This window comes from Gordionus sp. m RMFG-2023, chromosome 5 (genome assembly GCF_954871325.1).
Source record: "Gordionus sp. m RMFG-2023 chromosome 5, tfGorSpeb1-WG-v2, whole genome shotgun sequence".
NCBI lineage: Eukaryota > Metazoa > Nematomorpha > Gordioida > Chordodea > Parachordodidae > Gordionus > Gordionus sp. m RMFG-2023.
Window position 1 is genome coordinate 6,841,719 of NC_088779.1, and position 72,089 is coordinate 6,913,807.

The following is a 72,089-nucleotide window of genomic DNA, read 5'->3' on the forward strand; positions in this document are numbered from 1 at the left end:
GCAATGAATTAGGAAATTTAGAATGATTGAGAAAATAATAAATATAAAGAAATACATTTTAAATTATATTGTATGTCTTATTTTAAAGGTTACTTGGAAACATTAAAGTTCTTACCTTGTGATGCCTTATTCTATAAAAATGACACACAACAATCCCTAGCAAGCTTCAAATCTACAAACAATTGCTCATTTTTTATATAATTTTTTTTATTGAATTTATGTTAAAATTTATAAATTATATCTTGATATTTTTTTTTAATAAAGAGAGTTTAGAAAAATAAATTACTCTTAATGAGCTCCCATAATTTTCTTCATTAATTTACCTAAATTAATATAATTTTAAAAACTTATGAATCATTTGGAAAATATTTATACCAATTTCTAAAAGACTTCTTGAGATTTTCTTATGGTTCTTTAGGGTTTCTAGAATTACTTCAAACTGGTCAAATTATGTATTTCGGCAAAATTTTTGCCATTAAAATATTCATGAATTTTAACATTTTATTAAAACTTATTTGGTGGCAATTTTTTTTATTTAAAAAAATAATATTCATGTTATATACTAAATTTTTAATATAGTTATTTTTGAGTTGATGATTTAAAAAAAAAGATTAATTCAGATTTTAAAAAAATTTCAAATTTATTTTTAGAATTTGGGAAAAATTGTACAAGCAATACAAATTAATCTAAAGTAAACATAATAATTGGTGTGATTATATGGTGTTGTAATGAAATGTATATAAAAATGGTATGATTAAAAAAGATCTCTTTATTCTATATATTTATTTATAATATGCTTAAAATAAGATAAATAAAAAGAAATATGCATAAAAACTAGACAAATACAATCAACTAAAATACTTTTAGTAAAATTATCAACATTTGTAATTAATCTTCAAAATCAATAACATTAATAATGGGATCCAGAATTGTTAATATAAATATTTTTTATATTTACATCATCATATTTAAATAGCAGATACATTTGCCAGCAAAATGAAACTCCATAGTTAGAATAATTTATATTTACATCATCATATTTAAATAGCAGATACATTTGCCAGCAAAATGAAACTCCATAGTTAGCATACACCATAATCGGGGTATTGAGAAATGTGGTAACACTTTGCATCATTACCCTTTCAGAATTCTTATTTACCTTTTCTATTATATACTGTTGCACATCATCTTTACATGTATTTTGACCTTAAGCATAATCTAATATATTTTTTTTGCAGCATCAGCAAGACCATATGTGATCTAATCAAACCATAGGAGTCTTGTTTTCCTGTACTCTCCATACTTATAGTAATAATTATTTTTTATAAAAAATTAAATGTTACTATCTAAAAATCAATCATGGTTTAAAAAAATAATGTTCTGAATTAATATAGGATATAATCATTAAAATTTAAGGTAAAGAAGGAAACAAAACCATATCCTATGAATATTAGTATAAAAAAATATAACTATAATTTATAAATTATTAACCTATATAATCAGGCAAATTATTTTATGATTTTTAAATTACCAGTAAAAACAATTCCCATTTGGTTCTAATTGTTTCCATCTGTGATGGAACAGTTAGCACCCTTCCTATATTTGGGGGGACTTTCTTTTTTACTTACACTAAATTTTAGAAGCATATTTTCTCTAAATATTGGTAGTTGGTTTATAAAAATGTTTAAATGTATGTTGAATGATTTTTATGATTGTGTCATCTATGGCTTTAAATATTTTAAAAAAAGTAAATTAATCATGATGTTAAGAATTACAATTAACTGTAAATAATTACAATTTTTTAACTTTGAGTCTGAGTGTCCAAAGTCTACCTCTACTAGGTCACTTGAAGATCCTTCAAAAGGTGTAAAGAAATTTTTTTTATTATCTAATTAAAAAGGTTTATAAATTTGTATATATCAAAATTATACCTTTATTAAGAACTAAGAACTATTGCAAACATCATCAAAAAATATTGGGCAATTAACTTCGTTTATTTAATTTTGTAACTTTTTATCGATTCGGAAAATGCGTATAAATAAAAAAAAAAGAACTAAGAACTATTGCGAACATCATCAAAAAATATTGGGCAATTAACTTCGTTTATTTAACTTCGTAACTTTTTATCGATTCGGAAAATGCGTATAAATTAGAAAATAAAGCTTTTATTTCTTGCTAATACGCCATTTGGCGTAAGTCTATCATCTCCCGCTTGAGGTAGTACCTATCAAATTTGTATTTTGTTTATTCTTCATATGGATAGGTACTTCCAAATTTATCTAAGATATATATTTGAAAAATCCTGACTTTTGGAAAGCGTCTTTGGTTTAGTCTGCAAGCGGTTCCCATGCCAATCTTATGGTTCTGGGTTTAAAACCCAGCCTAGATCATGTTTTTTTCTTAATCCAACTTGCTGGTTCAGTCCTTAGGGACTCGGCACGTAATTCCGTTAATATATGCTATTAATAAGGGGTCATTTCGGTATTTAGTAAATTAGTTTGTTATTTAGGTTGACTTGGTAGTATCCATCATTAATAAAAAAGCAAGGTCAAATAGCACTTTATTTTGGATTGATATTAAATTAATAGCTTTCAAAAAATAATTTTATTTCAAAGAGGGAGGAGTAAGCGAAAGGTTCTAAATCGATAAAAATTCGGAAATTTGCTTTACATCTTGAAGTTTTTTAAGTAATATTGAAAAAAATATTACTGGATGATAGAGAAGTAAAATTTTTTAATGAGTGTTTAAAAAAATAAGCAGATATTACTTGAAACAACTTTTGGAATAATGATATTTTCCCTCGTTTCTAGCGATTTTTTAAAAAATCTCAATTTAAATTAAGTATTTACTTTTCTTATAGTAATTTAAACTGTAAAAATTTTCTAAGAGATATAAACTAAACACCCAATTTATTTTTGCTTTTAGCAATTTTGAAGCGAACCCATGAGTAATTGGATTAACAAAGACAGACAAGTTTCTAAAAATGAATGAGAACTTGGAAAGATAAAGATTTTTTATAAGATATTGATAATGTGGAAGTTTCTCTTAAATTATCTGTTAACATGACAGGATTCAACGATCAAGAAGGAACTCCTAATAGCAAAGCTAAGTATTAGATTGTGGTCGGTGATTTGAATCCTAAGATTCTGTGTTGAGGGTTAGAAGAAGCATGGAACACCTAGGATTAGTGATTTTTAATAATGTCCAGAATAAAATTTAATTCAAATTAATATTAACTCGAGATTTAGTAAATAGAGTCTAAACCCTCCTACCATCTATGAGCAAAATGTTCAGACTTATAAAATACTATTTTATCTAAAATCCTAATAGGGTCATTTAACAAAAGTATCTTGGAAGACCAAATTGCAAATAGGATGCTCTATCACCGAAATTAAGTGGGAAAATATGATAAGTTTATAATAGATTATAAAAAGCTGGAACGTAAAAGATTACCTGATAGTAGTAAAATAATTTCTTAAAATCAAATTTTAGATTTTTTTTTATTTTCAATATTTTATTGGATGAAATTCTAAGAGTATGAGATAGTATGTCACATTGATTTTAGTGGAATTAAAAGATTTATGAAGCAGACGACAAGGTCATATGGATTTTTTTACAAGAAAGAATCACTGCATTGCAATGATGATTATATTTTAATAAATTAAAATTGAATCGTGCTTTTAAGTTGCATAATCGTATTCATTATAATTTGAAGTTAGAATAATTTATTGTAAAATTAATTTTAACGAAAATTAAACTTATTAATTAAATCCCCTTAACCTTAAGATGTTTAAATTTTTTGGTACAAGCTCATGATAAGTAACTATTAAACTTGTCATTATTTCATAAACATCTCTTAAACCTTCATTCTTATATTATAATTTTTTAAGCAATTATATGACAAAAAGCTAAACTTTAGATATATTTTCTTTCTACTATAAAAAATGTTTTGTAGAAAATTTAGGTATATTGATTGGATATAATATTACCATTTCTTATTGTAAGCTTTAAGCACATTTGTAACAAATTTGTCAACAAATTATTCAGGAATGAAAAGGAGAAATATATTGCTAACTTATGTTAATTTATATTTATCGGAATATTATATTATATTTAAAGTTATAAACTTGTTTGAAAATTATATACAAGACTGGTGAGAGGTCAGCAAACCCTTAATCACTCATCAATTCAGCCCATGGATTTAGTCAGAATATTATTATTATGTTTGGGATAGGTCTGGAAAAAAAGCATTATTGTTGAAAATATTTTTTAAAATTAATCAGATCAGTGATATCAATTAAACGTGTTATGTATGGAGGGACCTCAAATAATTCACTTAAGTTCTTAATAACTTATTGACTAATGTGCTAAATTTAATTAATGGTTTGATTATATTCTTGATAGTTAAATTTTTTTTCCCAATTTAATAAAAATATATTAAAGAAAAAATGTTTACTTTTATTTTTTGAATATTAAAGTTTTCAAATTTTGATAATTCTTTTTCAAGTTATAGATATGCTCTAAAAAGATTATTATATACAATTACAAGTGTTTTATTTGGGAATACATTATAAACAAAGACCATTTACTGACATATTAATTGTTTTTTTTAGAAGTATATAACTATATTCCAATCATAAATTATTATAATAATAAAAAGGCATTGACAGAGTTGGGACTATAAATTCCCATGTTGGCCTCGATAACCATATTACATAAAATCTTGCATATGATTATAAAAGTGTGTAAAAATGTAGCCAAAAAAAATTTTTGAAAAAAAAAATCCATCCACAGATTTAATATTAAAATTATTATGTACTATTTGATCTCTATTGTTTTGCCTTGGATTTATAAACATATATATGTTTATCATGACCACAAAACGTTTTCATGTGATTTTTATAGCCATTGATAAGATGATACTTGTGTATTGCAGCATTATCTATAATGTTAATTGCATCATTTGGAAGAATTATTATTAATTCTCTAAGATAATTGATAATATTTCAATAAACTGTTAATTTTTAAGGCCCCAAATTTTTATCATACACAAAAGACTGACGTTCTTGCCTTTGGGAGGTGTCTCAGTTGGTGTGACATTGTAGAGGAAGTACATTTTCCAAATTATATTTAGCATTATAAGATAGTAAGTCTGGCGAATAAGGATAACTTCAGATGTATGTCATCGCTCGGGCTCTCCCAGCTATTTTTTTAGACCAACTATACTTCCCTCACTTTTGGGTAAACCTGGAGGCAAATTTTCTGTGATATCTTTGATATATAATAAACGTTTTACCCATTAAAAGATCTATAATCTTTCTTTCGATTTTGTAGGTGTCTTATTTTTGCATCTCTTTTTTTGAATTTGATATTGCTTAAATGCTCCCTCCCCCTATATATTTTGGAAAGGTTTCTTATCCTAATTTCTTTACCTAAGCTATGGACATATCACAATGTTTGACAATATCTTTTGTTTTCTTTTTTTCCCCCCATTTCAGGTTGGCATGACAATTTTGTTATTCGATTTTATACTTATTTCAACAATTATATTTTCTTTTCGGGTTATCAATTAGCGGTGAGTTTAAACGGCTTATTATCGTAAAATTAACACTTATAGCAGATTGCGATAGTGCTAGAATGAAAAAAGATAATTATATAAATAAGCAATTAATATTGATGATGAATTTGAGACAATATTTTTATTATTATATAAAAAAGTTTCTAAAATTATTATTGGTATTATTGGATGAAATATTATTATTGTTATTAAACATCATAAATTTTAAAATTGATTAACAATTACGCCTTTTATTATTATTTTTCTTCCTACACACCTTTAATGCTGTTTAAACATCTCATTAGAGCCGATTTTTAAAAAATAGCCATAAAAATATTGCCTAAACCTCGAAAATTCGCTAATTGTTGTCCTTTGTGTCATCTATCAACAAAATCTTCAAGCTTGTATAATGTTTATCTGCATAAAAAATTGACCAAGCCGTTTTTAAAGATTGGCTCAAATTGAGCTGTTTAACAACACCACACACCAAACGATTAAATTAATCCATTTCCAATAAAAAAAAAAGTCAAATATTTTTTGCTATTTATTTTATTTTTCCAAAAATAAAAGATAAATCGAACATTTTTGATGAATGAATGTTGATAATAAGATAATAAATATTTTAATTTTAATCATTATATAAATGATCTATATCTAGCATTTATTTTAATATTATTATTATTATCATAAATCCCAGTTTGGTAAGTTAGCTAATTCTCTAATGGATTATAATATGATAAGGATCAATTGCAAATTACCCCTGAAAAATGGCATCGAATTTCCTCACTGTGTTCTTTTTCTTGATCCTGTTTATTAATTTGCCTTTATTTTATTTATTTTTGCCAAAATAAAAACGGGAATGATTTTTAACAATAGAAATACTTTTTTTTAAAAAAATAATATTTATCATTTAATTCATATCAACAATATTGTATTTTTTTTTTATCTTTATTATAATATAACAATATTTTTTATTGTCTCGCACAAAATAGAATTTTTTTTAAAAAAACTAAAATGTCAATATTCAATACAAAAAATTAATTTGGACAATTTAATTTTTGTTGTCATCAATATATTTTTATTTATAGAGAAAATTCCATCTGTAAGGGATGCCAAATAGCACCAAGATTATTCTGCTAAGCCTTCATTCACATCTCTTGAGCAGCGTTAAATCAAACCAAAAAATACGCAAAACATTAGGTCGATGCTTAAGTCTCAGCAACGGGGAAAATATATCCGATCTAAAACGATTCTTATTGGAGGTAATAAAAATTATCTTATATCATTTTTATATAATTTATGTGTGAGAGAAGATGACGGGGGGAGGGGGTATGAAGTTGCTTCAATTTTAATAAGATACAATTAGGCTATTTCTTTGCATAAAATTAGGTTCATTTGGAGGAAATTGGAACATAAGTATATTTTCTTCAAAAAAATAGAGCCTAACATAACTCGAGAGGTGGGGAGGGGGAAAATTTAAACGTCCTGAAAGTTTGACCCCCCCCCCCCCCCCCCCCGTAAATACCTCTTTGACTGAGATTTTATGTACATACTAAACGAATACCTTCAAGAAAAAAAAATGTAAAAGATAAACCCATGACTGTACTAAGCTGACGGATTTCGTAAGGGAAACTTTTAACTTTCATTTATTTTTCTTTCATTCCAGCAATCCTAAAAGTTTGAAAACTGGTTTAAATTGGTACCGGTTCTGATATTTGACTCGCTTCCATTCTTGCTCTAAACTCTATTAATAAAGAACAATGTTTAAAAAAATTATCGAAAGATTTACGCATTTAGTTAAGTTAAAGGCTATAAGTTAGAATCATACATAATTTGCATATAAATTAGTTGTACCTTTTGTTAAAATTAGATATATTTTTGTTCCAACAGGTCCTTAAAAATTTAAATAGAGAGAAATGTAACCAGTTACTTTTCATATATATTTATCATTCACTATCTTAAATGATTATTTCCCAAGTTTAAAATTGCTAGTTTATTAATATAATATCTGATTTATATCAAAACGCTCTTGTAAAAAGTTTATTTAATAAGGAAATATTTTCGAAGAAAAATTAGCACACCTCTTAAACCGCCAACCTTGAAAATAGATTATTCTTGATGGAATCTAAGTTAAAATTTAATAAACCCTAATTTTTATTAAAAGTACTAATTACCTATTTTTCTTGTGCAAATAAAAAAATTATAACTAGTACCTTTTAAGAATGTAACTTGTAACAATCTAATTATATTTCAAATTTTACAACATTTATATGGTTTTTTTTAAATGTAAAAAAAAATTAATACTATCATTTTATGGCTGCTTTATAAATGCTCATTACTTTGACTTGAATAGCTTAACCCTTTATTAACAGTTAGTTTTGTATATTTTGCCGCGAATTAACTATGAATGATGGTAACGGATACGTTTTTAGACGGATCGTACCGAATCATATGCTACTATTAATATTTACATAATTTTTAATAAGATTGACTTTTGACGGATTATCGCGGAATCGTATGTCCGTCTGCACCATGAAGGCAACCTAAGTTTCACTGTTTCAATGAATTTTTATTATTACAACCACAGTAAGGAACGTTATCTTGATTTCAGACCCATAGCCAGGAAGCAACAGCTGAGGAGAGATGGGAGGGGGATCAAAAGTTTTTTTGAGGGCCAGTATATTTTTTTTTATAAGCCACTAAAACAATTGGAAGCCGAAATGGGGGTATCTCCCCTTCATGGGTGCATGATTGTATAGACATAACTTTGTACCCCACATGCCTAAAGTTATGTAAAAAGATAAATAAACATAAAAAGAAGAAGAGCTTTAAAAAATTGAAATTAATTTTTGTTTTAAATAGTTTTTGAAGGATTATCAATAAGAAATTGATACTTTTTTATTAAAACAAAAATTGATTAATTTAAATAAAATAAAAAAATGAAGGTAAACTTAAATAAAATTTATATCATTTTATCTAATATCGATTTTTAATTATAGATATCATTAACGAATAAAGATGGCGTATTTTGTTTGTAAAATTGCATTAAAAATAATAATAAAAGAAGCTATCAAGACTTTTTACTTGTAGTAATTACTAGGAATTTAATCGGGGCTCAAAATTTTGGTCAAATTAGAGATTCGCCCAAGTAAGACAGGTTTTTATGTAACTTCAGTATTGGTTCAATTTTTTTAAAAAAATTTTATAAAGGCAAAAAAAAGTGATTATATGTTTGTAATAATTAGATTTTTTTCTTATTTACAATCTGATATCGAGGTCATTCTTATGAATATTTTAATTTTTCTGGACATTTGTTGTATCTTGCATTTTGGAAGCCTTTTTTTTGCGACCTGCTTTATTATCCAATAAATAAAAATTAACTTGCTCTTAACTTAATAATACTATTTATTCTAATCGAATATACAAAATATAGTACAGTTAAGGTTCGGTTAAATATGAGCCTATTTCTCAATAATCGGACACATTCTAATTAGGATTTAATATACTTGTTATAAACTTATCTATCGGAGATTTAACAAATATTTATATCGGTTTTTCTGTTCTTCACACATTTCTCCCCCCCCCCCCTCCCAAATATATGGCTGAAAAAAAAACAAATGCTCATTGAATATTTTTTTCTTTCTCCTTGGATTTTTTAAAAAAAATATTCGTTTTCAGGCCCCGCTCATGATTTTCAAAAGCATATTGGTTCTTGGGTCGGTCCCGATTTTTATTTTTGATGAAAATAAATAATCTTAGCCCGTTCTGGAATTCTTAAAATTTTGCTATTTTTTCAATAATTTTGGCTATGCTTTGCAAGTTGCTTCGAAGAGAAATTAAAGAAAAAAAAATTTTTTCATTATCGGTTATCGGATCTGTGAAAAATTGAATGATAATTTGTGGATCAAATCCTAACCCATTTTACTTTAATTACTATTATCTTTGAATTATAACCAGGGGGACTATCTTTAAATTTTTATCGATAGAAATTATAATCTTTTTTTATTCAGTGTCAAATCATTTAAAAAAAATAACAATTTAACTGAATTGTCAATATTAGTGTTGCGAAAATGACGAATTAGGCTTATGCCTACAAAAAAAAAATCATCCTAACCTTGATGCCGCGAGTTGATTTTTCTCCTGCTTTCCTTGAGATTCAACCATTTTTTTTTATTCAACTAAAAACTCGGTTTATCCATTTAAGGAATCGGATATAAATTAAGCTATTTATCATTTACCCAGAATATACTATATTTTTTTTAAAATAAACTTTTAAATCTGACGAATTGAGTTTTTAATATTGTTTATTTATCCACGTGAAAGCTTGAAAATTAAATTAGTATCTCCGATCCAATGATATATAATACCTAGAATGACGATACATTCATTAAAATGTATTTCGAGGCGTCATTGAATATAAAATACGCCATTTTGGTTTTCATTTTAAAAATTTTTTAAAAAAATATATAAAACTGAATTATTATTTATTTAAAAAAAAATTATCATGAAATTTTGATGTAAATTATTTATAAGGGAAAACCAAAATAATCGTGCCGCCAGCTGATTGATACGTATTGATACGCATTTACACATTAAAATGAATCGTCAGTCGTAAGTACTAAGTAGTAATTTGTCCAATCACGATTAAAGCTTTTAACTCCTTTATACACTTACAAAAAAATTATATCTTATAAGTTCGACGCCGACGCCAAAGAAGGGAGATATTGGTTAAAGTACTTCAAAAATTTTAGTCATACCCAAAGGCCCTTCGCCATCGCTCATCTGGATGATGACGTATTCGAAAGGAAAGATATGGTTATATTTTTTTAAAAATATATATATTCATGTTAGCCGTAATTTTCGGCGTTGAATAATTCGATTGCACAGATACGGAGAGTACAACTATTCGATATATTGATACTATCTCAATGCCTATAAATGGTTAAATTTATTTTAAAAAATTAAAAATTGCCAGGAATTTACCCGCAAAAATGGATTTTAATTTCCCCCCCCCCTCTGTTTGTTAGATTTGTATTTGAGTAACTAGATAAATCGCTCAATGTAACTTAACACTTAACATTAATAAATATAAATAAGAATAAATTAGGAGGTAATATATCGAATTGTATCGGTTTCGACAGATACAAAAATGTTTTACAAATATATTGACCTAGAATCTTAATATCAGACTAACCCTTTTCAGGAGTTTAATTACTGGTCCTCAAAATTTTTCAAATTTTTTTAAAAATCATAATAATTTCACCAACTGTTAAAATCAACGCTTAGAATTGTCATTTAAAAGTGCTATATATATATAGATAGGCTAAATTCTACTATATAATCTGATATCACAATTCAATTATATAAATGATTTAATATATTCATTTTATGGCTAAACTAAAACAAAAAAAAATATGATAGTTAGAGAATCTCAGTTCAAGTCTCTGCTTCTTGCAAAGGAACGGCATGAAATGTATCATAGTACATGGCAAGAGCTTCCCATGCAACAAACCTATCTCATTCCAAGAATTCAACGTAATCTTTCATTTATAATAGTATTTTGAAATTTTAATCATCCAGCCCCAATACTTTTCTTTCTCGGGGGCTATGTGATCTATTCCATAAGTGAATTTTATTTTGAATATAAGAATTTGGGTTATTAGCCCTAATACAACTTATAACTAAACCTTTATAAGATGACGATCACTCAAGGGTGATTATTACAAACATTAATTTCAATCACGATTTTTTCAATCTAGTAAAAAAAAAGAAATAAAAATCGATTTTTTTTCTGATTTAAATATGACTTTAATAATTAGTTTTTTAAAATAAATTCAATAATTTAAAAAAAAACTTATTATAAAGCCAGCCGTTCAAACATCTAATAATATTAAATTATTTATATTCTAAATACTCTGGATGTCTCATAAATCCTGGAACCGATTATATTTATTTCATTCATTTAGTGCAAAAAATGGCCAGCCTTAAAGAAACAATCTGGAATCATTTTTAAATCAATATTTAAAAAGATTCCACATACAATTAAGTTTTAGTCTTTTATTACTGAGTATATTTGGATAGTGAACCAGACGTCAAGAAGTCAAGATAAGTAGATGATCACCTTTGGAGGTTTCACTGATATACACATTATTTAATTTACAATAACAATTTTATATGTCTATAACGAATTTATTCATACATTGGAATGGTTCTTTCTTTTTTAGGCTGTGTTCAAAACATTAAAAAAAATTCGATCCACAAACTTTCCAAATTTTATCAAAAGCAAGAAATAAGCTCTTTTTTAAAAAAATATAAAAATAGAAACATGTTTAAAATTTGCTTCTAGAAAATTGCCAAAATTTAACATGTACGATTTCATTAAAATTTCTGAAAGTTTTGGAACTTTTCAAATTTTTTATAAATGATTTTGTATATGAATATAGCCTTATCAAAGAAAAAAAAGAAGAATTGTTTTAATTTTTTTAAAGATTAGATGAGAATGATAATTCACATGATTGTAATAAGCAAATAACTTTGTTATAATAATTTTTTCTTCCAAATATTTATCAAATATTGATTTATTTAATGGAGCGTTTGTTCATTGTTGATCCAAAAGCCTGTTTACTTTATAATATATAAAATAAACTATCTTGTTTTAAAATCCACACAGAGCAATGACGTAACAACTAGAGTTTTGGGCGGACGAATCACGAATCTGTTCCGACTTAACTCGGGTCGGTAGGGCCCGGAAAAAACTTTCTCTCACACTCGGTCACAGGCATATTCAAAAACGAATTCGTATTTGATCCTTTTGAACTTATAGCTATCATATAAGAATAGTATTTCTTGAACCTCCTTTGATAGAAAAATGTGCGGATATCGTTCGGGCAAAATTTTTTTTATCGATTCGGGTCGGACCTGATAATTTTAGGTTCCGACGCAGGCGTATAGTTTGGGAAAAGGGACATAATATTTAGCTAGGGCCTTTTGAAAAAAAACGAATACTGATCGAATAATTGTTGTGTTTGGACCGATGGGTCCCCCAGTCTGAATGGGAATAATACAGTCCGTGATCGGGGGTCCGGGATGGTCAATGACTGGATCAGGGGGCCGGGTTTTATCTAGTCATAAAATCGCTTGGACAACATAATTTTCAAAGTTTATTCGAATAAGTGAAATTACAACAAAAAAAAAGAAATTCAATTTAAAACGCACGAAAAATAATTAATGAATCAATGGTGTTTTGTTTTCCACCTTTATAATTTTTAAAACAAAAGGAAAAAAAAAGTTGTTATTTAATCGCGATATAATCATTCATGAAACTGGTAAGAACCAGTTTCAAATGCAATATAAAAATAAGGTATAATATATTAATTTCATAACAAAATAAAGGAAGATGGGAAAACAAAAAAAATAGAACATAACAATAATGAATTATTCTTATTTTTGTATACGTCAATCAAATATGAATAATATATTTTATCATTTTCATGCGAAGACCACTTATATTATTCCATTAGTTCAAAAGACTCGCATTATCTCATAATGAAGGCTCGTAATCCACATTTTCTAAAAATCTTCTTTATCTAGCTTCTGCTTGTATATTTATCAGAGACCTGCAGAGGTACCATTTGCACGGCCCGGCCCGGCCCGGTTTTAAATTTTTTAGGCCCGGCCCGGATATTTTTTAAAAAAATTTTTTACGGCCCGGCCCGGATTTAAAAATTTAAACCCGGCCCGGCCCGGATATTTTTAAAAAAAAATTTTTACGACCCGGCCCGGATTTAAAAATTTAAGGCTCGGCCCGGATATTTTTTAAAAAAAAATTTCAGGCCCGGCTCGAAATTTTTTAAAATTATATTCGACCTTATATAAAAATTCACCTATGAGGTATTTTACCATATTTTTCAGCGAGTATTATCGCTTATTATTTAAAAATACATGTAAAAAGCTAATATTTTGAGAATATTATATTGAATTTATAAAAATTATAAAACTGTTATTTATAAAAATGGATATTTTGAGCATATACTATATTTTATATTGCATTTATAAAAATAAAACTAATATTCATAAAAATGGTAATAATATTTTGAGCATATACTATATTTTATATTGCATTTAAAAATAATAAAACTAATATTTAATTTATAAAAATGGAAAATATTTTGAGAATCTAATATATTGTATTTAATTTACTATTTAATTTATAAAATAAAAATAAATCGCTATTTATAAATAGTATTTTGAAAATATAATCTAATAGCACAATATTAATATAATTTATTTTATAATTTAATTTTTTAACAAAAGAAGATAATTGTATTATATAATATTGTAAAAAAAAATAATGAAAAATGTTGGATTAAAAACTTTCATGACTCAAGGTAAATATAATAAATGCAATAAATATTTGACAGTTTGCAAAGTAAAAAACCAGCATGATTGACGAAACCCTATACTCAAGAAAGATATTAAAAATTCACAAATTATCATGAAGAAAGAGAAGCATATCTACTTTTTCAGGTTGAAGATTACTTCTTCTTTTTCCAAGAATTCTCGTTGTGGAAAAATTCCGCTCACAGCTTGCACTTGAAGCAGGAATTGCCAATTTTGCTAAAATTGGAAATTCGTTTTGATGAGCCGCCCACCACTCTATATCCACCTTAAATGTTTCATCTATTTTTTTATTTATGTAATTATAATATTCATCATCGGGTATTGACATATTACTAGAATTACCATCGCCCCATTTGTCATAAAACGATTCAGTTTGTTTAACAACAGTCGTAATTTGACTGGTCGATGGTATTTCATTTACTTCCTGAGCCTCTTGTAATTTAATATAATCTTTTATATAGTTTTCCGTCATCTTGCGATCTGTCCCTGACTATATACGTAATTTCTTGAATTTGGGACAGAGAAAAAGAGAAATAAAATGATACTTGTGTAAAACAAATTTTTCAATTAAAAAATGCTTTATATTAATTAAAATCAATTTTATTTCTCCTTTTTCGCTTTGAAAGGTATTACAAACTTCAAGAAGTGATATTCCTTTATTTGATTGTTTTGGTAAAATATATTCTAAAAATTTAGATATGAATTATAAAAAATTATATTAATAATACTTGAATATTGGGGCTTATTTAAGATATTCCTTTATTTGATTGTTTTGGTAAAATATATGTTGTAAAAATTTAGATATGAATTATAAAAAAATATATTAATACTTTGAATAAATTTGCAGGAAATTAATAATTAGATCGATCTGTTGGGTGTTAGGTAGTGTTAACCATCACCAAATATTATATTAATAACTATAATATAATATAATCTTATAACCATTAACTCATAATGTAAAAATTTTTATAAAAAATATTAAGGCCCGGCCCGGGTTTAACAATCTTAGGCCCGGCCCGGATATATTTTAAAAAATTTTTAGCCCGCCCGGCCCGGCCCGGATATGTTTAAAAAATTTTTTAGGCCCGGCCCGGGTATATTTAAAAAATTTAAAATACGGCCCGGTCCGGGCCGGGTTTAGGGTCGGGCCGGGTTTAGGGTCGGGCCGGGTTTAGGATCGGGCCTGCAGGTCTCTGATATTTATATCCTTACACTAAATCTATTCTTTCATTTTTTTGCTAGTTATCCCTAATTTTCACAATATTCATAAAATCCAAATTAGGCAATCCTAATCTCGCTCCCCCTTCTAAAAAAATAATTCCTGAAAAAAAAACAATGAATATGAAAACATTTAATAAAATTTATATTTGCTCAGAGTCAGATATTAAAAAATGGTATCGATGTCAGAGCGGTGCCAGACCTAGAGAGTTAGAAATATTTGTCTCTTTAATTTGGGTATTGTATAGTAAGCATGATTGTTAGTTGGGGTTTTCTCTACATGTGCAGCAGTCTCCGTTCTTAAAATTATTGGTTAATTTATGCACGACTTCAAGTTTAAAATTGTTTCATTTTTTTAATGATTTTTATAACTGTTATTAATTATTATTTAATTAGAATTGTTTTAGGTATTCATTATGATTAATGTAAGTGAATCTCATTTTTTACCAATATGAAATGAAAATATACATATTTAGTAAAATGTAAGATAACTTATCCAATATTCATGATATTTTTACTTAAGTTTGCAGATAACATTTTCTTTTATAAAGATGATTTATATATAAATAAATGAATAAAAATATTACGAATATTGGATAAGCCTATAATAAAGTAATCGTAACATGAAGACAACATTTTATTATAAATGTTTAATATATAATTTAGTATAAGCTAAATTATTTAAAGTTGACCTCTACAGCTATCTCTCATTATTGTAGATTTGTAGAATGGAAGAAAAATAGATAATTTTGAAATTGAAACATGTATAAAAATTAATCGATAATATTAACACAATTGATGGTTATTGCGCATGTCAGGAAAAGATATTAAAAAATATCCTCTCCTCAACATTCTTAACTACATCTGATTGTTTAAACATGTAAAGCGGCTACGATATTGTCTTGGAAAATAAAAATGGAAAAAATAGAATATATGACTTAAAATGTCTCTAAAGACTTGAAAGAAAGTTATAGTTAATCAAATTTTTGCGCCAACTATTGGACACTATAAGCAATTAAATTAAGACAGGTTTAAGAAATCGATTCCACAAAACTAACTCGTAATAAAGCATCTAATAATAAATATGTGGAAATTTGCGATTAGAAAATTCGAAGAGATTATCAGTGGAAGTTTTACGGAGATGATTTTGAAATGGATCATCTGATTCTCAAATGAAAAATATCTAGGAAATTTGCAATCATTTTTTTTTAGTTGAGGCCATATCCGCAAATAATCAAATAATTTAAATATAAAAATAAAGACATGTCCCAAAGCATAATTCTAGAAAATTTTATAAATTCAAAAATTTAACATACGAAAATTTTAAAAATTTGGGATTAAAAATTTTTTTGAAATTATTTTGGACACAACCAGAAGTAGTAAGCTATTTAAATATAAAAAGAACGAACCATGAAAGAAAATTGTCATTTTAATTTGAGCATGTTTTATATCAATTATTGGTTTTTTTTTGATATCTCATTTATTAACCATTATTTTTTTGCGCCTAGCTGGTTTTTTAAAATATATATATATATATATTAATTCTAAAATTGGCCAATTATCTTTTTTTAAAAAATATTTTTATTTTACTTTTGGATAATATGTAATATTGCTGAGAAAATATATCAATTATTTTTTTTTAGTATTATAAGTTCTCTTTTAGTGGTGCAAAATCGACTCAAGTCGACTTTAAAACAGCCGAGCCGATAAACAGCTTAGCCGAGACGAAAAAGTCGTTTTCGCCTTAGAACTCGAGCCGAAAAAATCCGCTTAAGATTGGTATGAAGGGTGTCATGTCATTAATTATTTTGAGGAACAATATACGCTTAAACATTCTATATTTATATTTAGAGATGTATTTTATCTAATAGGTTTCCATATTTTAGATAAAAGAATACATATGATAATGGTATAATTAAGTGTGAAAGGTGACAATATCATAATAATTTTTTAAAATGTAAATAATGAAATTGGATATATGTATTTTGGTTTAAATAAGCTTTTATAGTAGGCTTGGGTATTAGCCGTTTTTTTATTGTTTGTCATTTGTTACCTTACAATTTTTAAAACACCCACCGAAAAAAAAAGATTAACAGGGAAAGACAAATTAAGAATAGCCTAGAACTTGCTACATCCTTCGAAAACAACAGAACATACTCAAAAATCCTTTTTTCGGGAAGCGGTGTCTTGCGCTCCAATACCCCTCGCCTATCCCAACCTTTACAAAGCTCGCGAACTTCTTCGAAAGATACCATAAAATCGCGATTCTCGAAGTTTTTATCTCATATTAGAAATTTTTTTAAAAAATGTTTAAATCGATATATATTTATAACGTTAATAAATAGAATTTTGTTCGCGGCTGTTCTTGCAAAATTTGCGTACTTTACCTTTTCCTAATTGATGATATGAAAATATTAAACAAAAATAAAAAATTATTTATTGGGAAGGTGTTATTAACCCATTACTGGTTAACGTTGCATAAAACACCACCTCCTATATATCATTTTTAAACATAGTATTTTTTATTTTAAAAAATAATAAAAAAGGTTTTTATATAGTTAAAACATTGTACCTCAAAACTGGAAAAGAAAAATATGAAAAATTTTTTTTTTATGTCCCTAAGAAGCCCTCAAACATGGCGAATTTATGAGGTCTAAAATGCAAAGTCTACTAAGTGATCTCACGAGCATATTATGAAATTATTTTGATGAAAACTAGTGTATATATTTTTTTTATAGATATATCAATATTTATCAATCATTTTTGAAATTTTAAATAATTAAAATTTTAATTGATAACCATATAAAGTTGACTGGTGCATATATGCACCGTTAACCATCTACCAGTATAAATTATTTTAAAAAATTCAAACAAATCAAATTTAACATAATGAATTATAATTTTTTATATTATACTTAAAACTGTTACCATTACTAAGGATGAGGGGGGGGGGGAGTTGGCTCGAGCTCCCTGAAAGTTTTGAAAAAAAATTTTATACCCAAAAAAGGTCTTGAAAATATTTTTGAACCCCCCGAATCGAATAATATATTTCTTTTATAATTTTTTATCTCAACCTAATTATATGAAATTCGCAAATATTCGGTTCATAAATATTCGAAAATCAAAATTATTCGTAAAAATTTTAAATTATTTGTACCCTCTTCCTTGCTGAACATTTTTTTTTCTTATGCACCTGTTTTGTCAATTCAATCAAAATTATCAAAATAATAGATGACTAATTAAAAAATCAAGATTCTATAAAATAAATATTTAATTAAAATTTTTAAGAATCGTTTCTAAAATGACTTAACAAATGACAGAGTTTTACCTTGATACTGCTGGTGAATTGGAGATTCATAATTCAATTGATGACGACATTCCAGAACCATCTGCTACAAGAAGCTATTCTGTAATTTCTCGCCATTTAAAATGGAGAAAACAGATACGTTATATTAATTTCTTTCAATGGGGAAAATGAAGATATAATAAAACTTGAAGACAATTTGCATGGTAAAAATCTATCAGATATATTTTTTAATTTTCGGCGAAGACTTATATTCCCTAATTGTAGATCAAAGTAATATTTATGCAAAACAAATGAATAGGTCTATTAATGTATAACTATCCCAGATATTAAGAGTTATACCTTACAAAACCAAATTATCATAAAATATATTTTGATAATTTCTATACATCAATTAAACTTTTGCCATACTTAAAACAAATGGGATATTTTACAACTGGAACTGTGAGGGATAATAGATTGGAGCATTGCCCAGTTAAATCTATAAATGCTGTAGAAAAAAAAGAAAGAGGATATTATGATAATAGGTTCGAAAAATTAAACGAAATATTTATAGTTCGTTGGAATTATAATACGGTTGTGACGAGTTATTCTAAGAAATTATCTTCTAAAATAAAAATTCCTCAACCAAATATGATCACTGCTTATAACAAACACATAGGTGGAGTTGATCTGTGTGATAATCCCATATCTACTATAGAATAAAAAGAGGGAAAAAAGGGCGGAGGCCAATATCAATTTTATCGATATGTAGCTTTGGTAAATTCGTGGGAAATTTGGAAATTCATGAATCGAGATGAGAAGAAGAGATTGCTTGCATTTAGGCGAGAAGTTACTACTTCCTTTGAACACCAATAAAAATTGAAAAAATTTAATTACAGGTCACGCAAGCCAGTTTGCATAACAGAGCGAAACCCCTACTGATTCATCTGGATATTATTTATCCAAAATCTATAGATGTAAAAGACGTAGATGCAGATATTGCCATACGCACTCAAAATATATGTGCTAAACATGTCAAATCACACTTCATACTAAATGTTTCAAGGATTTTCATAATATATAAACATTTTCTCGTTTTTATTATAAATTACAAAAAAAAGAATAAAGATTTCTATTGTTTTTTGATCTTATAGTATTAAATTTTTATCTTTTTTAACCTCTTAATGGTAACGGTGCAGATATGCACCAGGCTAGATTTTCTATTTAGGATTATTTTTTTCGGCTGATTTTTTTAGAATATCATATTTGAGCATTAATCAATATAATTTGAAAAAATTGGGCATTTTTATCCACTAGAAAAATCTTGACCATTAATGGTTTTGAGATTATACTTAAAAATCTAGAACACTTTTGAAATTATACTTGAAAATCTTTTATTTTTCAAAAACTAAAATCTAACAATCAATCAATAAAAAAAATATATTAATACATTAAAAAAAATCAATATTATTTTCTTTTAAATTAATAACAATAATAATAATATACATATACCTAGAACACCTCCCTTATTTTTAAGAGGCGTTCTCAGGTTACTAACCATATATATAAAAAAAATATTACATTTTATAATATATATTGCTCCTCTTTATTCATTAACTTCATTTATACCCATCTCTGCGAATTCTTGTTGCACTTCTTCAGCTACGTTCATTTTAGTAGAAAAATTGACAGGTCTTTTCCTTTGCAATGCTGGTTTTTTCATGAGTGTCTTACGCACTCCAAAATTTTTCTGATTCATGAGTACTTGCTTAGGCAGGATTACATTAGAACGATCCAGAATTGTGTTAGCACGAGCAAAATTCGAATCATTGACTTTATTTTGGTTATTATCATTATTATTGATAACATAAGTATTGCTGGGACAGTTAGCTGCTTTGTGTCCTTCTGTTCCACAGGCAAAACAAGTCAAACGGAACATAGGTCTGTTGAACAATTGCTGAACACTCATCCTTGATCTATGAAAGGATGGTTGCACATTTATCGTTGGATAACCAAAATAAAGTCAATGATTCGAATTTTGCTCGTGCTAACACAATTCTGGATCGTTCTAATGTAATCCTGCCTAAGCAAGTACTCATGAATCAGAAAAATTTTGGAGTGCGTAAGACACTCATGAAAAAACCAGCATTGCAAAGAAAAAGACCTGTCAATTTTTCTCCTAAAATGAACGTAGCTGAAGAAGTGCAACAAGAATTCTCAGAGATGGGTATAAATGTAGTTAATGAATAAAGAGGAGCAATATGTATTATAAAATGTAATATTTTTTTTATATATATGTTTAGTAACCTGAGAACGCCTCTTAAAAATAAGGGAGGTGTTCTAGGTATATGTATATTATTATTATTGTTATTAATTTAAAAGAAAATAATATTGATTTTTTTTTTAATGTATTAATATATTTTTTTTATTGATTGATTGTTAGATTTTAGTTTTTGAAAAATAAAAGATTTTTAAGTATAATCTCAAAAGTGTTCTAGATTTTTAAGTATAATCTCAAAAAATGGGTTAAGGAGGGATCATCTCCTCGGATCTTTGCTTTTAGAAGGTTAGCCCTAAGTGGATCTTAGCTTCATAAGCTTGAATTATAGGATTAAGGGATTTGTAGATGTGCCACGTGTTTGTAAAAAATTTTAAAGAAAAATTTCACTAATTCGCCATTTTAAATAACGCGTATAATTTTATTTTACTACTCTAGGAACGGAGAAGATTATAGAGGTGAACTGACGGATATTAATTATCAAATCATTGAATGGGCCCTCAAGTATCATTTAGTGAAAATTATAATGAACTTTTTTTTTACAGAATATAGATTTTTTAATCCTTGCAATGATTTCAAAACCATTCAAAATGTTCTATAGGCATACTATTAAGATTTTTTTAAAAGAATTTTATAACCTCGCAATCTTTTAAATCCATTCTAAAGAGTAATAATGTCCTACCACAAAAGAAAGAAAGAAAAAGAATAATAGCCGAATATATTAAATTTTAATACTAAACATGAATGAATTGAGTGTAGATTGTTGGTAATTTTTTTAATTTATGAAATTTTTATATTAACTTAATATGTTATATTAATATATTTTTAACTGGTTATTTGATTGTTGTTATCAAAAAAGATCCGATAGTATTCCTATATTGGGAACCTTGGCAGAAACTCCGTCTGGGAAACTCGTGTTAACCCAATCCGATACCGTGCTCGATAGGATGAGTTTACATTTTCAACCCCTCAAAATTTTATTGTTGAATAGCACTGGGGGTTTAGTCGATGCCAGTCAAGATAAAAATTCTAGTAATAATCAGGTATATTTTTTCTTTCTAATCTATCATGTATATTATTATTTTTTAAATGAAGCAAAATGTATATTTTATAAAGCGACTTTATGTAATATAAAGCTTTCTGAGATTTATTTATTACCCTCTCTATCTTTATCCCACATTAATTGAATTCGATTCGAGAAAATATAATAAAGAAATTGTAGTTACTTAGATAGACATATAACCCTAATGGCATAGAAAATGACTGTTCAATTTTTCAAAAGTGTACAAGGGCATGGTAAAGCATGAGCAAAAAAAGATATATTTTTGGAAATATCATCGAATTATCTCTCAGTATACTCAATAATAAATTTTTCCCAATAAGGGATATAAATGTTTAGATGGCAACTTATGATATTCATAAAAATAATAATTTAGTAAATAAAATTGAATAAATAAGGGGATTGGCACTCATTACGTTCTCCGATGGAAAATCTGTGGAATTATGATCATGCAAAGGTAGATATTTGAAAATGAATATCAATAATAGCAGAAGATATATAAATATAGTTGCCAGATACTCATCAACACTTAATTAACGAACCGGGACTCTCTTAATCCTAATTTTCTATAACATTGGCTTCGTTACTTTGAGAAATAGCTTTTCAGGGTAGCAATTGTGTTTTTATTATTGTATATTTTTTTTAAAATGTTTATTTTTGAAAAAATTTAGAAATAGCGAAAATATCATTAATTTCTGGTCATTTCTTACGAAATAATATTATTATCCAAGTTTTACTATAATATTTTTTTTTTTAAAAAAAGGGTAGAAAGAAATTTTTATATCGTCTTATCATGCATTTTGTCACGAACTCTCATTGTTGTATTTTGCGAAATTTTCATTTGATCAAATACTTATTTTGCATCGGGTATTTGTCGTTTTTGTTATTTTTTTTCTAAGCTTGATTTCATATTACATTTCTTGGTAACTGTTTTTGAACAATGTTGGCTGTTATTGGTGGTTTTCATTTTTCTAGTTAAGGTCTAGATCATATAACATGCAGAAGGAAATTTCTATTACATTAAATACGATGATGAGAGATAATTATATTACATGACGACAAAAAATAAGTTCTAAAATCTCAAATCCTCAACATCCAATTATATTACATAGAAAAGAAAGAAAAAGGTATAAAGAATTCGAAGATCATGATGATTAAATTTACATTTTACACATTTTTATTGATTGATTCGATTCATATTATTTATTAGTCATTTTAAGGTTTCCTTAAAAATAAAAATATAATCCTACAGGTAGTGATTCCCCAAATCAATTTGCCTTCCGACTTAGAATCAACTCTCAATTTATCGAACCTAGACGATATAACTCGCAAAAGGGTAAATTAATTCCATAAAAAAAAGACTTCTTTGATCTTAAATTATTATTTTTTTCCCCACTCTTTTCTCTTCCACTAATTTTTTTTATTAATTATCAGCTCGAGACGAGGGGAAGGGATTGGGAATTAGTATCTTAACCACAGCTTATATCTTCTTATAATTAAACCCTAATCTTGAATAAGTGTTTCGGATAATTTATATAACCCGAGTTCTTGGTTTGATCTGATCCTTCTTTCCGTGGAAGAAATGAATGGGACACCCTGATCAAACCAACACTCAATCTAAAATTATGTTCTACCCCCGTCCATTGACATTAGTGAAAATTCAAATTTACTTATTTAATTAATTAATTAATTTTTTATTTAATAAAAATGTATTAAATTTAATGATTTTTTATAAATTGGACAATTATTTATTACTTAATTTAAAAAAAAAATTAATTATAAAGAATTTATATGTATTCAAAAAAAAATTATTCTATATCTTGAAAATCTCTGTCCGCTACTCTAAGATTACTATAATGATTCGCACTTGTGATGTAATATAATATATCCATCAACTTTTTTTCCAAATTACTTGTTTTTAAAAAAATTAAGAAGTCTAACTATTGTATTCACATATTTTTATATTATTTTTATATGTAAATAGTTTCTTTAAACAGATGTATTAACTTGGAAAGAGCTATTTTGATTATTATTATCATTATTATACTGGGAAAATAAATTGTTAAAATATCATTTTATTGATTATTGTAAAATTGATGTTCGCTTTCTTTCTCTCCTCTTCTTTTCTCAAGAATATAGTTAAAAGTTAATTATAGATTATCGTCATCATTGGCGATACTCTAAAATTGAAATAAAGTATTTTATATTTTTAAATATTAAAATTAAGTAAAGTTTCTATAATTATTTCTGGAGAATTCATATTAATATGAAGCGCTGTTTATTTTTTATAGTCGTTGATGAAAAAACAACGAAGATAACTTGCTCTTTAAACAATATCCCTTTGCGAGAGTAAGATATAATAGAGACCAGCTATAGTCAAGGAGTAAATAAGGATAACAAATATATTAAAAAAAAATATTTTAAAATGTACACTTCCACAATATTTTTATTCTCTCCCCTTCCCCCCTTCTAAATTATAGATAATAAACATTAACAAAATGCTAGGTCATTTGTCGCCTCAATCGTCCGTCGTTATAACATCCGCGGATCAAGTTCTCAAAGAATTGTTTACTCATAGAGGTTAAAATGTTTACTTTTTATGTATGTGAAAATGGATAAAGTTAATCAACTAAAAAAAATAAGGAAGAGAAAAACCGTCATTGAATGAGTATCAGATTTTGGAATCATGATCCATTGAACTGAATCAAATATGGGAAAAACTGAATCCCTTTTTTAAAATTTTCAGTTGCCGAATAATATTAACACTAATTAGACCACTGCGCCGCCTGCTCACATCGCTGCCGCCGGCAATTTTCGCCGCCGATTGAGATGAGCTGTGCCGCCAGGCCCAATTCCCATTTTTTGGGTGGCAGCGTGGCATGTAAAATTTTTAAAATGCTATTATTTAATTATATTTATATATTAAATTATTATTATTTAAAATTGAATATTGAAATTAATAAAATATAATTAAAATGTGAATTGTATTGGCATATAATAAGATACATCATCATTGATAATCATTCATGTACATTCTATTTTATATTTCAATTACATAAACATAGTACATATTATATCTTTATTTTAATGGACCTACACTTTTTAAACCATTCTATAATATACAATGAAATTAACTTTAATGATCTTTCAATAATAAATGAGATCTAGTTGACGAACTTTCTGTATTAAATGCATTCGGAGAGTCTGTAAAATTACTTCCTGCCAAAAGAGACCAACAATTAATTTAGGTTTATTATTTCGCAGCGAAATAAAATTAAATATACAAATCAACGAATCTGATAGATCAGATATCATTTGTCTAAAAGAAAATATGCACAAAAGCTTGACCATAGGGATTTTCAATTACAGAACTGCAAGTGTTTATTTTCTATACTAATTTTCTATTTTTTAATATATTTATTAATATTAGATATTTGCGATACTACATAATCCGAATTTCGCAATCTTAAAATTCTTTCAGAATATTTAAATTTGAATTCTATAATTTTTAATTAGATATTTAAAACTTATAGAGCATGAAATGCAGAGAGTGAGAGTTAGATTGAAGAATGGGCAAATAGCCAATACATATATAGCGAAAATAGCTCGTAAACACCTTCCAATCAACGATAATAATTTTACTAGTAATCTAGAATAAGAATGTCATATTCTCCTTGACCTCTTTACTTTTTACCAGAATAGGATGTACTAACCTTTTGGGGAAAAACAACTGAAACACTTGCTAATTTATGAAAGTACTTTTTATACCTGCAACTAGTACACTTAACGAAAGTATCTTTCCCATGTCTGGATAATACTTAAAATAATCTCCATATGCCACACCAATCTTGACAAAATAATATTTATTAACGAGAAATATAATTTGACTAAACTATTTCTAGTTTATTTATAATCTCTTTCTTTATATTTTGTTTGCATTCCAAATTTATACATCATTGTTTTAATGAAAATCGATGAATATTACAACTAAGTAGGACTGTGCCGATCCACAAATTTTTCAACAAAACGATCCGATTCGATACTTTCCGATATTACTAAAAAGTTAATCTGATCCCGATCCGATATTTATATTGATTTTTTACCATCTATATTTGTATTTAATACAACAAAATTATCAATATTTTCTATTTTAAAAAAAATCCAACTAACTTTCACGAATGATTAAGTGTATTTTATTTTTATTCTCCAAAAGTTAATAATTTCATTTAAAATATTTGTATTGTTTATAAGGGTTAATATACAGTTTTTAAACAACTCCGTTTAGCCGATTTTTAAAAAGGGTTAAATCAAAATTTTATCAAAATAATATTACCTAGGCCTCGAAATTTCACTAATAGAAGTTCAAACCTTTCTGCCATCTGTGAGCAAAATCAATAAGCTTGAATTATTTACTTTTGGCCAAATTCTTAAGTTTAACGTTTTTAAAAATTGGCTTAATCTAACCGTTTAACAACACTAGCTGAATATGACAATTTAGATATTTTATCCTTTTCTTGCTGCAGATAATGTAACTAAAAATAGTGTAAATATTAAACTAATTTTTTTAAACATTTCAACAAATAAATTGTATTTTAGCTCCATTTATTAATATTTTATTATGAAATTATTTATAATATAAAAACAAAATTATATGATTATATATACAATCTTAAAATAACCAAAAACATATTTTTTGAAAACGCCAAATATCGGTATTGATCCGAACTTATATTTAATATACACAACCCTGCAACTAAGTGTGCCCAAATAAATTATAAAAATATGGAATGCATTTAATTACAAATTAAATTCATTTTTAAAATAAGTAGCGCCGCCGTCGCTAATTTATTAGGAGGCGACTAATTGAGGCGCCGCCGCTTCCGATTGATACCTCGGCGCACAGGTCTAACACTAGCATAGAACATATAATGAAGTCAGCTGTAGTAGGCCCCATTTGAAAAGCATTTTCGTTTATATACCTTTCAATGGCGGACTTATATATGTGGAACTTTTTAATGAATGAATGAATCGTCATAGGCTAATTAAGATGGCATCGTTCCAAATTCTGTAAAAAGGAATCCAATATACGATAGAGATGAAAATATATAATAAACTTTTTATTTCTTGTATTTAGGTTCGGGAACACTCTTCAAGCACATAGACACCTTTATCCAGACTAACAATCTCAGAGACATAGATAAAAACAGATTGGTCAATCTAATTAACACGTAATTTTTTTCACTATTTTTTAAAAAAAACTTTCTGCTTTTTTGCGCGATGTTCTTTGCAATAAATGCATTTTCCGGTGAGTAGTGTTGTTAAATGACTCGATATGGTCCAATTTTTAAAAACTACTGACTCAATATTTTAGCCTGAAAAATATTGTCTGAGCCTCGAAATTTGGCTAATAGACGTTGAAAACATTTTGCCATATATGGACAAAATCTTCAGGCTTGCTTAATATTTTTCTGGATAAGATTTTGAGTTAACCTTTTTTAAAAATTGCTCAAATCAAGCCGTTTAATACTACTGTTCGTGAGTGAATAAATGAATATCGTAATAAATCGGTATCGTATCTTATTACGCTTTCTTTTTGTCTCACAAATATTGACAATTATATGATTCACCTTTTCCGATGTTTATAGAAACCTTTCATTCTCTTCTTTAAAAAAATGAAATTGAATTTCTGATTTTCCAATTTATTTTTAAAAACTTTCAATTTCCTTCACTTAATATAAGTGAATTTGAATTTCTGTTTTCCCATGTTTAGTCTTGCAACATAGATTTAATAAACGCACAGGGACTGGGACATTATTTTTTTATATATACGAGGTGGAGAGGCCCATAAAAATTGTTGTTCCCTGGTTTCTCATGTATATATTTATTTCAATTTGTAGGTATGATCATTTTTTCTTGATGTTTCCAAAAATTTATTTTTTTTAATATGGCACAAAAAATTTTATATTACCACATTATTTAATGGGTGTAATTACAAAATATATTATAGGACTTTTGAGAAGACGTTAAAATACGATTTTTTTGAAAAACTACAGGACAAAATCGACAGAATGTTCGTATCCGAGAAGTTTTAAATTAAAAATAAATTTTACACTAATTGCTTTATATCCATACATAAATAATTCAAGAAAGAAAGAAAGAAAGAAAGGAAAAATAATATATCAAAATGAAACTGATCACAAAATTTTCAAAATGCGTTTTTGGATAGTTATATCTTTGATACATTATTTGCTTAATTATATTTTACAACTTTTTTTGTAAAATATTAGATTATATGACGTGGCAATGCTTGATAAGGATTTTTAAATGCTTTATTAATAAAGATAAAATAGTTTAGGAAACCTTTAGTAATTATTAAGATAATAAGAAGTTTAGAGGGCTTATTTAATATTAAAATAATAATTAAATACCTCTTCTTCGCGTTTCTTTTTCCTTCGGGAGTATTTTTCATCCCTTTTATGATGCTAAAGTTCAGTAGGGTTTCAAAAAAAAATCTAAAATATTATAATATTTTATTTTCACAAGATCTCATAATGCTTTTTCAATTTTTATGTTTCTTCAAATAGTTATAATGCTGCTGCAATTATCACTCATGAAGAAGGTCTAATTATACCATACCTTAATAAGTTTGTCATTTCATCCGATATTCAGGTATTTTAAAAAATTTGTTTTATAAAAAAGAATTGTTCTTTGAAGTTATATACATTATTTTAATTTATATATTAATTATCATTATCAATAACACTAAAATTATACTTTTTTGCAGGGTCTAGGTTTGAGCGAAACTTTGTGGAATCTCCTTAAATTTCAATACAAGACTCTAATTTGGCGTTCGTCGCATACAAACAAAATCAACCCTTGGTACTTTAAAAATTGCGAAGGATCTTGGAGCAACGGACAATGGATAGTTTTTTGGTAAAACGTTTTGATTATCATTGAACTTTGTATTCTTTCATTCTTTCTTATCTACAATTACAAATTATTTCTGGCATCCCCTCCCTTTACCCTCTGACATCTTTTCATTAAACTTCTATCCGGATTCAGTGTCAGAATTATTAGACCGACCACAAACTATACGATATTATTCTTGTTTAGTTATCATTTTATATTTACCATTTTTATATAATCTTTTATATGATTTTAGATGTATCTCTTGACATTCTTGTAATAGTTATCGACCGTTTTTCATCTAAAACATTTTTTTTATATTTACACATTAGGAGTTCTCCAACGTTAATTATTTAGCTTTGTTCTATAAAGAAAAATAATACACAATTCATATTTATAGATAGTATAAGTTTGTGATGTGCAATGAGTATTTTTTTAAATATCTAGTTTGCGGTCAAATTTTTTTTAAAGAGAGAGATAACGAATGAATAAATATAAAAAATATATATATTTTGTGATTTTATTTCTATTTATTAATAAAATACCTTGGGTTTTAAGGGAACTATACAATATTCATTTTCTATGAACCTCGATATATAATTATTTTAATATAACACTTTTTAAGGTATGGCATTTCAGACCCAGAGACATCCCATAGGGCTATAAAAACCGTTCTAAATATCGACATTTCTTTTGAAAATTCTCCCTCGAAACCTGCCGCTTCCAACAAATTAGCGGCTTCCGATATTTCTTCGCCAACACCTAAATCAGATCCTCCCTTAATTATTTCCTTATAGAACAATTGTAATAGTAGATATCTCGAATGCATTAAACGTATTATTATTTCTATATAATTTAAACCATCGTACATAATAGTGAAGATCGAAAATTAAGGCATCTTAGTTAATTTGAATATCCCATTTACGAAATCATGCATACGTCTCAGCATAATATCAAGTCAAAATATTCATTCAGGTTCTAGTATAATTATTATCACCACCAAAATATTTTTCACGGGTTTTAACACGTCTTTTACACTATTTCTATTTGACAGGTAGAATGCTATTCCCCCATCCTACAAATTATTTCTATCATGATTTTATTTTTGTATCTTATTTATTTTTCCTGCTAAATTTATAATTAATTTTGTGCATATTTATCTCCAAGCTATACCATTAAACTGTCAATTATAAATCAATCCCATAAATATATGATTTTAGTTAATATTTTATTACTTGTTATTATTTTAATATATGCTATTATTTAATTATATCGCAAATAAGTATAAAAATACCCCCCCCCCCCCTCAATTCCTCATTTCTTTAAGAGTTTTTCTAAAATTTTTCTTAATATAAACTTTAAACAATCAAATTATAAAATATATTATCAAGAATTATAATGATTGTTAGTATAAATTATTATGTAAATATAAATATAGTAATAATAATTTAATAAATGAATTTCAAAGAAGATGTTTTTTCCTTAAAAGATCAATAATACAGGCTTTTTCTTTAAGAGAGTAATTGTCCTAATATGAATAAATGGTTAAGAATTCGATGAATCCTAAATCGTAGTTTTCATGTTATATTTAAAACGCAAATTTAAATTTTCAAATTAATAGCAAAATTTTCTTAAACACTAATAAGCTGTTATTGCTAATAACAAAAAAAAATTAATGTGTTGATATTATACGTTATATTTCCATTAAAGTGTTGCAAATTTTAAGTTTACAAATTGAATTTTGTTGCAGTTAGCTTATATCATAAAATTTGTTTGATTTTATTGTAGCATTTAAAATACTTTGACAAGTATTACCTACCTTTCAGTATTCCATTTTGACCACTTATAACTCAATGTGAAAAAAGGGCCTCATTATATTCTTTTTATATTTTGACACGTTAATTCTCATTATTTATATGTTGCACTCTCAAGTATTAAAAACGAGAAATATTAAAGGTGAGCTATAGCACGTCGCAAAAAATATTCTGAAGAAAATGCTTTTCATAATTTTTTGATGATAATTAATTCAGTATTGAGTAGCACACTACATTTTAAAAAAAATAATCTTTGCTATCCTGCGCTTTATTTTTATTTGAAAATTAGATTTTCGCTATTTTAAATAATAGATTTGTAATTTAATAATATAATTTTTTTTTGATCGAAAAAATTAAAATATGGGGATATATAGTTTGGCGATGATAAGGATACTGTAGGAGAATCAAATGATCTTGTATATATGTAATATTGCTCAGTAAGATTGTTACTTAAAGTAGCGGTAAGTCTTAACAAAACTTTACAAATCATTTATTAAATTGAAATATATCCCTTTTTAGAAAGAATATTAAATTTAATTTTAATAATACTTTTTATATTGAAGGTGCAACTAATTGTTGTTATTTAAGGCTACAAAATTCGGTATTTAATAACTTTAATGTTGGTAAGCTTGTGGCTGATATAGTTAAACATTGATATTAATATTAGCTTTTTATATGAAGCATTTTTTTAATTTATGAAGCATTTTTATATTTACTATATGTAGTTTCATTATGATAATTTATATATAAAATTATAATATAATATTATTTTAGGATATATATTTTAATAATATAAAATAAGTAGAAGTAAAAATATAAATCGCGAAAATATCATTTATTGTTATTTAACAAAATATGATATAAATTAGAATTAAATAAATTTTACTATTGCAACAATTAAGAAAATAAGTCATTTTTAGAGTAACATTAAAAAAATTGATAAAATAATCTCTAAATCATAAAAATGATAAGAGTGCTTATTATAAGGAGTATATAGAAAAATAAGAGCTTAGAACAATTAAGATGCCTATTTTCATTTTGTATACTTTAGTAACTTAAATAATTATATGCAAAATGATTTATATTAAATATTAATGAAATGACTCCACTCTTTTAATTAAATTCAGCAACCTCTTTTTGTTTTTAGAATTAATCCTATCTGCTCAATAAAAACCTCTCACTGCACGTTATAAATTTAGAATTTGGAATTTTTATATTATATTGTTTTACTCAAAAATATGTTTTTATTCTTTCATTAAAGCTATTAAACCGGGTATGGTGTAGTCTTGTACCAATTTAACATTCATTCTCATATTAATAACGTGAGAAATGGCCGGAACTCTTATATTTGATGAATATGGTAGACCCATGTTTTTGTTTAGTAATCAACAAAAAGAAAAAAGATTGACTGGAATTGAAGCTCATAAAGTATAATATTTCTATAATAGCCGAAAGTATATTTTTCAATTTTAAACAGTCGCATATCTTAGCTGGGAAAACATTAGCCAATACATTGAAAACTTCTCTGGGTCCTAAAGGATTAGACAAAATGCTTGTTTCTTCAGATGGAGAGGTCACTATAACGAATGACGGAGCAACTATTTTGAAGAATATGGATGTTGAAAATCAAATTGCAAAATTAATTGTTCAATTATCACAGTCACAAGATGATGAAATTGGAGATGGAACAACAAGTGTTGTCGGTATACATCTAGTTTTAAATAATTTATTGTTTATTTTAAATAAATAGTTCTGGCTGGAGCATTATTAGAAAATGCTGAGGCTCTTCTTGATTGTGGAATTCACCCAATAAGAATAGCAGATGGTTATGAACTAGCAGCCAAAATAGCCGTTGATTATTTAGATCAAATATCAGAAAGATTTCCAGTTAGTAAAGATAATTTAGAACCTCTTATCCAAGTTGCTATGACTACCTTGAGCTCTAAAATGTAATCTTATAAAAAAATATTCCTCCAATAATTTTGTTTAGAGTAAATCGTTGCCATAGACAAATGGCAGAAATTGCAGTGAAAGCAATATTATCTATAGCAGACTTAGAGAGAAAAGATGTTGATTTTGAATTGATAAAAATTGAAGGTAAAGTTGGAGGTAAATTAGAAGATACTCAACTAATAAAAGGTGTGGTAGTTGATAAAGGCTTTTCTCATCCACAAATGCCTAAGGTAATATGATTGTTGTAATAAATGTATGTTTATTATATTTACTAAGCCTGTTTTAATATGAATTGAATTTTATTCTATTTATTGAATAATTTACTTTAATTATACAAATCAAAAATGAATTGTATATTTTATTACTCATAACAAATATGAATATTAATTTATATGACACGTTCAAAAGTATTGAATAATTTGATTTATATTCTTTGATTAGGCTTAATATTTACCAGAGACCTGCAGGCCCAGCCCTATACCTGGCCCGGGCCGTATTTTAAATTTTTTAAATATACCCAGGCTGGGCCGGGCCTAAAAAATTTTTTTTTAAATATATCCGGGCCGGGCTTAAAAATTTTTTTTTAAATATATCCGGGCCGGGCCTAAGATTGTTAATCCCGGGCTGGGCCTTAATATGTTTTTATAAAAATTTTTACATTATGAGTTAATGGTTATAAGATTATATTATAGTTATGATTAATATAATATTGGGTGATGGTTAACACACCTAACACCCACAGATCGATCTAATTATTAATTTCCTGCAAATTTATACAAAGTATTAATATATTTTTTTATAATTCATATCTAAATTTTTACAACATATTTTACCAAAACAATCAAATAAAGGAATATCTTAAATAAGCCCCAATATTCAAGTATTAATAATATATATCTTTTATAATTCATATCTAAATTTTTTGAATATTTACCAAAACAATCAAATAAAGGAATATCATGGCACAAAATACTAATGATATAATTAATAAAATTAAAAATAATATTTATTCTTTTAGAAATACAAATAATAATTTAAAATCTGAAATATGGGCTAAATTTAACATCATCATAGATGAAAATAAAAAAAACATTGGCTACGTACAATGTAAGAATTGTTCAAGTATATAATCTTATAATTATAAACATGGTACATCACATCTAAAAAGACATAAATGTGATGGTAAATCCATGAAAATTAATAATTTTTTTTACACCTGAAAAACCAACCTATAAATGTAATATAAAATATTTAAAAATTATAAAATAAATTATATTAATATTGTGCAATTAGATTATATTTTCAAAATACTATTTATTATACATGCATTTTTTTAAATAGCGATTTATTTTTATTTTATAAATTAAATAGTAAATTAAATACAATATATTATATTCTCAAAATATTTTCCATTTTTATAAATTTTTTTTTTATTACTTATAATTTATTTAAATTACAATAATTAAATTACAATGACATATTATATACAATATATTTTATTAATCAGTTAGAATATCATATAATAGAACATTTAAGATATTAGTAATTTATGTAATACTAAATATAAAAATAAAATCATAAATTCAATATTAATTAATGAATAAAATTTAGATATAAATTGTAAGTAATTAGGGGGTATCAGTCATTGAGAATATGAAGCTGAGGTAATTGGATTTTATTATATTGAGGGCTAATCTTTGGCGTAGGTAGTAACCCTCGTTGGGATCTTCGGTCCTAGTAGAGATCCGTTTTCCCAGCTATTTAAAGAAGGCAAGGGCGTGAGAGCCGAACGATGTTAGAGTCGTGGCGATTAGTGGTAGGAATGTGTAATTGGCCGGAAGCGATGGCGAATATTTAGCGAGTTTATTCGTCTCGGCGTCTACTAGAGCATCTCTATTTATATTGGAAGGGGCAAGGGGATCGATGCATGAGAAATCCCAGGTTAGAAATTTCCCCCTCTTCCAAGGGATCATGGTAGAGCCATCGGGACGCTTACCATCAGAATTGTAGAGTCCAGTGGGTTCTAGGGTTGATGGGATACCGGCAGATTTTAGGGCCCTGGCAATAGTATCATTGCATTTTGAATGTCTAATGAATCTGCCTCTACAGCGCTTGCAGTGTAAAGAGTGACGGCCTTTGGAGTTGACTGGCGTTTGACAAAGGATGCAGTGATAGGGTATTACCTTATCACAATCAAGTCTTAGACCGATGGCGTGACGTAGCTCATCATTGCTTAGGAGCTGGTCAAGGTTTCGCGATGGAAAAGCTTCGAGAAATTCATACCCGCTGTCTGCGGAAATGGAGAAGAGTAGAGAATGGTCCTCGGGTTGGCTCCTCGATTTAAGGTATGCAACGGAGTTGCTAACTAGAGGCTTATCCCAGTCCTTCTGCAGTGTCGATGAGGGAGGATCGACTAATGAAAGAGATTTCCATAGATCAATTGCCTGGGGAAGTAAAGGGTCAGGATGTTTTGTGAGTGCGTGTATGATGGGCTCGCAGGACAGGCGAGAGGATATGAACGCACTAACAGAGAGTAGGGAAGGCGATCGTATGCCAATGCCGCCGGATTTGGTTGGCAAGGTAGCTTGTAGCCAAGATAGGTCTCCGAATTTGAGATTGAGTATATCCTCTGTAAGGTGTTTAATCTCTAGCTCGTGTGCAGCGAGGTTGACGTCGTATTGGAAGATACGTGACGATCGGAGTGTATATAGAATTTTTGGGATTAGGAGGTAGTTCTTTAATAGAAAGAACGCTTGGTGGGCTGGGAGGCGAGATAGTGTACCGCGCATAAGGGATATCTCTAGTAGAGTGTCGGCGAAGAACTTGACAAAGGACTCGTCTTTACCCACTGGAGATCCGAGATGTGTTAAGAAGTTCAATGGTGTATGATTGAACATAGGATCATAGTTAAGGTCGATGATTCCAAGAGGACAATATTCGCTCTTGTCTTGATTGATTCGCAGTCCCAAACTGCTCTCGCTGGATTTTATTATTTCGACCGCCTTCATAACTTCGCTGGGTGAGCCGCCTAGTATACCATCGTCGATATACCAGTTATGAAGGTTTAGTTTACATTGGTCATTTATGCTTTGTATTAGGCTATTAATGCCCAGACTGAATAAGAAGGAGCCTAGAGGGTCACCTTGTTGTATTCCACTACTAGAAGGAATCAATCTATCTCCAAATTGAAGATGCGATGGACTAGCATAACAATCGAAGATGAATTGCGAGTATTCTGGGTAAAGGGTAAGGATGGGATTAAGAAACGCTGTACGTTTTAGAGAGTTAAAAGCGTTTGAAAAATCTATCTTAATTAGGATATCGTCACTGGGGTCTGTTTGTAGATACATTCTGGTCATGTGTAAGGATACCTCGCATCCCCCTTTTACGTTGACTCCTAATTGATTAGGGCACAGGTGATTAGATACTGTGAACAATATTCTGCTCACTACTAGCTTTGCGGTTAATCGGCGCCAAGTGGTTCCAATAGCGATAGGGCGAATATCTTTATTAGGTTTGTGGAGGGCGATGAGTTTAGCTCCATAAAGGAGTGGAATAATGGCGGGTGGTAAGCCTCCAGCAAGCATACGGTTGATGAGTTGAGTAATTTTTTCCAAAACGTCGCATTGTTGTGTGATGTAAGGTGCGGTTAGATCCTGTAGGAATATTGGGCGAAACCCATCAACCCCCGGTGAAGAATCGCGTTTGAAGGAGAGAATAGCCTTTCTAACCTCGCTTGAGGTAAAAGTGGTTGCAATTAGAGGAGCTTCGGGGTAAGACGGTATTTCGTCCTTAAGATCGTGTGGGTGGTGTTTTAGGAGAAGAGCTTGATAAGTTGTTTGATCGTAGGGAGCTAGCTTATTGTCAGATGTTGCCAGTCGTATGGCGGATTTAACATTCAGGTTATCCAGCTTTTTAGATATAAGCTTGGCCTTGGTGAGTAGGTCATTTTTGTGATTTTTATTTTTATCAGTGTCATCACCTTTAAAAGATGTGGAAAAGTGATTGATGGGTAAGGGGTAGATAGTAGCATCCTTGATTTGCTGTGTCAGAGATTTTTTACTGGCAGGATCAGGAACTTGCAAGGTAGTAAAGGCAAATGACAGGGTGTCTAGCCAGTGTTTTATGGAAGAATAATTATTTATCAAGGAAGTCAAGTTCTTTGAGAGGTGTTTGGCAACTTGAAGTCTTGCTCCCTTAGGTATACGTGAAATCACAAATGGTTTTGGTGTGACTAGAAATATTTCTACATCTGTGGAGTCGGTTGGATTGAAAGTGAGAGCATTTTCGGCGGTTGAGGTGGGGACTATTGGGCTAGTAGGCACATCAGTCAACGTGGGAATGGTAACTATAGGTTGTGCGAGGGCAAGGGCAGAAAAGGCATTTAGGGTTCGAGGGATAGCTGGTGATAAGATGGGAAACCCAGATTGAGGACATTTTATCTTCTGGTTTCGATGAGATGGCAATAGCCCCAATTTGGTTACTTTAACGAGTTTATTACATAAAGGGCAGTTAGATTTGGTAGAAGCTGTGCTGAGGTCTGGTAAGCTCATGAATTAAAATTTTTTTATCAGTTTAAGAGTGAAAATGTTGGATATTATTTTTATCTTCAAATATGGGTTTCTTGTGGGTTGGTATATTAAGGAAGTTTAATGAGTTATTATTTTCTGTTGGCAATTATTTTATTTTTTGTAAAATATTCAGTTTCTCTTTCTGCTTTTATAGCAATATTAGCTTGCTTTAAAGGATTTGAATCAATAGTATATTTAGATAAGAGATTAAATGTCTTATCCTTTTCAAATGTGAATATTGATTGTGTTTTGTGCATTTAAATAAAATGTTTGGATGACAATTTTATATTAGTCAACAGTTTTTGGTATAAATAAGGGTAAATTGTAAAGATTGGTAAGAATGATAGAATTGATAATGTAGAGTGTTTTGTTGGGAATAATATAAAAGAACTTGTTGGTTATTAATTGATGTATAATAATTGAGGATGATTGGTAATCTAAAAGTAAAGGAAATATTAAAGGAAAAAGTATTTACTTAAATTTTTTGTATCATTAATCTACAATTAAATTTTGATATATTGGAATTGTATAGAATTCATTGATGCAAAATTATGAAAGAGGACTGAATATTTTGGATGATAAAATCATTTTTATGTCAGGTTGTGGTATTGGCAGTGGTTGTAGTGTTGGCAGTGGTTGTAGTGTTGGCAGTGGTTGTGGTGTTGGCAGTGGTTATAGTGTTGGCAGTGATTGTAGTGTTGGCAGTGGTTGTAGTGTTGGCAGTAGTTGTAGTTTTATTGTTAGATTAATCAGGCGTAGCTTTTATGATTTTTCTAAGCTTGCAATTTGTTTATTTTGAAATTGGATATCTTGCTGAGATCCACTTATTAAATTGTTAACATATTGCTGGATTTAATTTTATAAGGTTGGGTGGCAACATGATGATACAAAGGATATTGATTGTGTTTTGTACATTTAAATAAAATGTTTGGATGACAATTTTATATTAGTCAACAGTTTTTGGTATAAATAAGGGTAAATTGTAAAGATTGGTAAGAATGATAGAATTGATAATGTAGAGTGTTTTGTTGGGAATAATATAAAAGAATTAAATTTTTTGTATCATTAATCTACAATTAAATTTTGATATATTGGAATTGTATAGAATTCATTGATGCAAAATTATGAAAGAGGACTGAATATTTTGGATGATAAAATCATTTTTATGTCAGGTTGTGGTATTGGCAGTGGTTGTAGTGTTGGCGTGGTTGGTGTTGGCAGTGGTTGTAGTGTTGGCAGTGGTTGTGTAGTGTTGGCAGTGGTTGTTGTGTTGGCAGTGGTTATAGTGTTGGCAGTGATTGTAGTGTTGGCAGTGGTTGTAGTGTTGGCAGTAGTTGTAGTTTTATCGTTAGATTAATCAGGCGTAGCTTACTATGTACTTTTAGGATTTTATGTGCTTTTCTCTTCTCAGATGTGAAAATGGATTATGCTTATCCAAATCTTCCTCTTCCCCAATTTTAAGCAAGGTTCACAATAAATATAATCAGGCATTATTGTGCTTTTCTTATTTTCATTCTTCAAAATAAGATTTCCAAAGTAACTCCATACATAACTTGATTTATGATTAGTAGAGAGAGTTATTATTTCATAATTAAATATAGAGTAGTTTAAAACATGCAAGTCCATAAAAATATATGTATTGTTTGTAGAAATGAAATGATGTAGGAATGAATGTAAATGATTCGCCATCGCTTCCGGCCAATTACACATTCCTACCACTAATCGCCACGACTCTAACATCGTTCGGCTCTCACGCCCTTGCCTTCTTTAAAGAGCTGGGGAAACGGATCTCTACTAGGACCGAAGATCCCAACGAGGGTTACTACCTACGCCAAAGATTAGCCCTCAATATAATAAAATCCAATTACCTCAGCTTCATATTCTCAATGACTGATACCCCCTAATTACTTACAATTTATATCTAAATTTTATTCATTTTTATAAATTAAATATTAGTTTTATTTTTTTTAAATGCAATATAAAATATAGTATATGCTCAAAATATTATTACCATTTTTATGAATATTAGTTTTATTTTTATAAATGCAAAAAATATAGTATATGCTCAAAATATCCATTTTTATAAATAACAGTTTTATAATTTTTATAAATTCAATATAATATTCTCAAAATATTAGCTTTTTTCATGTATTTTTTAAATAATAAGCGATAATACTCGCTGAAAAATATGGTAAAATACCTCATGGGTGAATTTTTGTATATACCAGGTCGAATATAATTTTAAAAAATTCCGAGCCGGGCCTGAAATTTTTTTTAAAAAATATCCGGGCCAGGCCTTAAATTTTTAAATCCGGGTTGGGCCGTAAAAAATTTTTACAATATAATTTATTTAATAAATAATTAAAAGAACTAAAATTATTTGTTGTAATGTTTAAATTTTACACTATTTTTTGTTAAATTATCTGCAAGAAAAAAAAGATTTTAAAATATCTAACAAATTACATTCAACTAGTGTTGTTAAGTAACTCAATTTAGCCATTTTTTAAAAGCAGTTTTAGCCATTATAAATTACTCAAGGTTATTTATTTTGTAGATGCTTACATAGTATTTTGGCAAAATTATTTAGTCCTTTTTAAAAATTGGCAAATTGTAGCTGTTTAACAACATGTTCACCCATAAACATAGCAAATATTTTATATTAACTTAAAGAATGAAAAAAAAATACACTTAATCATTTATTAATGTTAATTGGGGTAATATAAAATATTGATAGTTTTAGATGGTAAAAATTTGATACAAATATTGAATTGGTTTTTTTAGTAATATATGAAAATATCGGATTGTTGAAAAATTTGTGAATTGGCACATCCCTTAACACAAATTTTAGCCATGAAAAGACCCTTTCTACAGAAACTTGTGTTGAGGGAACCACCAGTATTATAAGAGCAAGATTATATAATTCTGGATATTCAAAAATTTTTGATTCCTAAATATAAACTGAACTGGTTTAACCTTTTTTTATAAAGGTTCTTTTTACTCCTTCAAAAAATAATTATATCGGTTCAGTTATGGTTCGGATATTTAAAACGGTTTATAATGGTTTAGCGGTTCATTACGGTTCACTTCGGGTCTTGCATTTTTTATTATATAATAATATTATTTGAACACATTTGTAATATACAAATAATTTAATATATGTATTTATTAATTAAAATATTGGTATTTATTTTTGCCTATTTATCATTTTTAAAGAGTGTGAAAAATGCTAAAATTGCAATTCTAACGTGCCCATTTGAACCTCCAAAGCCCAAAACTAAACACAAGTTGGATATTAGTTCTGTAGAAGATTACAAAAACTTGAGAGATTATGAATGGCAAAAATTTGAAGAGATGATTCAAAAAGTAATAGATTATGTCATAATATAAATTATTTTAACATAAAAAACATAGGTCAAGATAACTGGGGCAAATATAGCCTTGTGCCAATGGGGTTTTGATGATGAAGCAAATCATCTGTTACTTAAAAATAATTTGCCTGCTGTGCGTTGGGTTGGTGGCCCTGAAATTGAAGTTATTTTAGTTGTTTACAATTTCTCTAGGAAAGAAATAATTTTTTAAAAATATATTTTAGATATGCAAATGTAAAATAATAATATATAGATACTTTTTACCAAGGAAAAAATGATATTTGAATGAATTTAAATTAATGTATTATATTTTTATAAGTAATGTATTATAAACTGAAATTTTTTTGAAGAAAGGAAATGATACCATGTTTTTTTAAAGGAGAAATGTGCTAGCCTTTTTAAAATTAAGGAAAAATGTGTTACATTTTTTTAAACAACTGATAGTCATTTTTTAAACTTTTCTATAATGTATTAAATTGCTTTTTTAACTTTTCTATAGTGTATTAAATTGCAACTACTGTTGTTAAATTACTCGATTTTTAGAAAGGGTTAACTCAATATTTAATCCAGTAATATCACACAAACCTGAAGATTTTGCTTAAAGATGGTAAACCTTAAAATTTGCGGTTGCCAAATCTGTCAAATTCAATCAATTGATGAGATATCTGAGAAAAATAACAAATATTGAAAAAAAAGAAAAAACGATATAAATAAATGTGATCACAATGCTGCTTATTTATTGGGTCCACAATATCAAGGGGAGAATATTATTAGTAGTGAATTTAATGAAGTATATGATATAATACAAGAATTAGTCATTGTACAAGGTGGTGATAATCAAAATATTTTAAGTGATTTCAAAATTAAAAGCAACAATGATTTTATATTTTTAAAGAAATATTAATTTATTTTGTTTTTTTTAGATATTATTAAAATATAATTGTTATATTATGATAATGAAAAATATAGAGTGGAAAAAAAGAAAAAAAAACATTAATTTTAAATTATTATTAAATTATACTATTACATTTAAATTTGGTTAATTGGAATATACTTAAAAATTAATAAATCACATAATAATCTTAAAAATAACAAAAATTATATTTTAATTGTTGAGAAATAGAAATCTGAAGAAAAAGAATTCTCAATTTCACCCATATCAGGAGATTTAGAGAATAAAACTAGAACTCTTTTTCTATCCAAAACTGGTGCTAATACAAAAAATTATTTTAACAATTAATCCATAAAAGATCTTGATATTTTTTTTAGTTGATAGCAATAGCCACAGGGGGAAGAATAGTGCCCCGTTTTTCCGAATTGACCACCGAAAAGTTGGGCCATGCTGACATTGTGCGAGAATTAAATTTTGGAACTGTCAATGATAGCATGCTAGTTGTAGAAGGCTGCAAAAATTCTAGGGCCGTGACTATTTTGATTCGTGGTGGAAATAAGATGGTAACTTATTATCATATTTATCTTTCACACTTTCTTTTCCTTTCATTCATTTTCATCTTCTTCAAAATATTCCTTCATTAACCAAATTGTTTTATATTAACATTTAGAAAAACCTTATATTGTTAATTACATGTTAAAAAGGGATATAAATTTGATAAAATTCAACTAATCCATAACAAATAACTATTACAAATATACTTTTTTTCGAAATTATGAAGGCAAAAACTTAATTATTCCCTTTTCGAACTATTGATACATAGATTGTAGAAGAAGCAAAGAGGAGTTTACATGATGCATTGTGTGTCATACGCAACTTGATCAAAGATGACAGGGTCGTTTATGGGGGTGGTTCAAGCGAAATTGCCTGCAGTCTCTGTGTGCGAAAACATGCTGATAAAGTATACTGAGTTGCCTTTTATATTTGAAATTAAGTGATATTATTATTTTTATTTTATTCCTTGAATTCCAATGCCCATCACCCAACAAAAAATCTATACGCTTATTATAAAGTCCTCTAATAGACAATAACATTAAATTTTAAAAGTTGGGAGGGAGAGTTGTCCTCATATAAATACCACAAGCATGCCTATCAAAAATTTGAATTTTCGAAAAAATGAGCATTAGTTTAAACCAAAGACCATAATAATTATAATTAGATCTGTGTGCTGACGAAGTTATTGGTGGTTGGCTCGAATTTCAAAAATCTAATGGGTGGCCAGTAGCGCACCTATTTTTAGCAATCGCATTGGCGATGTAAATTGGTGTTATAAATTTTTTATGACGTATATTTTTTTAATTGCTAACTAATTTTTAAGAAAAATTAAATTATACACTATAGATATCTCGGTATATTTTTAGATCCTTATTGAAAAACTCGTAAATTCAAAATTAATTTTATAATTATCATATAAAAATAAAATTGTTTAAATTTTCTGGACATATTAATAATCTTATTGAATTCAACATTAACCTATCAGTAGAGAAAACTTTTTCATGCTAGTTGCTGGGACATAATATTTTTTTTAGCTAATATAGATAAACTAGGGAGTGGGTAATATTCCATACCAAATCGATAACTTTTCGGCCCGACCTTTTTAATTTCGATAAAATTTTTTAAGCTGAGAGAATATCATTTGAAAGCATCAAATCCAAAATTTTAGCCTCCTAGTACTCATAGTTCCAGAGATATCAATGGTCAAAAGTGCCAAGCCTTTTTTCAAAAAATAAAAAATAATGATTTTAAAAATATAAATTATATGTCATTTTGTAACTCTATTAAAGGCCTTTTATTAATTATTAAGGATTTTTTTGAAATAATATTGTTGCGGTTTTTATTTACGTTATAAATTTTAAACATAAAAATTCTAGGTGTTTCGCTTTCCAAATTTTTTTGAATTTAATATTTTCTTATTCTCTAACCTTATATCTATTCATAAAATGGCTGTCCCAAGTTTAAATTTTTTTATGAATAAATATAAAGTTAGAAAATATGAATATTAAATTCAAAAAAAATTGGAAAGCGAGAAACACCTGGAATTTTTATGTTTAAAATATAACGTAAATAAAAACCTCAACAATATTATTTCAAAAAAATCCTTAATATTTAATAAAAGGCCTTTAATAGAGTTATAAAATGACATATTATATAATGAAAGTAAAGAATCCATAAGATCTACACCTCCCATTGATTTATTACAAACTTTAACAATGTTTGGACATTTTATCATTATTTTATCCTTTTTTTTCTATCATATCTTTCGCAATCGATAAGAGGATGTGCACCTACAAAAGTGCTCAATAGGTCACAGCACGATTGTCGTGCCACTTCACTGAATTTAACTCAACCCCGTTTATTATTGTTTTTTTTTAAACAAAAAATCCTCGCCCTTTTTTTCAACTCCTTATCTGTTGGGAAGTTGATATTTGGTAGTCGATTACCTCTGACCGTGGCCGCGCAAAATATCCCTCTTTGAGCGAGTACGACTTGCAAATTTGGTGAACAAAACCAGTTATCAAAAAATAATTTATAATTAATTTGCTGTGGTATATAAGAAATTAAACGTAGCACAGCATTGCCACTTGCTCCAACAACAGGCAATCCTTCCGCTGGTAGTATTTTCCCAGAGTATACTTCAAAATTATGGAGAAGGCCATCATCTCCGCATAGTAGGAAGACTTTATAGCCCCATTTTTTGGGCTTTTGGGGGTTATATTGCTTTAATCTGCTCATCCCTTTGTATGGAATTATTTGCTCATCTACGAAAATATTTTCCCCTATCGATAAAGATTTTAGTATATTATTGGTTATAGTTATCAAGGGTCTAATTTTATGAAGTGGGTCATGGCCCTCACTTCCAAGTGGAATAAATTTGTCATTATCATTTATATGAATGAATGATTTGATTTGTTCCCAGCAATTTAGGGTCATGACATCAGCCACCTTGGCCTGTCTTGTATTGGTGGCCCAGTAGAGACGTGCTCTGGGAAGTAAAATAATTGACATGTAAAAAATAATTCCTATAAATTTTTCTAATTCATCTATCGATAAATTCAAAGGTTTGTTGGAATTGCATTGAATTGCATATTTGATTCGTAAACAATTAGAGGTAATAAATCAGTGAGATATGTATTATAATAATCCATTGGTTTTTTTACTTTATCAACCGTTGGGTTTTCTCCTTTCCACTTTGGAATAACTAACGGTAAATTAGTTAAAACCCTGTATTGCATACTGTGTATCTCAAGCCACATACCACAAATTATATAATAAATATTTTATAAATAAATTTTAAATCAATTGCATGGTGTGTATTTGAAGCCATATTCTATATCTTCGATTGGAATTTTAATTTGGGCCACGTGATCTATTATTTATTTTTAATTTCGCATTTTATTAAACCCTATTTTTAAAAATGGCTATTTTTTTATAAAATTTTTCTTCTCAATTTTCTACACATCGTAAAAGGATAAATAATATATTTGACAAATTTCAAAACATTAAAATTAGATAAATAAAAGGTAAAAATTAATGTTTATGAAATTATTTTATATATATTTATTATTTTTGATAATTATATTTTGTAATAATCATACGTTGCTTTAAAGACACATTATGCAAATAAGGTATTTTATTTGAGTTTTATATTTTTAGAATTATGAATTGTGGTACCATACCTAATGATAGTGAAGATTCAAATTTAAGTGAATCGTCTGATGAGGAGTTTCTGTCAACCCAAAATAATGATTTAGGTATATTTAAAATGTATGCTCTTATATAATCTATAAATATCTAGATTTCAATGAGAGTGATGAATCGGAAGAGGATGAAAATATAAATAATGAAAAAGGAATCGTGAGAAAAATGATTTGGAAAAATTGCTTAACTAATTTACCATTAGTTATTCCAAAGTGGAAAGGAGAAAACCCAACGGTTGATAAAGTAAAAAAACCAATGGATTATTATAATACATATCTCAATGATTTATTACCTCTAATTGTTTACGAATCAAATTTATATGCAATTCAATATAATTCCAACAAACCTTTGAATTTATCGATAGATGAATTAGAAAAATTTATAGGAATTATTTTTTACATGTCAATTATTAAACTTCCCAGAGCACGTCTCTACTGGGCCACCAATACAAGACAGGCCAAGGTGGCTGATGTCATGACCCTAAATCGCTGGGAACAAATCAAATCATTCATTCATATAAATGATAATGACAAATTTATTCCACTTGGAAGTGAGGGCCATGACCCACTTCATAAAATTAGACCCTTGATAACTATAACCAATAATATACTAAAATCTTTATCGATAGGGGAAAATATTTGCGTAGATGAGCTAATAATTCCATACAAAGGGATGAGCAGATTAAAGCAATATAACCCCCAAAAGCCCAAAAAATGGGGCTATAAAGTCTTTCTACTATGCGGAGATGATGGCCTTCTCCATAATTTTGAAGTATACTCTGGGAAAATACTACCAGCGGAAGGATTGCCTGATGTTGGAGCAAGTGGCAATGCTGTGCTACGTTTAATTTCTTATATACCACAGCAAATTAATTATAAATTATTTTTTGATAACTGGTTTTGTTCACCAAATTTGCAAGTCGTACTCGCTCAAAGAGGGATATTTTGCGCGGCCACGGTCAGAGGTAATCGACTACCAAATATCAACTTCCCAACAGATAAGGAGTTGAAAAAAAAGGGCGAGGATTTTTTGTTTCAAAAAAAACAATAATAAACGGGGTTGAATTAAATTCAGTGAAGTGGCACGACAATCGTGCTGTGACCTTATTGAGCAAACAATATTCCAAAACGAAAATCAGTTCAAACTGGTTATTGGGAAAAATGTAAAAAAGGACCAGCTCAATATTTACCACTTCAAGAGGTTAGGAAAGACCTCACGGCTCATTGGCCAAAATATAATGATAAGAAGGGTAGATGTAAAATGCCAGGATGCTTATTTATAACAAAAGTATCTTGCAAAAAATGTGGTGTATATTTATGTTTTACGCCCACAAATAATTGTTTTATAGATTTTCATGAAAATTAAAATGTTTAAACCTTTAATATTTGTTATATTTAAATAAAATTTTATATATTTATAGTTTAAAGTACAATAAAAATTATTGTGGAAATAATTGAAATTTGTATCCTTAATTGCATAATGTGTATTTAAATCCACATACCGTTCATCTTCTAAGAAATTTAGAATTTTTTTTAAAAAAGTGAGCCATGAGATTATCAATAGTATCTAGAGAAATAAAAAATCTAGTTTGCCAAAAAAAAATTATTCTAACATAGTACATGCAATACAGGGTTAAGCAATTTTTCCAAATCAATATTTTCATCCTCTTCCGATTCATCACTCTCATTGAAATCTAGATATTTATAGATTATATAAGAGCATACATTTTAAATATACCTAAATCATTATTTTGGGTTGACAGAAACTCCTCATCAGACGATTCACTTAAATTTGAATCTTCACTATCATTAGGTATGGTACCACAATTCATAATTCTAAAAATATAAAACTCAAATAAAATACCTTATTTGCATAATGTGTCTTTAAAGCAACGTATGATTATTACAAAATATAATTATCAAAAATAATAAATATATATAAAATAATTTCATAAACATTAATTTTTACCTTTTATTTATCTAATTTTAATGTTTTGAATTTTGTCAAATATATTATTTATCCTTTTACGATGTGTAGAAAATTGAGAAGAAAAATTTTATAAAAAAATAGCCATTTTTAAAAATAGGGTTTATTAAAATGCGAAATTAAAAATTAATAATTGATCACGTGGCCCAAATTAAAATTCCAATCGAAGATATAGAATATGGCTTCAAATACACACCATGCAATTGATTTAAAATTTATTTATAAAATATTTATTATATAATTTGTGGTATGTGGCTTGAGATACACAGTATGCAATACAGGGTTAAAATCATTATTTTTTATTTTTTGAAAAAAGGTCATTTTTGGCACTTTTGACCATTGATATCTCTGGAACTATGAGTACTAGGAAGCTAAAATTTTGGATTCGATGCTTTCAAATGATATTCTCTCAACATACAAAATTTTATCGAAATTAAAAAGGTTGGGCCGAAAAGTTATCGATTTGGTATGGAATTACCCGAGTTTGATCCTCTTTTCTCTCCAGAAATTCGAATCCATATTTTGTAAATGGTTTTCCAAGAAGAATTTGATATTCTTATTTTAAATAATCTAAAGCGGAATTATTATTTGTACTTGCTGAATGTTTAGATGCTAATTTTGTCAAATAATTTGAATTTAATATTTCCTCTTGATTCTCATTCACTATATACTACTCCTCTGATATCATCATACTTGTTTTATGATAAATTTTCATACCGAGTATTTTTGTTCTATTATTTATTCAATTTTTAATTTTTAAAATCTTGGGTCTAGAAGAGAAGCCAAAGATATAGATAGGTAATTTGTCAATAGAAACGCCTTTATTTAAATAATGTTGTTAAACGGCTCGATTTGAGCCGATTTTTAAAAGCGGTTAACTCAATATTTTATTCAGAATAATATTACACTGAAGATTTTGGTCATAGATAGTACAACGTTTTGGAAATCCATTAGCGAAATCTCAAAGCTTATAGACAATTTTTTCTAACTAAGATATTGAAATAGCCGTTTTTAAAAATCGTATTGTAATTTTTTTAGCATACTTTTCCTTAAGGGTAATGATTTCTGAGCTAAATAATTTTACTATTCAATTTGTTTCAATTTCGCTTCTAAAAAGTGATGCCAAGTTTAATATAAAACTTTTTATGCATATAGAAATTCAACTGTATCTTTAAATTTTAATCCTAATAGCTCTTTTACTAATAAATCTAATTTATAGTTTAAGATAGTTCTTTTCAAAACGTTATTAATTAAATCTATATTTGCTCCAGATATGCCTTTAGGTATAATTAATAAACTATGAGATCTTGTTGGGACATTTAATTTTCCAATTTAAAACCGATATGAGTATAGATCAGTAATATCAATATCTGATGTTAAAACTATTGTACTTAGGCATTATCTTTGATCTGCCTTTAACTCAAATTCAATCTGCAGTTTTGTATTTTAGAGCAATAATAATTTATCTTATTCTTAAGATTTTCAACAAAAGGTATTTAATATTATCCATTCAGATCATATAAAGTATGACCCAAACATAAATGGTGTTCATATTAATCAAACACCATGGTCTCCATTTTAAAAATATGTAAATTATGGTAACTTATAGAATTTTTGATTGTTTGGATTATAAAATGATGTTAAAATAAGAATTTATCAAAATTCTGATTGACATAAAAAATTTACAACAGTGATGTTGACCGAGTATTACAAAATGCATAAAATAAGGAAATCATTTTTAAAAAAATCAACAGTGCGATGGATTTTCATAAACAGCGGCGTTTTCGGCACAAAATCTCAGCCAACTGGCACACGGGCCTAAATATAAATTTAAAAAATTGTTGCATAAACATCACAAGATGTTAATCTTGAAGAAAAATTGCGATTTTTAAAATATTATAAATTTTCATATTTCTAAAGTAGATTCATTATTAAATAGTATATTTAATAATAAGAGTATTGCACACATAATTAATATTATATTTAATTTAAATATATATTTTTAATAGTAATTAATGCCAAAATTTTCTATTCCCAAAGGTGTCTACTATTGAACAATACGCCATGAAATCGTTTGCGGATGCTCTGGAAAGTATTCCCGATGCGTTAGCAGAAAATTCTGGATTATCTGCTTTACAGACTGTGGAAGAAATCAAGGCTCTTCAGGTGCGTCACTCGAATACTACCTTAGGAATTGACTGCTCTGGCAACCAAAATTATGGTAAAGTATTATTTCTCCTCACTGAGATTTACAAAATATTCCTTAGTCATATATTTGTAATATGAGGATTTTCTGGGTTTTTAGGAATTTGGAGAAATAAAAATGCGTTAATTACTACGCATTAGGACTAAGATATAATTCTAAATTTTCCTGAAAGGAGCAAATACCTAAATTAAACACAAAAATAGAATGCTTGGCCTAAAGTTAAGATTTTTATATCAAATATCTTGGCCTTGAAAAAAACATGTGTAAAAGAAAAAGCTACTTATTTTTTTATATGAGTAAAAATGGCTAACCAAATATTTTTGCCAGAAAATATTATGCAAGTCTGGAGATGGCAGAGAGGTTTATACATTAACGAAATCTCGAGGTTTGCATAATATTATTTTGGTAAAATCGGCTAATCCGTACTGTTTAATAACATTAGATTTGGCTACATCTAATATCAATATTTAGAAAATAATAATATTTGAATAAATATTTTACAAGATGATATTGCATATCTTTTTTAGATATGAAAACATGTAACGTCATCGAAACCTTGATTGGCAAACGGCAGCAGATTTTGTTGGCTACTCAAATGGTCAAAATGATCCTTAAAATTGACGATATTCGCACGAATGATGCAAGAATGTAGAAACTAGACATTTATTCATATTTTTCCATTTAAAAGCTTTTATTTGTATATTTGTACTCTTTTTACTGCCGATACACGTTATTTGTTTATTCATCTTGCAAAATGAATAAAATATTTTGTTGATGCTAATTGTTATTTTCTTAAATTTTATTATTTTTAATGGATGGTAGATCGGGTGCCGACTTTTTTCTGCTAGGGCGTTTTTTTAAAGTGATTGGCTGATAGAGGCCTATCGAATTCCACACTACTAAAAAAAATTGGTGGCAACCTAATATTATCTTTATTAATTTATTTGAAACAACTTTTTGAATTGAAAAGAAGTCTTTGGGTATAGTCCGTTTTTCAAAAAGAATGTTTATATGTTGTATATTTATATGGGTTCTAATATTCCATTTTTAAAAGATAAGTATTTATTTATTGTTTTTTATATAATATAAAATTAAATGTATAAACATTTGAACTATCCTCTTTATTTTAGGCTGTGTCCAAAGTATAAAAAAATTTAATCGCGCAATTTGCGCAAATCTAGCGAAAAAAAAAATTTTTAATGGAAAATTAAAATTTTGGCCTAAATCATTTTTTGGTATTTATAGAAATTTGAAAAAATCATTTAGGTCAACATTTTAATTTTCCATTAAAAATGGCTTATATTTTTTTTTCCGCTAGATTTGTGCAAATTGCGCGATTAAATTTTTTTGATACTTTGGACACAGCCTTAAGCAAGGTTTTAACACTTTCCTTATCAGCGGTACGATTATGCCAGGCCACACGTGTTCTCCTTAGGATGGCTATAGATTAATATGATGAATGAATTATTAATATCAATAAGTTACCGAATGTTTAATAAAAATGATCGATAGTTAGTTATCTTATTTCTTAAAAAAAAATAGGAAATTGATATATATATATTTTTTATGCTAAAATTTAAAAAATTAATGCTCTAATAAGAGCTTTTAAATTTATATATACAATAAAATATCTTAGATTCTTCAGTAAATTAAGTTCAATCTGCCGACTAATTATCAATGATATAATTACTAAACTTAGATATAGTTTTATTGCAGAGTGTATAATTTTTTTAGACCATATCAATATATAAAAAATTCGATTTTAGCATATTCATAATTGTAGGCCCATGAAGTTGATAAAACGACTTGAAGCAAACCTTATGCCAATATTTAGTGCATAATTTATGCCTAAATGATCTTTAAACCAGACTTTAGAGAATCAAAGGTTAATGAGTTACAAGCAAAATATACTACTAGCAAAACAACTTTAAGCATAAATTCCAAAATAGTTCATAATTTGTGCCTTGATTTTCAAACAAGACATTGGAAGAAATACCGTTCTTTAGTTATAAGAAATAAAAAGATTTTAGCACTGTCAAAATATACAAATAGAGCAATTGTTTTCTAATTCGGGCAAATATTTAGTGCCTTAATTGTGCCCTCCATATTCTGAAAACGCATAACATACAGTATAATTTGTGCCTTAATGATCCTCAAACCAAACATTGGAAGAATTAACTGTTCGTGAATGTGATGTGAGATTTTGGTATTATGTCAAATTAAAAATATAGCCATCGTTTTCCAATTTAGGTTAGATACCTTAATTGTGCCTCCATATTCTTAAAATGGAATATTAAAAAAGTAACCGGAAGCGAGTTATAGGTTAAATAAGAAAGTGGAAGAATGACTCCAGGCACAAATTATTTATATAGCTAATAATGTCTATTTAAAAAATTTATTAAATATCAATATTTTTATTTCACAATATTGCATATTTTATAAGTTTGCTTGGAAAATACATGATAATAAAGACCCAAACCAACTATTAATATAATTTTTAACGTTGGGTGGGCAGGTGGTAAAATTTTTAGATAGGCAGTCGGGATTATTTTCATGAAAAAACTATGGTAGGACGAATGTGCTAAAATATTTAAGACGAGTAGGCGAGCTTGTTGGCTAAAGCTTGCCAACTAAAGATCTCAATCATGTCCCTTTTTATGATATTTAGATAAACATTTAAAATGATATAACCTATATTTATTTATACTAGATATTAGAGATTTGCAAATCAGGGCCCGGCCTGAGCCCGAATCTATTAAAAAGTAATTTCGGTTCGGGCTGGGTTGGACCTAAAATTGCTAAATATGAGATATCATTATATTTTACCAAATATATTGAGATATTTAAAATTCTTGCAAGATTCAAGGCGCTAATATTTTTTATTTGCAAATTATTTTTTTTACATTAAAAAAAAGGAAATTTTTTTTCCTAATATAAAAATTACAAGGGCGAACAAATATTTTTCATTTCACGGGTCATGCTATTTGGGACAATCAAAATAATTCCGTTCGAGATCAGACCAGACAAATTTTAAAAAAAAATTGAGACCAGTGGCGTAGCTAAGAATTTTCCTATACATACCTTCAGTCCTTTTGCCCCGACTTCGGCCGGGTTTATCTTAAAAAGCATATTTGTTTTTCTTATAATATAAAAGTCCTAGAATTATTGATCATTTTAATTAGTGTTGTTAAACGTATCGATTTGAGCCGAACAACTGCTAACTCAATATTTTAGAAAATTTGCTCAAACCTAGAGATTTCACGAATAATGTCTAAACCTTTGTATCATCCATGAGAAAAATTTTCAGAAGTTATTTTAATTTAGTAGATTTTTCTCAATGACTTTATAATAATACTATCCAGAATAATTTAAATAGTAATATAATATCCTTCCACTCAACGGAAAAATAAAAATATTCATGGTATTTATTTAATATAAAGTCACTTTTGAGTCTTTTGAACATATAATCTAAAAAAAATTTGCTCTGGGGGGGAGGGGTCCAAACCAACCCTTCCCCCCGTATCTACGCCACTGATTGGGACCAGACCGGGCTTGGGAAATTAGGCCCGATGCAGATCACTGTTTGATATAACTGCTTAACAATTATTTGACAACGTAAGTTTTAGTTAATGGTTTCCTTAGAGGGAGCAGTAGATTTTTGTCAATTTTATTCTCTTTTCAATAAATTATATTAAGAAAAAATTCCATTTAAACTAAATTTTAGCTAGAATATCCTTTTTTTAACTAAAGCATTCAAGAAATTTTGAGAAAATGAATTATAATTTTACGAATTCAAAAATTAAATTTTGACTCCTAACCTGATTTCTTAAGGTAATCAGCCTAATTTCATTTTTTTATGAAATTGATAAAATCTATTATTATTTACTACTAATAAAACTATTTGTCATAATTTTCAGGCAACGAGAAAATACCAGTTATAAATAATTATAATAATTGATTTTATGAAACTGATAAAAAATTATTTATAAATTTAAAAAGGTGTTTTTTTACAATAAAAATTTTTTTTTTAAATGTATACCCCGACGTCACTGGGTCTGTAATATTTTACATTATTATTTATATATACACATTGTTCACCTCTCTCACCAAAGATCTCTTTTTTTTTTAAATAATTTGGTTATTTGTATTTTTCTATCTTTATATTTATTTTTTGGGACATTTCTTTTAAGGCTTTTACAAATTCGGAAGAACTGGAGTGTCTATTAGTATCGTACTCTTTTATTTCTTTCCCTTTCAAAATAACTGATCCCTTTTTAATTTTCAAGTAATCGATATCGCAAATTCTTTCGTACGCTTTATTCAATTCGTCGTAACACGTCAGCATTAAATCGGATCGGAGCTCTTTTACAAAATGCCCAACCTTTTCTTGAAATTTTTCGTTGCAGAATTTATATATTTCGTTTCCGGTTATTTTTGGACGATATGTGGTAAAATTAGGTGGTACGATTTCTACATCCAAACGATCGTCGGGTTCGTTATGGTGATCCATATGAATTTCATCATTATTTGCGATTTTTTCTTGACGTACAGTATTCTTGTTAACATAATTTCGTTCATTGCAAATTTTATCGATTTTGTTTGCAGTTAATTTTAGATGATTATTAGATAAATTATTATTCGAAATCATTCCTACACGTAAGCGATCATCAGGTTCATTATGTCGATCCTTAGAAACTTTAGCATTATTTATAATATCTTCGTGTATAATAACATAATTTCTAACTTTGTCTTGACACCCTTCATTGCAAATTTTATCTATTTTATTTGCAGTCTTTAGACTATTATTAGATAATTTATTATTTGAAATCATTCCTACACGGAAGCGATCATCAGGTTCAATATGAGGATCCTTAGAAATTTTAGCATTATTTATGATATCTTCATGTATAATAACAGAATTTCCAACTTTGTCTCGACACCCTTCATTGCAAATTCTATAATTATTAGTTAAATTATTTGATATGATTCCTACGTCTAAATGATTCTCAATTTTCTGGTAGTGGTCCACAGGAATTTGCCGATTATCTATGATTTCTCGATTTGTAAGATTATTATTATTATTATTAATATTATAGGATTTTAAAAATTTTATAAGCTCCGAAAGATGATTTTCAGAGTTAGGGCTTTTCAAATAGGTGTTATATTCAATATTATAAGGGTTTTCTTTTGTTATATTAATATTTTTGTATAGCATATCTTGGTGAAGTGATACTAGATTTTTATCATATTTAGGTGATTGGTGAATAAACTTTTTCTTATCTATTTGTAATTTTCTTTGCCGGGACCTATTCATAAACGATGACTGATCTAAAAAACGATATATTTCATATATTATATAAATTAATATGAAAACCTCTGGCATGATTATGGTTGTCACAAATATGGTTACATTTTAAAAAAGAGTTGTCTTGAATAAAGTTAATTCTGGCCGGACAATTTTCTTTTCTGCGTCGTTTTTCTATAAAAAAAATATATATAAATTTAGTATAATATATTTAAGTCTGGTATAATTTTAAAAGAAAATTCGGGTTAGGTCAGGCTTAAAAATAAAATTATAAAGCTTAGATAAGACTGGTGTAACCTATGCAAAAGTACTCTAGCTAAAAAAAAGGTAATTATCTACTAGTGTATTTTAAAGGGTTTAGGTCATTTAGATAGTAATTAAACATCATTATGGTTATGGTATAAATAAAGGACGGTAAATATATAATCTCATTACGAATTTTAATAATAAGTTTTAGAGGGCTTATCAATGTAGGAGAACATTAACGAAATATATTCTTTGACAGGTATTACCTGTACGATACCACTTAATTTATCAGATTTGATAAGTCAAGTGTTGCATCAAACTAACCGTTGACATGTGACTTAAGGATTTAACTAGATAATGGAAGTCGTATGACAGCGCTTAGCAATTTTTTAACCTGTTTTTGCCTAAGTGAATTTGTTTAGTATGAATTGGGGAAAGAACGCTATTGAAATAGTAATTTTGGGAACCTTCCTGGAACAGTTCCTAAACGTTCTGATAAAATAATATGAGATATTTAATTTTTTTAAAAAAAATTTGGCCGCAATGGGCAAATTTTGAGAGTCATGGTGAAGGTAGACTTCCTTAGGCTGTGATGAGTAATTTTTTCCAAGGGCTTTGATAACATTTACCGTCGATTTCCGTCCCTCTGGTGTTAACGATTATGAGAATGAAAGCAGTTTCATGAGACCAGCGTATTATTTTTACGATTTAAGAATAAAAAGTTAGAGGTTAAACTTAGCTAAAAAATCAAAGTGTTCGGAAAGCTATTTGGCTAGGTGTGAGGAATATGCAACTTGGACGTAAAATAAATCAACATTTTAGAGCAGCTAAAAGGAGGCTGTTGATGGATTGTCACGAAGTTGGTGACTGTGGGATAACTTGCAGTGTACGGGATGATAGGCATTAGATTCTAGGTTCGCTGCAATCAACACAGATGTGAGGTTCAACGGCATTAAAACCTATACTGTATGGATCAATAGTTCACCAGTCATTAAGAGACCCAGATTGGAACTGGAAATGGTTTCTAACTGGAGTTTTAATTTAGTTCTATGTTGTTGGGAGTTTCCTCTAATCACCTATTCGACATGAGGCACTTAACAGGCAATCATAGAAGCATCCCAATATTGAATACTAGTGCTGAACAGCGCAATTGTCCAAGTAAGGGCCAGGAATAAATCAGGATCTATAAAAGAGACAGGGAAGGTTGTAGTGGAAATCGCATTCCGTTGACTTGCTTAGAACCATGGCCAGGAGAAATATGAAAAATTTATTAAATAATTCATTCAGGTTTGTGATATTCCTTTAATTGCCCATTCCGTCTGTCTAATACCTCATTTCGAACAGGCGCATAGAGGAAATGCCTAGCAAAATAAATTTATAGATTTAAACTTCGTAAATGAATGGTTAGACGCCATCCCTAGTCCTAAGCTTGGCATCCTGATGACTGGCGAACATATGCATACCGGTAGCTCTTCGTCTTGGTTGTAACGCAGTTGTATCTTCCATTTGCGTTTATTGCAGGCAACCCATTGAATCGAATGCCTATTTTTTCTCACACTGCAAATTCTTGCAGACGCCACCCCCGCTACAATCCATTAGAACATCTTTTTAGCTGCCCTGAATAACGCTAATATCCTTTCATTTTCTCTTAAACCTAAAATCCTAAGTCCTGATGGCATGTACGGTATTTCATGGCTTAATGACCCCCCGCTAAACTGGGATTACACTTGCATTAACTTTTGCTGCTAAGTCTAACCTACCATATTTCTCCATTGGAAAGGCAGAAATAGTAAAAAAAATAGGCATGCCGGTCTCACATACAATGTATCCATACCCATAGTCACTAACACCTTATGGATGTTCGGAAAAGCACTTAATCTTATAAAAAACCTAGGTAAAAAACAGAGATTCATACAGGTGACCTTATAGAGGGATTCTACCTCCTGCTTCCTTTATATTTTACCATGGAATCCCAAATTTAGATTTTAGCCAAAATATTATTATATACGCCCTGAAGAATTTGCTCATAGATGGTAAAAAGGTTTGGACATCTTTATGCTAAATTTCAAGGCTAATATAAAATTTTTTTAACTAAAATATTAATTGGATACATTTTTAAAATCAACAAATCGGGCTTTAAAACAACTCTAAATACATTCTTCAATTATTTATGCGATTTCCACTTCTTATAAATATAATAAAATTCCAAATTTAAAATTTTTTAAAGATAATATTATAAGAATTTTAAAAAATAACTAATAATCGTTTGAATACCCAGTGTTATGTTGGAAACCCAAACCCGGGGTAATATGGACCAAGGTTGGTTTCGGACCTCTTTTAAAAAATCAGTTTCGATTAAGTCAAAATTTTCTCTAAAATTTGGCAAAACCCAGGTTGGAATATGAATAATAAAATTAACTATACTGAAAACAAAAAAACTGATCTGCAAATTTTAGTAGGCCATTTTTTATAAATTAACCCTATCGCATATTTTATGACCAATTTGATCATACCTTACTTTCTTCCAAGAAGCTGGTCAGCCCAAAAAGAAAAGGTTAAATAGCTTACCTATTAAATATACTACTTTTGCAACATTACACAAGCCTTAAAAATGGGGGGAGGGGGGGTCAATTTCGATAGGATCTCTGGTAACTTGAATTTGCCAGAATTGTATTTCAGCACATGTGTGTGCCTAATCTAAATTGCTGACAAATAGGGTTTTTAATCAATTTTACGAAATTCTATAGACTTTTATATATGAATTAAAGGTTAACACAAAAATTTCATGACAAATGTTACTATATACCAGAGACCTGCAGGCCCTGCCCTAAGCCCGGCGCGGTCTGAAAATTTTTTTTAAAAAATAACCGGGCCGGGCCGTATTTTTTTTAAAAAATTTATATAACATGAATTATTATATTCATCAATTAGATATGGTTATAATGATTATATATAGTTATGATTAATATAATGTTTGGTGAAAGTTAACACTAGCTAACACTCATAGTATCTATTAAATAATAAAATTATAGTTTTCCTGCCATGGAATAAATACGAAAAGGATTAAGTACATTATTATATAATATATAATATATGTTATATTTTTTATTAAAAATATCATTTTTATTTTTTTTATAGTATATTCTCAAAATTTTATTTACATAGTATCAATTTGTGATATACTAAATATCTGTTTAGAATAAAAAAAAATAAAATATTTAGTATTGTTAAACGGCTCGTTTTGAACCGATTTTCAAAAACGGCTAACTCAGTGTTTTATCCAGAAAAATATTATGCAAGCCTGAAAATTTTGCTCATAGAAGGAGCAAAGGTCTAGATATATAATATCGAAATTTCAGGCTTATTCAATATTTTTCTGGCCAAAATCTGGAGTTAGCAGTTTTTAAACGGCTCAAAACGAGCCGTTTAACAACATTAGCAAGTATACTTGCTTATTAAATGATAATACTCGCCGAAAAATATGATAAAATACGAAATAATGAATTTTTTGAATATACCAGGTCGAATATAATTTTTATAAATTCCGAGCCGGGCCTAAAAAAATTTTTTTTTTAAATCTAGGCCGGGCCGGGCTCCAAAATTTTTTTTAAAAATATTCAGGCCGGGCCGGGCCGAAAATTTTTTAATCTTTTCCGGGCCGGGCCATACAAATGGTACCTCTGCAGGTCTCTGCTATATACTATGGCAAATATTTTCAGGCCCAGCTCGTTTTTAATTTAGTTTTGCCTTGCCCGGTTATGAATATCAAATTTAAAAATTATTTAACCTAAGATAGAGACCTGCAAAATAGAAATTCCACCCGCGACCAAGCGACAAATTTTTTTTAGATCTAGGTCTATAATACAATAATGCTATTGCTGGTCTATCCCATGGGCCGGTCATGCCAGACTCTACCCTAGAGCCTATATAATCTAAAACATAAAACCTTTTGAAGTAGATGGCAGAACTTTTCCTTCACAACATTGGTAATCCAATCTCTTGTAGATTATGGTTGATCCAAACTCTTGGCTCGATTTTAGGGAACGAGCGATCGAAAAATTTATGTGGTTATCATCTTCATATCTCATTAGCCATTCCTTCATGCTTGCGAATGATGAGTACCGGACATTAACTATTATTACATTTAAGCATTAAATATTAAATACGTTTTTTTACCGGCCAAAGAAGTGTCCATATCCATGCTAAAAAAATTTTTTAAATAATGGTTTAGTTGAAATTAACTAATAAATGGTATATATGAATTATATCGTATTGGAATGTGGAATCCATTAAATCAGGTATCAGCAAGGTTAATGAGAGCAACCCACACTGAGAATTTCAGAAAATTTTTTTATAGTGAAACCTTTTTAACTTACTGCTTTTAAGTATAATTAAAGACATGTGAATGTGATAATTTCAGAATATATTAATTTAACCTAAATAATAAAATATTGTTTTTCAAAACTTTCAACGGAACATATTATTTTGGCACAAATGGAAAAATGCAAAATCCAGCCTCCTTACTTAATTAATTAGTAATAATTTTTATTTTTTATGGTAGATTTTCTTTGAAGGAATAAATCGTCTGCATTTTTTAAAATGGAAGAAAAAGAGGAATAATTTATTTTTAATATTGTTTTTTAGATTTAGGTCATACAAATATATTTTTAAAATAATATGATAGGAAAATAATTATTAAAAAAATTTCGTATGAGAATAATAGCAAGACAAAAATGTAAAGCCGCGAATATAGTAAACGCGTTTTTTTCAAGAGTTGCGTTATTACAAAATAAAATCAATAAATAGGTATATATAAATATGGAACGTTATAAAGATAACGATATGATAAAATTTGTAACAATGCGTTGATAAAAATATGCGATACGATTATAAAAATTATAGCGAATTCGATATCGATAAAAAAAATGTATATGATTATATAGAATAATAATTTCTATTATTTATCTTAGATTAATTTCTAAAACTGATTCAGCTGAAATAACGCCGCGTTAAATAAAGCAACGCTTGAACATAACACGCTTACTAAAAATGAGGCCTAACAAAGTTTTGTCGGCTTCTTTGCGATAAAAAAATTGGCAGGATTATGCGAGGAGAGGCCTTGCATAATTCACCCGTGTCAAACATGTTAAATGAATGAATGCATTTATAGCAAAAAAACTATATGAAATTCATAGTGTAGATAGGTGGTGTATAAATACTACGCATTCTAGAATACACTTCTATCTCGAATCTGATATTTCCAGAGTTTGAAAATAAGTTCTTTTTTTTAATAAATAATCTTTATAAGTAAATCTTTCGTAATTTTCGTGCATTAAAAAAATCGCCTTTTTAGTTAATGATTTTTAAAATATTGTAGTGATGGATTTCATTAGTTTTGTTAAAGATTCTGATTTGGTTCGATTTTTATAAACGGCCCGATTAAGATTTTAGCCAAAATAATATTATACAAGCATTGAGATTTGGCAAATAAATGTTCACATTTTCCTGCCAACTATGAGAAAAATCTTCAGGTTTACATAATATTATTCTGGTTATTATAATTATTGGGCCATTTTTAAAAATGACTCGAATCGGGATTTTAACAACACTGGATTCCATATATTTCGAATAAAAACATATACAGATTTATACTGAAATATTCAATATTTCCTTAACATCATATGAAAATCTGGCATTTTACCTAAATCTATCTTATTTCCAAAAATGGTGGTCTTATAGAACTGCTTGAACACAAATAAGATATATACATATATATATATATATATCTTATTATTATTATTTTTTAATGAAATTTTATTATCAAATCAATAAACTTAGAATTGTATTATATTAGTGAAAATGACTAAATAAATTATGTTCACATTACTTTTCATACATGTAAATATCATCTCTTAAAAACTATACAATTTTATGAAATTCGTATCAAGGCAAAAAAAAGGAGAAGAAAAAGGGAATGATGTAAGCATCTGAAGGTGATTTAGAAAATGGAAACGGTAAATTAAAAAAAATATATATAATTTAATTTATCAAAAACTTTCCAAAAAAAAATATATAACAACCTAAAATATAAAATAGAATATGGCGAATATATCAATAAAATAAATAGGAAATAATTCAATAAAATCATGTTCCGACTCAATGAAATTGCGGTTACAACATCTGGTTTATTTAAATTTATATTCGTTTATTAATAATCATATGACCCATCAGGTTTGACGGCCAAATCTAAACCTTAGCCCATATCTCTCAAATCTTTAAATAACTCTTAATCTTTTTAATAACATTCCTTGAATTGAGCGAATCGTTTAATAGATGCATGACATCTGTTGCCACCAGACGATTAATATTCATAAGAATTTGAGGAAAAACAGCTTTTCTTAAAAAATTCGGAGGAGAAAAATAGCTATAATTTTGCCACTCTTAACGTTTACGGGAAGCGTGGAATACCGCGATATCGCTCGCGTGGCTATATAATTTAACCACTGACATTATAATCCTTACCCAGAGTGAGATTAGTTACTTAAAATGCATTTTTGAGGGTCATCGAATCCAAAATCAGCTGGTGACACGCCATCCCATATTTATTATTATAAATAAAACTCTGATTTATTTTTATAAAATTTTTAAATTGTTTATACAAGAAACCAAAATGATATGTCACTAACTAATTTGTATTGATACACATTTAAATAAAACAATCAGTCATTGAATTTAACGTGCCATATTTTATAATTAGCTTTTAGCGCCTATCATAAACGCCCCTTATTTTTTATGAAGTCGTAGTTTTAGATTATCTTTGAGGTTTTTGTTATTTAAAGTTATACCTCCTCTTGGAAAATTTTAAATATCGTAATAATTTTTTTAGATATTTTTCTTCTATATTCTTTTTAAGACTTTTTGTTATACGAAAAAAAAGGTTTTATATGTAACGCTCGAATTATGATTCCTCTAAATTGCAGCGCCATCAAATGTTAAATATGACACGGGATGAGTTTAATAATAAATGAAAGCAAAAGTATCTGAAGAAAATTTGATAGAGAAAGGAAAACAACACTAATCTTCTAATTTCAATCATTAATATTTCGAAGTTAATAAGAGATACCACCATATATTAAAAATGTATCCAACTGCTGCTGTTAATTGACGTTTTATCACTGCCTATGGACATGTGTACAATTGAATTAAGTTTTAGCACTATAAAAAGAGTCTTCGGTCGACAAACATGATGGTAAATTATATTTATATATAAAATGTATGATATAATAACGATCAATATAATAGTAAATTTCATTCAGGCGCGTACGCAGCGGGGGGGGGGCAGGGGGACAAATCCCCCCCCCCCAAAGCCAAAAAATGCAGATGCCGGATATATTTTTCAAAAATATTATTGTATATATTAATTTATATTTGTTAGTATTTATTCGTATCTCATATTAAATATAAATTTTATTATATTTATTATCACATTCATAAGTTATTTTATCAATTAATTTCGATTTCAAGTTTTTCGGCGTAATATTTACTTATTATTTTCAAATTTTTAGTGGCTTAATATTTATCTACCATTTTCAAATTTCTAGTCAAATAATTATTATTTCTGAAATTTCTAGTCAAATAATTATTATTTCTGAAATTTCTAGTCCAACAGGGGAAAAAAAATAGCAACCTTGTCCAACGAGATAGAGCCTCTTCCATCAAGCACTAAAAGCTATTAAGAGCTAGAAGAACCTATTATTACTGAAATAAATGGCCTGAAAGAAATATTTCCTCAGAAGCAAGAAAATTATTAAATTCAAAGCTTATTTCAACTTTTATTTCTCATTAGAATGTATTATTGAATTATACAACTATTTTAAATATTACTTTTCAAAAACATGACATTGATTTGATTAGGAAGATGAGAATAGCAGAGAGCATTTTATCAGAACTCAAGGAAATTAAGGCTAATGTTGATGAAGAATTTCATATTTTATATTTTATTGTTGAGTCTAAAGCAGAGCTATACGTGTTTAATATTTGTCTCCCTCGACTTGTAGCAAGGCAAGCTCATCGTTAAAACATTAATATAGGATCAGTAGAAGAGTATATCTTAAATACAGATACATTTATAACCCAAATAAATGAATTTTTAATTCATCATGCAGCACTTACTAATCTGCAAATATTACTTCCACAAAAGCCTTCCCAACCTTTTTCAGATGGTGATAGAAAAAAAATATTTATTAGATTTTTATCATGAAGATGTTAAAGTATCTTATGATGCCTTACTAGCTGAATAACTATGTTTATAAGATTAACTATAGTTGATATAGTCCCAAAAAATGCTATGGATGCTCTGCATTATTTCAAACACATTTTAGATTAAATTCTAAATGTCTTAAAAGGGTTTATAAACTCTTCCCATTAGTAAAATAGTGAGAGAACACTCTCTTTTTTAAGAAGAATAACAGAGGCCTGCAGAAGTACCATTTTCAGGGCACGGCCCGGATTTATTTTAAAGATTTTTTACGGTCCGGCCTGGGTTTTTTTTAAAACATTTTCAGGCCCGGCTCGGCTTTTTTTTTTAATTTTCAGGCTCGGCCGGGCTTTTTTTAAATAAAATTTTCAGGCCCGGCCCGGATTTTTTTAAAATAAATTATATTTATTTTTGATTTTTATAGCTAATAATAACGATTTCAAATATAGGCTATTTTAAAAAATACAGCCAGGCCTGGGTGTTTTTTTAAAAATAATTCAGGCCCGGCTTTGGTGTTTTTTAAAAAAAATTCAGGTCCGGCCCGGGTGTTTTTTTAAAAAAAATTAGTTCCCGCCCGGGTGTTTTTTTGAAAAAATTTCGGGCCCGGCCCGGGTATATTTAAAAATACGTCTCTGAAAAACATACCAAGAAGTACAACATGTGAAAGTAGATTGAAAGGTTTGGATCTTTTGAATTTTCATAGGCATTTGACCACAAGCAATTGAAAAATTAGTTCAATCCCAACGAAGATTGGATTTTACATTGTAAATATATAACTTACAAAATACAATTATTCCTAAGAAACTTTTTGTGTAAAGGCTCAAAAAATTCAAATTTCTATTTTAGGTCATTTAAGTGATTCTTTACATATAATTTTTTTATAATTCACATTAATTTAAAATTGTGTATAAGGATTAGTTATTAGTCCTAATAAATTTATGCTTGATATTTTTAAAAAACAATAATATTTCTTAAAAAAATTTATTATCCCCCCCCCCCCCCCAGACCAAATTCCTGCGTACGCGCCTGATTTCATTAATATGTCAATTTAAAAAATAATCACATTTGTTAGTATATCTTTTAAGGATAAATAATAATATGTTTAAATAATATAAATAAATAAATAGTAAATTAATATAATAAATTGAGCACATGATTTAAAAGAATTATGAGTTTTCATAGTTTGCCCTTTAGTTTTTCTTCTTCCATCTGAATATTCCTCTCTTGTTCTTAATTGCTTTTCTCATCGCCGATTCTGTGATTAGGGTTTGGTTCTTTTGTTGACTTCCATCTGAATATCCCTCTCTTGTTCTTAATTGCTCTTCTCATCCCCGATTCTGTGATTAGGGGGTATCAGTCATTGAGAATATGAAGCTGAGGTAATTGGATTTTATTATATTGAGGGCTAATCTTTGGCGTAGGTAGTAACCCTTGTTGAGATCTTCGGTCCTAGTAGAGATACGTTTCCCCAGCTCTTTAAAGAAGGCCAGGGCATAGTTTCGTTGTTCAAAATGTACAGCAATAAATTTTGTTATGAAATTATTTCAATATTTTCCCAAAAATCAAAGAGAATTGCATTAAGCATTGAATGTAAATTTATTCTAATTTAGATGGTAAACGAATAAATTCAAAAATAGTAGTAATAAAGTTTTTAGAAATTTAGAAAAAAATTAAAATAGTGAATTTATCGGGCCTGATCAATATATTGTCTTTCGTGGGCGGTCGGGTAGGTTTAAATTTTTTTTAGCAAGCATGAAAGGGCGTAATTTTTGCCACAGTGAACAGGCGGGCGGGCCGTTAACAAAAAATTAGGCCTGGGCCCACTTCTAGTTTATATTATAATAATAATATATTCAATTTTATTATAATTATAGATTTAATCATTTTTTTGAAGGCATTCGTACAATGAGGATCATACATATTAATATTTATAATATTTTTAGGTTATTTACAGTGCATTTTGATTAATGTCAAACAGATAATAATTAATTAAATATTTTGATATATAAAATATTTTAAATAAATTATAAACATATCTCATTAAAAAAAAGATTATCCGATATATGTTGTATTCCAAACTAAATCGAGAAAGAAAAACTTGATTCTCAACCCTACCCCCTTCAATTTTTTTAAGGTGTGTATTATGTAAGTTTAAACAATATAAGCAATAAAAATACAAAATTTTAATTTTCAACTCGCCCTACTAATGACATCTTTCATTTTCCTTCCCATAGATTTTTTTAAAAAAGCGCTAGGATTTATCAAGGGGGGGGGCACTATCAGTTGGATTTTTGACCAGCTATTTCACCGAAAGTATAGTTGATCGGCTTTATGTGAATAAATATGTTCAGATAATCTTAAATGTTATTTTTGATTAAGTAAATCACATAATTGCTAAAATGTTAAAAACAAAGATAAACAACAAAAATGGTGGCCCACTAAAGCAAAAACTAGATTAAACATCCGGTTTTCGCTATTATTTGGAGCTTATTAGTAAATTCAAATTCCGTAATGGGTAATAGGCTAAAAAAAATTTTCAATGTCAAATATTGGTCAGGAAAATTGTGGAAGAAAGATGAAACTTGTATCATTCTTTAGGACTTCATTATTAGAGATTGGTGCTACAATAGTGCTTTATTAATGGCGTATAACTATTTTTTTATTTAGGCGGTTAACCAACTTAATTACGGAATTTAAATTTAATAATGAAGTACTAAATAATGGCGAAAACCGGATGTTTAGTATAGTTTTTGTTTTAAGGTGAATCGCCATTTGTTTATTTTTGTTTTTTTCTTTAATAACTTTTTTTTTATTTTAAATACTACTAAACCAAACAACAATTTATTACACATCAACCCTAAAGAATAATATAAGTTTCAAATGGGGTATTATTAGTAGAAAGAAAGAAAGAAAGAAAGAAAGAAAGAAAGAAAGAAAGAAAGAAAGAAAGAAAGAAAGAAAGAAAGAAAGAAAGAAAGAAAGAAAGAAAGAAAGAAAGAAAGAAAGAAAGAAAGAAAGTAGTCCAAAATAATTAATTTTTTCATTTAAAATTTTTTTAAAAATTATTAATATTAACATTTTCTGAATCCTCTTGAGGAAGTTATACATGATTCTATATTCTATTTTTCAGAGGCTTTTAGGGAAATTCATAGTATACTCGAGGAAAAATTAAATTTTTCCATATTTTAAACTTTTTAAACAAATATGAATATTAACATTTTATGAATTTTTTTACAGAGTAATTATATATGATTCTATATTTTATTTTTTTTAATTTGAGGCTTTTTAATAGGAGATTCTTAGTTTATTTTAAAAAAAATTATTTTAATAAATATTCCTTTATTTAAAAAATAATTTTAATTAATTTTTACATTTTCCGAATCACATTGAAGAGATAAACTTGAATCTGATTTAATTTTTTTTATATATAATAATCTATAATTAGGGAGGATTCTTATTTATCTTAGTTATGAAAAAATCTTTTCCCAAATCATTTTGAAGAGTTAAACAGGAATTCATATTACGTTTATATATAATAAATACTTTTTAATAGGGAATTCATAAATTACAGGCATTCTAATTTTAGTCACACTGAGAGGGGGGGGGGGGTTTAAACATTAGAAATAATTTCAAACTATTAAATTAAACTCCCACCTCCAATTTATAAAATAGTCAAAAAAAAATAAAAATTAATAAAATTAAAATATATTTTAATATATTTTAATATCCAAACAATAATCGCTTCAGATGCTTATGGGAGTATAGGAGCTATTAAATATTTTGATATAAAAAAAACTAAAATATCTAAAATGCGATTAAGTTATTAAATTGCCTTTATATAGAGAAATTAATACAATGTAATGTAAGTTTTTACCTTTGAGATTCCAAATGAGATATCGAGAATACAATCAGATTATATGTTTTTCCTATTGTTATTAAACTCAATTAGTAATAGTATTTACCTGATAGGTTATATTTAGCGCCTATTAAAGCTTATAAATAGTTTTCGTTGAGTTTTTATTTTTTTTTAAAAAAATATATAATATTGGAATTTTGCCAAACAAAGTTTGAGTACATGTCCGTGACAGATTTCAAATAATGGCATTATTATGTTATTTACTTTTTCAAGAATCAACCCTTAAACGTAGCCGGGTGAGAGGCCTCCTCTCCCTCATAAATTTGTCTGCTCTCGTAAACATTTTATCAAAAATTTCTCTCTACACCCCCTCCCTCTCTCCTCCAAAAATATATGTTTGAAAGAAAAATCAGAAAAGTTAATAACATTTTAAATTAACCACTATACTTCAAATTTTTTGTCACTAAGGGTAGCGCGGGGGGTTTGAGCTTACTGGAAAATTTGAAGAGCTTCTCAAAATTTTGAAATTATCATTAAAAAATAAAAATTAGTAAGTTGTAGTTCTAGATAATGTTAGCTAAAACAAAAAAGGTTTTTTTTAAGGGTAGTGAAGCCCCTGGGCATATTATAAGTGGACCTGTGTAATAAAATATCGTTGTACTGGTAGAGTTTTATAGTATATAATTTACACAGGTGGTGCCGTGACTGAAACATAAGGGGGATAGTGTTGCATTAATAAATTATATATAATGCGATGAATGTGACTTAAACATATGGTGAAAAATATAGTATAGTTAATTTATAGTTGTAAGAGGTTATGAAATTTGGTTTTAAAATTGTTGAAATTCTTGAGTAATTAATGCATATTAATTATAGGAAATAAAGTGTACAAATGCAGTGTTAAATTAAATTGGAGTTAAAACGAAATAAATTATTTAGAGAGCGCAAAACGCGGTAGTAAAATACAATTGTGAGAGAGATTTATATTAATAGAGAAATATTTAAATGTGAAATCATCGACGAGGGATGTAATGAGAATAGTTGGTTTCGCGTTTAAAAATGAGTGTTACCTTTTTGTGGGGCGGATATAAAATAATAAAAATGATGGTGCGAGACAGATATTTGGAGATTTCAATGAATGAACAGTATGGTACGATAAGATGAATTAATTTATGTTGGAGCCAAAATTAAAAATTAACGAGAGAGAATTTTAAATTTAACAAATAATGTAACGTATAGAATAATATTGCGAAATAAAATTTAGTTAAATATAAATAAAAAGTAGAAAATGGCAAGTGCTAAAAAAATATATTATTATACGAAGCTGTAGTGCGAAACATAAATTTTTTTTTTAAAAAAGAACAAATCATTCTAACAGGAAGAGATAGAAATTTTTATAAAAAAAAATAAACGTTGGAAAATAAAGCCAAAGGCGGTGAGGTGAGTACTAACGGGTTGAAATAACAAATCGGAGGCGAAGGAGAAAATAATAAAAACAAAATGAGTTGGCTCCAAGAGAGAAAAAATATATTCAGGAGATTAAGATTGACGATACAGAGTTACCATTTGAATAGCCCGGCCAGGCTCGGATTTTTTTTCAAAAATTTTTACCTTAAAAAAATTTCAGGCCCGGCCCGGGTAAATCTAAAAAAATTAAAATACTGACCGGCCCGGGTGCCGTGCCTGCAGGTCTCTGATAAATATTATGCTAGGAAAATGTTTCTTTAAAAAAAAAGGGGGGTTTCTTATAAAGGGTGATGATCTACAAAGAATATATATAGGATAAAGGATATGCTAAAATATTTTTTTTTAACTATCGAGGGAGGCTTGTCCTATCAAAACTTTCTTTTTCAAATAGTAGAAACGCTTAACTTCTTTTGTGTAACGAATAGTTCTAAGACAACCTTAAGATTTCCCTATTTTGCGGCCGTAGAAAAATTTCCTTAAGTTTGAATTCTTTTTACATTACCACACCCTAAAGATTTCCCCGACAAAGTTTAATTTTTTTTTTTTGCATTTCTTGCCAGTATTTTCGATTATTTTTTTTTTTTATTTGCCATTGCATCTAATTTATTATTATTTTAAATTTACCAACCCTCCTAATTTCGATTGTTCATAATCTTTCTTTTTTCTTTCAATTTTTGATTTTTTTCTTTCCCCCTTTTTTCTTGTTTATACCCCCCCCCCCCCCTTTTTTTTTGTTCGTAATAATACTTTTTATACTTTTTGTACCTAGTCTTATTTTATAAATATTATTGTTTATTTATTATTATTTTTTTTTCAAATTTACCAACCCCTCTAATCTCGATAATACTTCTGAAAGGATAGATCAGGTATTCCTCTCTTCCCAATTTTGATTTTTTTTTCCCCCATTTCATCTTTTTTTTTTTCTTCCAATAAAAATTATATCCGTTAATATATATTTTTTTTTTGTGTTTTCTCCCTTTCAAAGCCATCTCATGGTTAACTCTTGTTGTCAAGTATGCTTAAAAATAGTTTCGCTTAATTTAAATGGCGTGTTTAGGAAACATGGTTCACCCGCGTGCCACAATTCTGGAAAATTTCCCCTCTCTTACGGCCTAGATCCTTTAATTAACGCTCCTCACTCGTATGACCCCATTCCACCATGTTCCTCAAGCTCTGTTGATTTATTCCTTAATTCGCATAAGCCCCCAGTTCTTTCTAGGATCCCTATAGCCGCCCGAGAGTCTATCTCTAGGTTCCTCATGTCACTTATAAATAATTTGAATTCGGATTTCTCCTCACTACCCTTATGGTTAGACCTGGTTAGTTTTTGTTTTCGAGTCCTAGTTAAACCCAAAAATAAATAAATAACTTATCTGCCTTAATTAAGGAAAAAGTTTCCAATTTTGAAAATACAATTATCGATGAATTTTCTCCTTCGTACGCTTTAAACCCCAACTCCTTCCGTCACAAATTGATCTCCGAAAAATTAGATCTTGGAGATATTAGCGGTGCGGCCCGAATATTGTCCTCCGATGACTCTATTTCTCCTATCAACGTTACCATATTTAAACAACTTCTTGAAAAACATCCACGAGCGTCCCCTTTTAACATCCACCCGCATGCCTCCTCCCCTATTCCCTTTACCTGTGACGAAGTACTTAAGTGCTTAAAGTCCTTTAAAAAAGGGACGACAGGGGGGTTGGACGGCTTCAGACCTGGTTTCTTTGTGGAGTTAATTCAATGCCCTGATAGTGGCTTCATTGACCCTTTGTTGAAAGCATTAACCGAACTGTGCAATAATATCCTCGTACGCGAAGTTCCCCTTTGCATTCGTCCCATTATTTTTGGCGCCCGTCTTGTCTCCTTGACCAAACCGGATGGCGGCGTTAGACCCATAGCCATAGGGTCATTCTTTCGTCGCTTAGTCGCCAAGGCTATCGTAAATAGGATTCGGCCTAAGGCTAGTTCCTTCTTATTTCCTTCACAGTTAGGATTTGGAGTGAGAGGTGGGTGTGAAGTGGCCTCACATGTTGCGCGTATTTTTATAATACTGAGGCCGATAAGGTTTTCTGCAAGTTAGACTTCAGAAATGCCTTCAACACCATCCATAGGAGGGCATTCTTACCATCTTTTTTACACCATTTCCCAAAATATGGGAATTTCCTTAATTCCTGTTATGGATTCCCTTCGTTACTCAAATTCGGGGAATTTTCCATCTCCTCCGAAGAGGGGATACAGCAAGGTGATCCTCTAGGCCCCCTGCTCTTTACTATAGGGATTCATGATTTGATCAAAAATTTAAAGACTAATTTCCAATTAGACCTTAATTTATGGTATCTCGACGATGGCTCTTTTGGCGGTTCTTTATCCAATGTTATGTCGGCCATAGAGTACGTTGAAATGGAAGCTTCGAAAATTGGTCTTTCCCTAAATAGGAAAAAGTGTGAAATTTCCTCCCTCAACAATAAGGATTTTATTCCTCCCTTAGATTTTACAATCATTCCGCATGAGGAACTCTGTCTTTTAGGTTCCCCTATTGGTTTTTCAATCTCCTTTTGTCAAAAAACTTTTGAGGATTTGTCCATTCCCTTTCCAATTCACTCAAGAATCTTCCTCATCTCCCCAAACATCAGTTCTTCTTTCTCACCAAAAAATGTCTTTTTCTACCTAAATTCTTACATTTATTTAAATCTTCCCCCGTTTTCCAGTACAATACTCTCCTTAAGGTCTTCGAATTAAAATTTAAACATTTTATCGAATCCCTTTTAGGCTTAAATTTTTCCGATTTCAATTGGTCCCTCGCCTCTATGCCCGCTTACCAGGGTGGACTGGGATTGTTACCCCCCTTCCTTATGGCAATTGCGTGTTTTCTTTCATCTCGAATATCCTTCGCCGATTCTATTTCCTCGCTTATCGAGTTAAACGATCCCCTTCTATCTTCAGCTAAACAAGAGTGGCTTACTCTAATCACCCAAGGCTCCGAGCAGCCAATTTCCTGCCATCTAAAGAGCTTCCTGGTCCCTATGCTTCAATGCTCGTTTGAAAAACTTTGTATGTATCCTGAGCTAACTAACCTTCAACTGCTCAGAAACGCAAAAAAAACTCTAACGGCCATGAATGGCTAGACGCGATTCCGAGTGGTAAAAAGGAAACGTTACTCACAGACGATGAGTTTCAAACTGCCATTGGCCATAGGCTTGGTTGCCTTATCCCTTCTGTGGACACCTGTGCCGCCTGTCACAAACAGGTTGATCCTTTCTCTAGACATTGTTTCTCGTGCCTCAAAGTCAGTGGCCGTTTCCTGAGGCACGACAATCTTAATAGGTTAATCGGCAAAGCCTTGATTTCGGCCGGTTTCCCCAATAGCTTGGAGCCATTGGGGCTCCTAAATGCTGACGGTAAGCGCCCTGACGGCATGTCTTTAACGTCTTGGCACGGCGGCAAAAGACTTGTCTGGGACGTCTCTTGTGTTACCTCCTTTCCGGCTAACGGAAATACCGACCCCTTGGAACTACAAGAAACCAATAAGTTTAATAAATATAGATTCCTCCCTAACTCTTTTATATTTATTCCCCTAATTTTTAGCGTCCTTGGAAACCCCGGTCCCCAATCCCTAAAGTTCTTAAATCAATTGGGTAGAAGAATTTCGTTAAGGACAGGGGTCAAAAACGAGTCCCTATCTCTTAAACAAAAAGTCCAATTTG

The 72,089-nt window shown here is 28.5% G+C and overlaps 2 protein-coding genes across 3 annotated transcripts; both read left to right on the forward strand.

The window, feature by feature from the left end:
- Positions 1–3,606: 3,606 nt before the first annotated feature.
- On the forward strand, positions 3,607–30,175 carry LOC135929515 (N-acetylglutamate synthase, mitochondrial-like). 2 transcript variants are annotated; one of them, XM_065466129.1, is made up of 14 exons: positions 3,607–3,714; positions 6,646–6,819; positions 10,253–10,372; positions 10,979–11,092; positions 17,264–17,448; positions 21,178–21,243; positions 21,599–21,782; positions 23,052–23,135; positions 24,280–24,379; positions 26,934–27,027; positions 27,807–27,884; positions 28,384–28,468; positions 28,584–28,732; positions 29,331–30,175. In XM_065466129.1, exons 2-14 carry the CDS (start codon positions 6,667–6,669, stop codon positions 29,500–29,502), a joined length of 1,584 nt encoding a protein of 527 aa, XP_065322201.1. In that variant the 5' UTR covers positions 3,607–3,714; positions 6,646–6,666; the 3' UTR covers positions 29,503–30,175. The 2 variants fall into 2 exon arrangements, with proteins under 2 accessions (XP_065322201.1, XP_065322202.1); XM_065466130.1 differs by lacking the exon at positions 3,607–3,714 and having other exon boundaries at positions 6,597–6,819; positions 29,331–29,539; positions 29,582–30,175.
- Positions 30,176–31,827: 1,652 nt separating this feature from the next.
- LOC135930535 (T-complex protein 1 subunit epsilon-like) lies at positions 31,828–49,976 on the forward strand. The gene is made up of 10 exons (XM_065467341.1): positions 31,828–31,947; positions 31,997–32,222; positions 32,270–32,468; positions 32,510–32,702; positions 40,257–40,406; positions 40,455–40,574; positions 41,681–41,866; positions 42,127–42,264; positions 49,089–49,269; positions 49,782–49,976. Exons 1-10 carry the CDS (start codon positions 31,849–31,851, stop codon positions 49,904–49,906), a joined length of 1,617 nt encoding a protein of 538 aa, XP_065323413.1. The 5' UTR covers positions 31,828–31,848; the 3' UTR covers positions 49,907–49,976.
- The last annotated feature ends 22,113 nt before the right edge of the window (positions 49,977–72,089 follow it).

Bases quoted from the DNA above. Each gene is read 5' to 3' on its own strand.
- LOC135929515 (XM_065466129.1), top strand. From the start codon at position 6,667: ATGCCAAATAGCACCAAGATTATTCTGCTAAGCCTTCATTCACATCTC. The intron at 10,373-10,978 runs GTTATATTTTTT...AAAATATGATAG, and splicing joins TATTCGAAAGGAAAGATATG to TTAGAGAATCTCAGTTCAAG. The intron at 21,783-23,051 runs GTATATTTTTTC...ATAATCCTACAG, and splicing joins AAAATTCTAGTAATAATCAG to GTAGTGATTCCCCAAATCAA.
- LOC135930535 (XM_065467341.1), top strand. From the start codon at position 31,849: ATGGCCGGAACTCTTATATTTGATGAATATGGTAGACCCATGTTTTTG. The intron at 32,469-32,509 runs GTAATCTTATAA...AATTTTGTTTAG, and splicing joins ACTACCTTGAGCTCTAAAAT to AGTAAATCGTTGCCATAGAC. The intron at 32,703-40,256 runs GTAATATGATTG...TCATTTTTAAAG, and splicing joins CTCATCCACAAATGCCTAAG to AGTGTGAAAAATGCTAAAAT.